Source organism: Corapipo altera, unplaced genomic scaffold (genome assembly GCF_003945725.1).
Source record: "Corapipo altera isolate COAL_440 unplaced genomic scaffold, ASM394572v1 267, whole genome shotgun sequence".
In the NCBI taxonomy this organism is placed as follows: Eukaryota; Metazoa; Chordata; class Aves; order Passeriformes; family Pipridae; genus Corapipo; species Corapipo altera.
Genome location: NW_020884970.1, coordinates 118997 through 190597, shown reverse-complemented (window position 1 = coordinate 190597; position 71601 = coordinate 118997). Strand labels below are relative to the sequence as shown.

At 44.8% G+C, this 71601-nt stretch overlaps 2 long non-coding RNA genes and 2 other non-coding genes across 6 annotated transcripts; 2 read left to right on the top strand and 2 right to left on the bottom strand.

Moving 5' to 3' along the window:
• The first annotated feature begins 26933 nt into the window (after positions 1–26933).
• On the top strand, positions 26934–36110 carry LOC113957536. Its single transcript, XR_003531203.1, has 3 exons — positions 26934–27062; positions 27434–27652; positions 35989–36110. It is a non-coding gene; the product is annotated as an uncharacterized LOC113957536 (long non-coding RNA).
• TRNAF-GAA lies at positions 31145–31217 on the bottom strand. The gene has a single exon. It is a non-coding gene; the product is annotated as a tRNA-Phe (tRNA).
• Positions 36111–36132: 22 nt separating the features above from the next.
• On the top strand, positions 36133–36215 carry TRNAL-CAG. The gene has a single exon. It is a non-coding gene; the product is annotated as a tRNA-Leu (tRNA).
• Positions 36216–41364: 5149 nt separating this feature from the next.
• Positions 41365–53487, bottom strand: LOC113957532. Of its 3 annotated transcripts, XR_003531199.1 has the most exons (4): positions 53395–53487; positions 50314–50446; positions 44280–44383; positions 41365–41415 (listed from the first exon to the last, which is right to left on the bottom strand). It is a non-coding gene; the product is annotated as an uncharacterized LOC113957532 (long non-coding RNA). The 3 variants fall into 3 exon arrangements; XR_003531198.1 differs by lacking the exon at positions 41365–41415 and having other exon boundaries at positions 44122–44383; XR_003531200.1 differs by lacking the exons at positions 41365–41415; positions 44280–44383 and adding an exon at positions 49155–49203.
• Positions 53488–71601: the final 18114 nt, after the last annotated feature.

Below are 71601 nucleotides of genomic sequence, written 5' to 3'. Positions count from 1 at the left end.
CAAGGTGATCCCAGTGAAGTCAGTGAAAGAGAAGATGATGGGCTATTTGGAATGACAGCTTGAAGTGACAAGACAACTGAACAGGAAGAGGCTGCAGCACTTGCTGTCCGTGAATTGTTCTCCCGCCTAATTCTTGCAGTGTTGAGTTCACAAAGTTACTGTCAATTAAACAAAGCCTTGGCAATGTGTTAAATTGCAAACCCTTGCTGATGGCAGCTCAAACTTTACAGCAGGTAGGAGCAGCTATGTGGGCTCAGCAACCATTAAGTATCTCAGGGAACAAAACGTGCCCTCTCAAGGCTGAATTTTGAAGAGGACAGCACCTGTAAAACAGTCAAAATAAGAGTTATGAGGGATTGCAGGATCCTAACTTGAAGGAAACCAATAAATGCTTTAAATCCCTGCACCAGTTTTAACAAAACACACTGAGATTTTGGAGACATGTATTTCTTTACCAGTATTTGTCCTCATCTCTTCTGAACTTTGAGACAACCGGGGAATAAAACTCAAGAAAAAAAAGATGATAAGGTAAAATCTTTGCTTTCTCATCATGTGACTTGTGGAGAAACATTAAAATGCTTCCACGAACATTGTCAGAACAAAAAGTGGTTTGTGTTTGAAAGGTATTCACCAGGACTATAATCAAGGGGACAAGGGGGAACGGCCTCAAGCCGAAGGAGGTTTAAGCCAGATATTAGGAAGAAATTCTTTCCTGAGAGGGTGGGGAGACTCTGGCACAGGTTGCCCAGAGAAGCTGTGCCTGTGTCTGGATCCCTGGAAGTGTCAAGGCCAGGTTGGACAGGGCTTGGAGCAGCCTGGTCTAGTGGAAGGTGTCCCTGCCCATGGCAGGGGTTGGATGATATTTAATGTCCCTTCCAACCCAAACCATTCTTTGATTCTGTGCTAAACATCATTTCTACCAGTGCAGGGATGAAGTCTGGAACAGTCCCAGCACACATGACCAGGAACAGGGGGAGGATGAGCTCATTTCCTCGTTCAGTCCGTTGCCACTCCATTGCTGGGCACCTTCTTTTCGTCCCTGCTTTGAGATGGACAAAACAGTTCCCATCAGTTGCTGAGTTCAAGCACTGTTCAAGGACTGGAAAGGGCTGCCCAGGGTGGTTGTGGATTCTCCTTCTCTGGAGACATTTCAAACCCCACCTGGACTCATTCTTGTGTCACAAGCTCTGGGTGACCCTTCCTTGGCAGGGGGGTCACACTGGATGATCTGCAGAGGTCCCTGTGTGTCAACACTGGGCTGTCAACCCATCCAAGCCATGTGCTTCGAGCCTTGTCAGTCCTACAGGTGTGTCTGAACCAGGTCAACTCGAGCTGTCCAAGCAGAACTCAAAGATTGACCCTGTGCAGCGAGCAAGGCAGGAGGGCAGTCAGGCTGGGAAGGCACCGGGACACATGGTGCAATTAAGGAGAGCAGCTCTGCTGCAGCGTTCAGGATGGTCACCCCCACTTCCATATGTGTCCTGCCATCTGAAGGGGGCTGGAGGCCAGCCAGGCATCCTCTGTGTTTGTGTTTCCCTGGCACAGACGACAGGAATAGTATTAAACAGCTCTGCTGGATCCTGAGGGTTGGGTCACTTCTGAGACTGGTGATGGGACAAGGATTGTCACCTCCTGAATTTGTGTCCACCCTGGGCTTGATTTACCATGTTTATTGGTTTGTGGTCCCTGAGGATCACTGTGGATGGAGATGGTGTTCCCCTCTGTGATTGCTGAGGGGCACACTCCATTGTGTCAGTGGAATAGGCAAGGAATGAGAGTGCAGCACAAAAACAGTATGACAGCCAGGCCAAGGACAGGGATTATTTACAGCTCTTGGCAAAGCTGAGGATTTTTGAGGATACCCCAATGGTATCCTGGGTTAAATATGGAAGAGCATTTCCAGCAGGTCAGGGAGGTGATCCCACTCCTGCACTCAGCCCTGGTGAGGCACATCTGGAGAGCTGTGTCCAGCTCTGGGCTCCTCAGGACAAGAGACATGGAGCTCCTGGAGCAGGTCCAGTGGGAGGAAACACAGATGACGAAGGGATGGAGCATCTCTGTGACAAGGAAAGGCTGAGGGAGCTGGGGCTGTTCAGCCTCAAGAGGAGACACTGAGAGGGGACCTCCCCCATGTCTGTCCATGTGTACAGGGAGAGGGCAGAGGATGGACCAGGCTCTGCTTGGGGTGGCCCAGCAATGGCACAAGAGGGAATGGACAGGAACTGATGCCCAGGAAGTTTCACCTGAAGATGAGGAAGAACTTCTTTGCTGGGCAGTGACCCAGCACTGGAACAGGTTACCCTGAGGGGTTGTGGAGTCTCCCTCACTGGAGATGTTCCAGACCCATCTGGACACAATCCCTTCCAACACAAATTATTCCCTGATTCTCTGATTCTCTGAGTACTCCCCAAACCCTCTACCACATAAAACTTTCAAATCAGGTCCCTGACAGAAAACAGGACAGATATTGGTAGATAACTAGAGAGCACAATAAAAACCCAAGCACGTTGGTCAGCCACGAACCTTCCAACACATCAGTTGCTGGTTCTGCTGGCAAGTCCCCTTCCCTGGGGGGAAGAATGAACTCACCTTTTCCATTTCGATGTGCTTGAATTTAGTTGTATAATTCTCCTTGTTTCCAATTCACTTTTCATTCAAGGTCCCATCAAAGGCAAGTAATTTGGGGGAAATGTGCTTTAAAAGATGCTTTAATGCCCTTCACTGCAGACTGCCTGAGGCACACCGGGAATGGAGCAACTGTAATGCTCATTTTAAGATGCAAGTTGGAGAATATTTACTGCCTGTTACAAGCTGTTGATGCCAAGGTGACACTTGTCTGTTTTGTTCCAACCTGACACTCCCTGACTTTCCTTGTTTCCACCTTTACATCCCCTGAAAATGTCAGGTATATCCTCTTTTGTTGAAGGTGTCAGTCAAAACATGATTAAAGTGCTCATATTTGCAGCAAGTCTTTTGCCAAATTTTATTCTTGAAAATAAACATTTCTGCTCACAAACAAATGATGGGTCTGCCTTGGTACAGACCTTGAGGAATCAACCCAAGATTTTTAGGCATCTCCATATTAAGGCACCTCTCAGCCAGCTGGTCGGACTAAAAAACACGTTCACAAGTATTTAGGTGGGAGATGGAAAGCTGATGGACCCTGCTGTCCCTTCTGCCAGCTTGTTACAGTCATCACTTAATCCTAATAGGTTTTTGTTCCAGTCCAGTGTAAACACCCTGAGAAGCCCTAATGACTTGCAGGGAGCTCAGGAGGAGAACAGATTGCAGTTTGGATTGGTTTGGGGAGGCACCAGGCTGCTCACTACCAAAGGGAGCCTCTTCAAGCTCCATAAATAGCTGCTTTCATGAAGAATTTGGGTTTCACAAGAGCAGAAAAGCAGCACAAACCACCAGAGTGTTCAGCCAAGAGGAGAAAATCCCACAGTCTGAGAGAGCTTCATTTTTACTCTCATGTTGCTTTCCCTTGAAGGCCATTCCTCTTGTGCTCACCTCAACTCCTGGCTCCTGGGAGCCAGGAGGAGCAGAGGTGCAAAATCAGGTCAAATTTATCCATGAATTATCAGTCTGAAGGCTTGAAGTTTGTTCCTCAAATTCAGATAAAAGAAAATTCCAGCTGTGTGACGGGTATCTCCTTAGATCCACTCATGTTATTAAAAGCATACACTCGTTAAGGTTGGAAAAGATCTCCAAGGTCATCAAGTCCAACCTTCCACCAAAAATCCAACCTTCAATTGAGGGCTGGACTGTCTCTCTCTTTCCTGGAAAGGGAACATCTGTCGAAACACACAAATCCAGTTGGATTTTGGGAGAAGGTTAAAAGGATTTTGAGCACTTCAAGTCAGTAGGAGCAAGACAAGAACTGCTGAGAAACATTAAAATACAGAAGAGTAGTGTAAGGTTTTCAAGTACATCTTTCTTTTTCCCAGTAGATAAAAAAGATATGAGGAAAAAACAAAAACAAAAAAAACCCACAGGTTTTTAAGTAGATTTTGCTTCACTTACCCACCTTCAGTTTCCTTTATTTCGGCCAGGGCTACCAGCATAATATTTATCACTTAATTTTCAAACACTGCTTTTACTCACATGATTAATTTGGCCAAGTGAACCAAAATTTTCTCCTATTTAAACCAAGCCCTGCTGCTACTGCCTCTATCTCTCCATCCAATATTGGAGGTGAGGAGGCAGAGGGAGAAGGAATCTGACCACATATCTTGAATTTTGGAATTATATTCCTGTCAAATCAGCCCAGGATGATCCTCCCTTCTCACATCCTCTCTTTGCTGCGGGAGGTGGCAGCTTTATGGCTGAATTCCTTGGGGAAAAAAAAGAGGTTTGGAGCAAGAGAATCACTAAATAAAGCAGTTTTTTTGCACACCTGCAAATGGAACAGCTCCAGCCATTGGCAACTGCAATTATTTAATGAAGCAAGGAGTTTCTATTGATTTTGTGACTCCAGATGGAAATTAAAAGGCCTGTTATAATTAGCCCTAAACTCTCCCATTTATTACTAAGCTGAGTTGTGCCAGGAAGGAGCTCTGTGGTTGGAAGTGATGGAGCAGCTGCACCTTGTGCTCAGGGTGTTGATAATTCAGGATCAAACCCACATCAGGGTGACTGTGTGGGGTGGAGGAATCATTTTTGGACTTTGCCAAATGCTCTTCTGTCAGAAGTAGCTCCCTCACGTGAGGAAAAGGAGTAGAGAAGGTTCCAGGGAGACCTCAGAGCAACTTCTAACACCTGAAGGGGCTCCAGGAGCACCAAAAAGAGACCTTTTGGAAGAGTGTGCAGTGCCAGGACAAGGAGCAAAGCCTTTGAACCAAAGAGAGTAGGATTAGATCAAATTTTAGGAAGAAATTCTTCACTGTGAGGGTGATGAGAACACCAGGACAGGCTGGGTTTGTGATGCCTCTCTCAGTGAAAGGGAATCACATGTTAGACCTGGATTCTTGAGAGAAATGGCTTTAAAAGGGGAAAAAGTGCCCAAAATCCAAGCTGGGTGTGCAAAGTCTCACCAGTGGAGATGAAGATGGTCCTTCAGATGAAAATTTATGGAAACACCTTCTTGGCAGCTCTGAATCATCCCTGGCTTTGCTGTCTCTTGCCCTTAACAAAGGAAAGGCTCCCAAATCAGGAGAGATCTGCAAGGGGAAAACTGTCACTCTCTAAACAGGAAACTTTAAGCTTTTTCACTCTAGAAGGTACTGGTAAAAATGCCAGTGGAACAGCTGGGATTTAAAAGAGGATTTGAGAGGGTGTAGGAGAGGCCAAGGATGGGGCTGAGGTGGTGTGAACTGGATCTGAATCTCAGTGAGCAGTGGAACAGAAGGAGACCTGGGAAAGCCCCGAGTGGGATTCACAGTCTTACATCAGAAGCAGCTGCCTCATGTGAGGAAAAGAAGAGAAGGCTCCAGAGAGACCTCAGAGCAACTTCCAACACCTGAAGGGGCTCCAAGAGCACCAGAAAGGGACTTTTTACAAGCCCTTTACAGTGATAAACAGGAGTAATTGAATATCTTGGCAAAGGCTCAACCCTGACACTGAATTTCTGAGGATCCTTTCAGGGATGTTTAGAATTCCTTATCCCAAAATTACTAGCTGGACAAGATGTCTGGAAGTTCTTCCATCCAGCCTCTGACTTGAAGCAGGGTTATTGGCAGCCCTGGGGCAGGTCAGACATGGTTTTGTTTAGTTAAATCCTTAAGATCTCCAAAAAATGAGTTTTCACGAGGTGATCTGCTGCTCTGCTGCCTTACCCTTCTAGGGACAAATAGATTTCCTCCCCTAAAATCAAGTCTGCACCTTTCTACTGTAGAATTAGAGGCTTCTCATCTTCTCTGGAGTGGAAGGGTTGATGGTTTTAAACCAGTTTTCATCTGTATCTGGTGCCCAAAGAAGAACAGTTGCAAAGCTCTAAGTGCCATTAATATTTCTCGTGATAATTAAGGTCAAGTTTTATCAATCTGTTGTCAGAGAGCTGCAGTGGGAGAAGCCGATCAAGCAGAGAGAATGTGTAAATTAAATTATACGCTACAAAAGTTAATTAAAATAGGCAAAAGTGGAAGAGAAAAAAGATCCTCCCCATGTGTTATGTGTGTCCATCACAGAGCAGGAAGGGTGTGGTGAACAGAGGAGTGAGGGAGGGAATTATGACACCCTGACCTAAGAAAGGAGCAGAGGTTGGTGTCAAAATCATCTTTTAGAAGAGGAAGAGGAAGATGGAGATTTAAAAAATCTGCAGGGCGTGTTTCTAGGTCACGCAGGCTAATTTACCCAGCCCCAGGAAATAACTGAGCTACTGAGGGTAGCAAATAATCAACAAAATCTGAATTATTGATAAATACATCTTTACATCCACAGGCACTGTGACAACAACTTCTTGGGAGAGAAAATTGAAAATCATAGAGTGCACCATGCAATGAGACAGAGAGAAGAAAAGAGCAATTATGCAGATGCAAGTTAATCCTGAACTCTATTTAATCACTTGGGGGTTTGTGCATGCATAAATGCTGAAGAATTCTGACATTATACTCTGAGATTAGGGCATGATTAATGTGGGGAAAAAGTTATTTAGTTGAATTCCTGTGATTTATAAATCCACATGAGAGGTTTCTCGGGGACCTGAACCGCAACACTTCTCTGGGAAGCACAGGAACCAGCTCAGATGTTGGGGAGGTGACTGAGGTGAGACAATAAAATCAGGTCAGGAAGAAATACCAGGAAAAACCCTTCTCAGAAAAAAAGTTGGAAAGTGGGAAAAAATGTCCTCTTTCTAAAAGGACATTCCCCAACTCTTATTCCTCAGTACATTGTGTTTAGGTACTTTTATTCTGGGTCATTACTTTACACTATTCCACCTTCCTGCTTCCTTCACCAAAACTGTGAGATTTGGTTTTTTTTTTCCTCTGCTTTTAAAAAATATAATTCAGGACAGCTTGTGAAATAGAAAACATGGACAGAGAAAATATATATATATATATATATATATATATATATATGTCTTTTTTTTATTTTTTTTTCCTGTTCTTCAAAAGGTAACAAAAATAAGAGTGAAGCTGTTGGGAATAGCTTGGACATATGATGGGAGATTGATGTGAAGTTGAAATATAAGATAGACAACCAGGAACATGATTTCTTTAGTGAAGGAGTAGGTTGCAGGCTCTAGTTTCTTATCAGATACTTGTCTTGAGTCAAGCCAAAAAAAAAAAGGGCATAACAGGTTCCAGTGGATGGAAATTTAAGTCATCAAAATTAGAACTAAATTAGAACTGAATTCAAGGTGTACATCTTTACTCATGAAGTTAAATCAGCCTTCAGAACAGACAATCAGTGGACATGATAAATTCCCTCATCATTTAGTCACTTTAGGGGAAGATTATCTATTTCTCTATTAAAAAAAAAATGTTTCCTACGTAGTTTAAGCAGAAATAAATGGGATATTTTCTGGATATTGCTGAGGCAAAACTTCGTGCTCTGAACTGTGGAGGTCAGAGAAGTTTCTCAGAAGGGTTTTGTGACGTTTGAAACCAAATGTGGGTTGATTTGGAAGGTCCTATTTAACACCATTCGGGCCCTCAGCAGTGACCCTTAATTTGTTAATTTGTTGAAGCTGCTGAAAAGCCACCAGGTTATGGATTTGCACCTGGAGTGTGGCACTACAGCCCTGATTCAGGGAGTTTCCATGTGCAAATCCAATATAAATGAGGACTTAAAAGATAAATGTTCCAGGACCTGCCAACCACCAGACCCCAGAGCAAGGATGAGGGATGTGCTCCATGGACAATGTCCATAAGGAACCTGCTTGCAGCAGGGTCTCCTCAAGGTTTTATCTCCTAGAACTTGTCAGTTCCCAAAAGACAGTAAATTCTGGCTGGTTTTGCATAAACTGGGAGGTCTCCAAGTGTTTACTGTTCACTTTTCATTGACATGGGTGGGTGTTACAAAAAAAAGTGACCCTGCTTAGCTGGAGTGCTGGAAAGATCTTAAAAACAAGGCTGGACAAGAAGATCAGGGCAGAAGAAGGAATGAATGGATGTAGATGAATCTCTGCCAGGAAGTTACACACACACAAAAAGCACAGACCCAGCTGTCTCCTCTCCAACCCGCCCCTGCTGCCTTCATAAATCACTTTGTGCTGCGATATATTAGTCTCAGAAATCCAGAAAAGTATTTGCACATTCAATTCCCATTTAAGGAGCGAAATCTTCTTTGAAATCCTTTGTCTGGTAAATTCTTTTGTGGATCTGAGCCTTCTGGTTCTAATCTCAGAGGGGCTGAAACAAGAAGGTGTTACCTGTTATGGTGTAAGTGCACAAGACAAAGGATAAAGGGTAAACTGAAAGGAAAATACTGAACTCCCACAATGGCTCTGTGGGAGATTTTAGGTAATGTCCTGGAAAAGTCACCATGGGAATGAATTACACCTGAGTGAAGGTGGAACCTCAATAAAATAAGGGATAACCTGACCAGGATTGGTCTCATGGAAGGTGTCCCTCCCATGGCGGAGGGGTTAAAATTAGATGACATTTAAGGGCCATTCCAACCCAAACCATTCCATGATTCTATGAATCCATGATTATTTTGGCACCCAGGATTTAGTGTCTAGTGTGGCAGTGTGTTTTCCAAGCCCATCCAGAGCTCTCCAAGGACAAGAACTGGATCTGGATGAGTAGGAAAAACCCACAAACTCTGAATCAAATGGCACCTTTTGCCCAACCAGGTTGCAATTCCTGCTTTCAGTGTGTTTTCCAAGCCCATCATGAGCTCTCCAAGGACAAGAACTGGATCTGGATGAGGAGGGGAAACCCACAACCCCTTCAATCAAAGGGCATCTCTTGCCCTAACACGCTGCAATTCCTGTTTTCAAAGTGTTTTCCAAGCCCATCCATCTCTCAGCTCATTCCCGTCTCTGTGGTTGGACCTCACTCCTGGTCCCGTGTTTGTACAGAACTTTGCACAACAGGAATCTTGTCCAAGGTGGACCTGAGGCCAACTAGTGAGGAATAATTAGTGCAAATCTTTCTCCTTGCCACGTTAATCATGTCTGGGCCCACCACATCTGTCTCAGCACGGCACAGCTCGTTATAAGCAGCCAAATGCTGATGATTCCCAACAGCAAATTGAGTCACACCGAGCACGAGTGAGAAACCCCAAGGAATGGGAGATTCTGGCAGGAGGAGAAACAGGGGTGATTTACACCCTTGAGCCAAGCCCAAAAAAGTGGGAGAACATTCCTCCCCACCTTCACATCCCCGTGGTACCAAACTAAAAGGTTTCACAGAGACCTTCAAAACCCCGTGAATTTGTGCAGTTTGGTTGGAGGAAACCTGAGATTTCCCAAATTGCTGTTAATATTTTGATACTTTCCATGGAAAACACTTTGCTGAGCACAAGGGAAATTTAATTAAACCAATACATTTTGACCTTATTTCAGTGTGGATGGTGTAATGCTGAGCTCACTGATTTGCAAAACTAATGAGTACAGTCTGACCCAGAGTCGCTTTTCACAGTGTCAATTCACCCAGGAAGTCTGGAAATCTGAGGCTCTTTATTTTTTCTTTTTTCACTGTTTGATTTGGATGTGTTGAGCTGAAACTCCAGTTAAAACCCTGCAAAGCAAAAAGATTCCAGAATTCTGAAAAAAAGAAGCACAACTAGGGTTCAAAGTCCCTTTTTCCCTCCTTTCTTTCCTCAAAGATGTGCTGTGGGGTCTAAGCCAAGTCCTTGCTTTGCAAGTTTTTAATCAAGAGTGGGAAGAAAGGGGAAGAAATAGGAAGGAAAAAAAAAGTGAACAAAGCACAAATATCATTGATGAAGGGAATAAAAATAAAAGAAAAAAACTTCAGACACAATTTACAATTTTTTTTCCCATGACAAAACCCATCTCCTTCCAAAACCAGAGTTGAATTCACTTTCCCCTACTGCTTTCCCTAAAGAGAATATTGAAGTGTTTTCCAGGAGTACTTTATTTCCAATGATTTTTAGTGATTTTCTTAAAGAAACAACTTCAGATGGATTTGTTTTGCCCCTTTGGTGCACTCAGATGTTCCCTTCTCATTTTAGCTATATATTACATTATATTAATCATATCACAATATACAGATTACAGAGGGTTAATGTTTATTTCCGGTCATTAATGTGTTTCTGAATTAGGTTTTCAGGGTGTGGTCCAGTTAGAGAAGAAAATAATATATGTATATATATATATATATATGTATATAAAAATTTTAACCTTTAACCCAAGAGTAAATGGGAGCCTAAAGAAAAATATGCATCCAAATGCACTTCATTTCATGCTTCTTAAACCTAAAATCTCATCTAGTCCTCTGAGTCAGAGGAGAGAAATGAGCTTTTCTAGGCAGTTCATTTTTGATTTTCTGTATCTATTTAAGATGAGACAAATCATCCCCAAGGAAACTCCCATGTCAGCCAAATGGGATGAGTCCTTTTCCTAAATCTGCTGATGAACAGTCACCAGGCAAATACCTCTTCAACTGCTCCAGGTGGGACCACAAGTGGTGCACGGACACATCAGACCTGCTTTTTTCCTTGCAGGGACATTCATTCTATAAATGAATTTTTAGGCCCAGGAAAAGCCATTTCTCTGGGTTAGAAGTGATGGAGGAGAAAACCTCTGAGACCGGATGAGCTGACAGGACACAAATATCAACCCAGATTCATTCCCAAAATGAATTCATTTCCAAAATGAATTCATTTCCAAAATGCTCCAATAGCTCTTCTTTAACCCTCACCTCCAGGAGGAGGGAGCAGAGAGAGATGGTGGAGTGAGGCTCTGAATATTTGGCCTTTTCAAGGATCTGAACATTCAGGTTGAATTTGGGAAGCCCCAGTCACAGCTGGATGGGATTTCATCCCACACTGTTCACAGCAGCCCAGGAAAACAATCTCAGGGAATAGACTGTCAGGAGAGAAAGCACCAAAAAATATGGGAATGTGGGACTAGGAATAACCTGGTGGCTCAGGGTTTGTGAAATGATTCCACAGCAAAACGTGGGAGGAAAACATTCCACCAGGGCCAGTGTTACACACAAGGATATCAAGGGCTGCTAATTTGTCCCAGCCATAAATATATTCAAGAAAGCCAAATAAAAACCTCTCTCTGGCACTGATTAAACTTTGCCCTGATTTGCAGGGCTGAATTTTAATTGCAGTACAACTGCATAGCTTTGATTTAATTTCCTTCTGTTGGATGCAATTGTGTTTAACCGAATCACATCCCATCGATTGCTGGTTGTTTGCAGTGAAGGCTATTTAGTTCCTCTGCAGCAAATTATTTTTAATGAAATTCCTGGAATTGCATTTATCTGGGATGCAGTTGCCCGAAAGGGATTGAATTAGGGCAAGTTGAAGGAAAAACCCACTGAAAATGGGCTGGGGTTAAGTTGCACTGTATTTTGGTGAATTTAATGAGACAGGGAGCTGCCTTTCCACTGAAGGAAGGACAGGGAGGCAAGGAGAGCAAAAAGAGGGCTGAAGGGAAGGCATCAGGGAAGGTAGGAAGCTGGAAGCAACTGGACAACAGGCATCAGTCCCACCTGATGGATGAAGAGAAGGCTGTGGGTGTGTCTATCTGGATTTCACCAAAGCCTTTGGCACCGTCTCCCATGGGATACTCCTGGAAAAGCTGCAGCCCACGGCTTGGAGAGAGGCACTCTGTGCCGGGTTAGGAACTGACTGATGACAGGGCCCAGAGAGTGGTAGGGAATGGAGCTTCCTTTCTTCCTTCTTTTCCTTCTCTCTCTTTTTTTCTTTCTCTCTTTCCTTCTTTCTATCTTCTCCTGTTTTTCTCACATATTCTCTTTTCTTAGGCAGCAGTTCTTCAGGTGCTTTTTGCCCCTGTTAAAATGTTATCCCAGAGGTGCTCTCACCATTGCTGGTGGGCTTGACCATGGTCAGCAGCAGGTCCATCCTAGAGCCTCCTGGCATTGGCTCTGCTGGACATGGGTGGAAGCTTCTGGCAGCCTCTCACAGAAACTACCCCTGTAGCCCCTTGCTACCAAAAAATTGCTCTGCAAACCCAATACTGCAGAAGATCTCAGTACCAGGGCAACCAGGGCACCTGCTGTGCAAACCACGGACAGGGATGCTGCTTTTGGAACTGTTTCCTGCTCCCATCACCTGAGCAATTCCCACTATCCCCACCAGCCCATCCCTCGTAGCTGAAGGAGGGATTACACCACCCTGACATCCAAAATTGGCAGCCTGTGTTCCTCTGCCATCTGCCAGTGCCAGGTGAGAACCAGGAATGTCTGCCAGGCTGTGCAGACACGTCTCACCAGCAGAGAGCTTGCAAGTGAGCAGCTCCACTGAAAACCGTCTCAGAACATTTCAAAAGCTTCAGGGGACTTTTTAAAATTTTTTTTTAATTATTATTTGCTGCTGTTAAACTTTTTCTCTGCTACTTTGTTCCTGCTCATCAAATTAACTACTTTGAAGGAGGGCTTCTCTTCTCCAGACACGTGGCAGGGGGTTGGAACAACATGATCTTGAAGGTCCCTTTCAACATAAAGCATTCAATGATTCTATGAATAAAATAACAGCCTGTATTTCTTACAGCTCCATCTGAGCTGTGTGATTTCTAAATAGGAATATTTAGTGCTTGTTTGTAGATTTATTCAGTTATATTTTTTTTTTAATATATATAAATGGCCCTTTTCTCTCACTGTGGCCACATTTCTGCTTAAATGCAGCCAGCTCTGACATCACAGGCAAAGAGAGGGAAAAGTTCAGTCAGTCTCCCCTGTCAGCAAAGGGTGATCTCCCTTCCTGGCCAAAGCATCACTTTTTAGCTTCTCTCTGTTTAATTCTCCCATTTTGAACATTGTGCCAATTTTGGAGAGCTCTAAATGTCAGCATAATAGAACAACAACAGTTAATATCATCATTAACTGCCAGGCTTAGGGGAATGGGAACCAGAGAGCAGCAATTCATTAGCAACGCTGCTTTATTTCCTGCTGGTAAACAGGCTTTGGCTCTGAGCAGCTCAGTTGAAACTCCTTTAACACTAAAAATGAGGAAATCTGAGATGAGATCACTCTGTGTTCCTTTGGCCTCCCAGGCTCTGTGAGTAGTTCCTGTGGTTGCTTCTCCAGAGCCCCCCAGAGATTAGAGAATCCTTGAATGGTTTGGGTTGGAAGGGAACTTCCAGAACATCTGATTCCAACCCCCTGCCATGGTCAGAGACACCTCCCACTATCCCAGGTTGCTCCAAGCCTTGTCCAACCTGACCTTGGACACTTCCAGGGATGGAGCAGCCACAGCTTCTCTGGGCAACCCGTGCCAGGGCTTCTCCACCCTCCCGGGGAAGAATTCCTTCCCAATATCCAATCTAAACCTACTCTCTGACAAACAACCTTCCTTGTCCTCAAATTTAACGTGGACACCTGCCTGCAGCCAAACTTTTACATCCAAAGAGGTGGTGGAAGCTAATCGGGAAGAAGACTTGTTTATCTGCAACATTCCTTAAAAGAAAACAACTTCCAATGTCCCCAAAAGCTGTTCTTTATGCAGAAACCTCAGCAGGAGAGCAACAGCAACACCACTTTTGGAGTCAAATCCCAGTGGAATGAACAGGCAGGCAACCAGATGGCAGGGACTAATTTTGTTTAAATAATTAGGAATATTAATAGGTAAGTTGATAGAATAAAAGCATCAGAGGACATGGAGGGATGCATGGATGGACAGGAACGAGAGATGTGTCTAAAATAAGAAAGATGTCACCTTGTTTCTGGCCCAGGAGACACCAACTCACACAAATTCTATTTTTCATAGTACTTCTACTTTATGTCATATAAATTCTGCCTGCAGTGCCATCTTGGACTCACATAGCAAAGGTTTCTGGCTGACATTTTGAGAGATGAAGTAAGGAAATACTTAAAATAGTCTTTGTTTTTAATTAAAAATGAATTAGTTTGCATAAGCGCAGAAGCACAAGGAATAAATGAGTTTCTGTGTGTATCTCATTGCACTTTGCACAAGCTTTGCCTTTCCAGCCCTCTAGTGGAAAAAGAGAGGTATGAAGAGAGGATTGTCAGGATTCTCATCCTGGCAGAAATACTGTTTTATGGAATTATTAAGGGTGGGAAAGACCTCCAAGATCAGTATTTTCAGTGCATGTTGCAGCTTCTTCCCGCTTCTCACCTCGGAAACTGCTCTGGAAAACTTCACAAAGAGCTTGGCTTTTTGTGACAGTGGATTCATAGGATCATAAAGGTTGGAAGAGACCTCCAAGGTCAACAAGTCTAAACTTGGGCCAGACACCACCACAGTCCATCAAACCATAGCGTGAAGTGTTGCACCTCCATGTTTTTTTGAACACTTCCAGAGGGAGTGATTCCACCTCTTCCCTGGACAGGCTCTTCTGATACTTAACCACTCTTTCAGTGCAGGAATGTTCCCTAAAATCCAACCTGAACCTCCCCTGGCAAAAACCTGAGGCCATTTCCCCTCATCCTTGTAGCTTGTTGACCTGGGAGAAGAGGCCAACCCCCCCCCAGGCCACGACCTCCCTTCAGGGCACTGTGGAGATCAAATTCCTCACTCAAATCCCTTCTGTGTGCACACATCAAACATGTCTTGTGGATCCACACATGTGCCAACACGGGGATGTGTTGGCATCTGAGTCCATGCCAAAGGCTCTCAGATTTGGGACTGAGCAAAGTGAAGTTTCCCTTAAAAAACTTTGCAAGCAGCTGCTCACGAGAGCAGCACTTCATGAAGGAGTTTTGGTGTTTAAATCTCCTCACAAGTTATGCCAGGGTTGAAGCAATAATTAGAATATAAATATCTTTTATAGAGGCTGCAAAGTGTTGGTGGAAGGGGGGTAATATGTAAAAATTGAGTTAGGGATGTAGTGAAAAGCAAAGGATTATTTGTGTGATGAGGAGGAAACCTGGTAAGAATGAAAATCAGAGGACTCGGAGTTAATAGTGCTGATGGATGAAATGCCACTGGCCCAGCACATCCCATCTTGTTATGCCTCTGCTTTAAGGCAAATAGAGCCTGAACAGCCTCTCTCCCCCAGAGAGCAAATAAAAGAGATTTAATTCAAACAAAAGCTGCCGAGGACAAACAAGGGGAAGAGATACAGTGGGAAAGGGGGAAGGAAAATGAAAGGAGAGAGACTGGCAGTGCTAAATAAACCAATAACACACAGGCAGTGTGATTCTTGTGCAGGGGTGAATTACCAGGAGAACAGGGAAGGAGCTGGGAGTGGCAGCCAAGAACAGACTTTGCTGGCAGATAGAAAATCATGGAATCATAAGGTTGGCAAAGACCTCCAAGGTCATCAAGTCCAACCTTTGTCCCAACACCATCATTCCCACTAAACCATATCCCCAAGTGCCACATCTACTCCTGTTTTGAATCTTTCCAGGGGTGGTGACTCCACCACTCCCCTGGGGAGCCTGTTCCCGGTGGAATTGTCCCCAGGCCATCCTGCTTCCATTTTACCACTGTCAGAAGATCAGAAACATCCCTGGACCTTGACAGCACCTCCCTCCTCTCACCTCCTCCTCTGGCCATCCCTCTTTTTCCTAACCCTGGGCTGCAGTTGATTGCACGAGGGCAGAAACCATGGGAAGTTTGGTGGCTTTGTGCACAGGGAATGTGGCCAAGAATCTCTCTTGGTCTCAAACAGTCCCTGATCAGCCCTGAAGTTTTGTGGGAAAGAATTGTGTTTAAGTTCAATCCACCTCACTGTCTTTCCTCCCTTTATTGTTCACTGTTGGCACGTGAATAGTTTGACATAGGCTGTGCATCAGAAAATTGAGTTGGTTTTTTTTTTTTTTGCTTATAAACCATAAAACCCCCCAACTGTACAGAATTTGCTTTTCTCTGCTTCTCCCTTATCGCTCCACTTCTTCAAGGAGCACAATTCACTTCGCACAGGAGCTCGAGATTTTTGTCTGTGAGCAGTTTCATTGACAAGGAAGTGGAATTGAGGGGGAAAAAACCAAATAAGTCACTACTTATTCAAGCCTGAGGGAGAAGAAGGGAAAGCAGGAGGATGACAGAGCTTCAGCAGTCACAGAGCCCGGGCTCAGTGAGGGATGGCTGGCTGGTGATGTCTAAAAAGCTAGAAACCAAAGCTTATAAGCATTTACCAAAACCAAATGAGGAAGACCCCAAAACAAACCAAAACCAAAGAGGAATTAATCCTAGGGGGGTGGGAAGGAAGAGGATTCTGCCTTGGTGGCCTTCTGCCTGATTCTGATCCATAAACACTCAACCCTGTTGCCACCATCATGAAGCTCCAGACAACCAAAACCACCTCTAACACCCCCTGTCCTTCCTTGCCTGTCCCTTCTCAGGAATTTATATCCACCCACAGCACTGCTGCAGTTGTGCAAGTCATCCCACCGTGTTTCCATGGTTGGAAACACATATTTTTCCAGCTACACAACGTCTTCCAGCTCCTCCTGTTTGTTGCCCATGCTGGGAGCATTGGTGCAGATTCTCTTCACCTGGACTATTGATCCTACAACTTTGGGGGAAAGAAGCCCTAATTCCTTCATGACCCCTCTCAGGTGTTTCCATGGTTTTTAACACATCAATAATCTTGGCATCTTTCCTGGCACATGGATGTCCATTCCCTACTCCACTGAGACCAAAGAACCTTAAACAATGGTGAGCTGCTCCCAGATTTATCTTTAGAAATTCTGATTTTATCCCTTTCCCCCTTCAAATCTGGTTTCCATGATCTCTTTCCATGATCCCTGCAAATGCCTGTGCAAAAAACCCTTTTCCCCCCTTGAGACAAGTGTGTCTTCCCTTTGTGTAATTGTCAGGGATTTAAAAACCAGGGCACTTTGTGTCCCTGGCACCCACTGGCACCACTGCTTTCCTCCCAGCCAGATCCCTGTCCAGGCAGGCTGGAAACTGGCACCATTAACTCCAAACCTTCTCTATCCCAGGAAGCAACCTGGAGCCTGTCAGAGTCTAATTAGGGTGAAAGATGTTTTGATACCAGCTCAGGGCACGAGTGCAGATGCCACAGGCATTGTTTTTTGTGTCTGGGTTTGTGGGGTTTATTTTTAAATTCCTTTCCTTTTTTTCTTTTTTTTTTTCTTTTTTTTTTCCCCCTTCTGTCTCCCATTTTTTTCTTGCTGTTTTATGCACCTTCATCAGTTTTAATTTGAACCATCTCCCTGTGGAGTTTCCCTTTTCCACCACACCTTGCTTTTAAATAAGATGCTGATTTTTTTTTTTTTTTTTTTTGTGCCTCTGTGCCAGGGAAAAAAGGTTTAATTTAAACCTCAGGGCTCAGAATCATAATCCTGGGTCTAGAGACCAAGTTTTTCCCACTGCTAAGGCAGCAGAGAGTTCACAACCTGTGTTTCCACTACAGGGTCTGGGGAAAATGGCAAGGAAACATCAGGTCAAGCAGTGTCCACCAAGAGGCAATTTTGGGAAAAAAACCTGCAAGCTGTGGGGTTTCTTCCTTTTCTTTCTGACAGTTCAGCCCAGGCCAAGCTGGCACCGTGTCCTCGTGGCCTGGAGGGACAGTGGGATCCTGGGATGCATCAGGAAGGGTGGCCAGCAGGTCCAGGAGGTGATCCTGCCCCTCTACTCGGCCCTAGGGAGGCCACATCTAGAGTTCTGTGTTCAGTTCTGGTCCCCAAAGTTCAAGAAAGACAAGGAGCTACTGGAGAGGGTCCAACAGAGGCCACAAAGATGATGAGGGGTCTGGAGCTTCTCCTCTGGTGAGGAGAGACTGCAGGAGATGGACCTGGTTAGGCTGGAGAAGAGAAGACTGGGAGGGGATCTCATCAATCCACCCAAATATCTCAAAGAGGTGCAAAGAGGATGGTGCCAGACTCTTCCCAGTGGTGCCCAGTAACAGGACAAAGCAAAACACAAGAAATCCCACCTCAACATGAGGAAGAACTTCTCTCCATGGAGGGTGGCAGAGCACTGGGACAGCTGCCCAGTGAAATCATGGAGTCTCCCTCTCTAGAGACATTCCAAACCCACCTGGACATATTCCTGTGTCACCTGCTCTGGGTGACCCTGCCTTGGCAGAAGGGTTGGACTGGATGATCTCCAGAGGTCTCTTCCAACCCTAAAAATTCTGTGATTCTGTGAAACCAGTTGCTTTCCTCTTTATCTTGAGAGGTTTTCTGTTCTTCCCTGAGCACCCAAGACTCTGTCAATGCACAGATTATATTCACACAGTGCTGGACTGAAAAAAGTGCCCGTAAACCCATTTACAGAGGGCAAATCCCAACACAGAGAGGTGCCTGGTCACAGAGAGTGTCATTCAGAGACCTATAAAAAGTGGAACCAGATCTACAAACCCTGGGGCATTCGAGATGCGTTCAAGTTTATTTTACATTCATTAACTCCAGTGTCAGAGTATTAACTGAACCAGGATGGAATGAAGCATGAGCTAATTGATCCTTCTTGTGGGATTTTGCAGCTACTGTCAGCTTTGTGCTGCACGGCTGCTTTGAGCCAGCTCTGATATCTTTGTGCTCCCTGACAATCCTGCAGCTTTTATCTCCTGCTCCATCCAGTGGCTTTCTCTTCGTGTTGGGTCTGACTGGGATGGAGTTAATTTTCCCCTTAACGGCCCTTGTAGTGTCCTTATTGTGCTTTAAACGCTGAAAAGGTGTTGATAACACAGCAGTTTATCAAGGTTGTCTTTCCAAAGTTCTCCTCTGGGGGTGGGCAAGAAAGATCTCAGGAAGGGACATAACCAGGACAGCTGACCCAAAGGGATAAAGGGAATATTTCAAACAGTATGAAATCTGCAATAAAAACTAAGACAGAAAGGAGGAGGAAGGAGTGACTTCCATTATTTACAATCTTTGTCTTCCTGGGCAACTTCTACATTTTTGGAAGTCCTGCTTCCCGGATTTACCACATAAAGATGAGGGATGCTGCTGATAACAGTGAATGAACCTCAGAGGACACATTAATTCCTAACTCTGAATTAATCTGAGATCCAGAAGTGGACAACAACATATAAGGGTATCTATAAGTACCAACATGTGCTCAAAATATGTAGACAAGCACATAATTCTGAAGAGATCAGTAATAAATCAAAAGGAACCTATCCTGAATTCCCACTTAGGGACACTGAATTGAACATAAACCCTGCCAAAGTTGGTGAGGATCTCCCCAGAGAGTTTTGGATCCATCCATTCAAAAGTTTGCAGAACTAAGCCTAAAGGGAGCCTTTACCAGGAAAGGAGGAAAGTGTCAGACCCCTTCTCCAGCCTGAGGTCAAAGATTTCAGGGTTAGCAAGAATTTTTAGTTTAGTCCTTTAGGTTCTCTGAGAATCCTCTCTCTGCCTCTATATCCATAGAATCAAGGAATCATTAAGGTTGGAAAAGACCACCAAGGTCATCAAGTCCAACCCTTGTCCCCACACCAATAAACCATGTCCTCAAATGCCACATCTGCGCCTTTGTTGAACCATTCCAGGGATGGTGACTCCACCCTTTCCCTGGGGATACACATATCCATGTATCCATATAATTTCTCTACATAATCATGCCCACAGTGTCTGATTTTACAGCCACAAAGCATTTCCTTCTCTTTCATTTTTTTTTCAGGAGGGTTTAGGTCATTGAATCTCTGTGAAATCAAATGACAGGGAAACTCTCATCTCCCTGTGTAAGCTGTTCAAACATCTCACTATTTTGCTCATAATATGAAAAAAAAATATGCATTTTGAGCATCTATTCTGCCTCTTTTAAGCATCATTTTGATCCCAAAGACAACTCATTGCAATTCCAGCGTGGTCAGGAGATCTGTGCCAGCTTTACATCACCGGGAGTGAGAGGAGGATTTTTCCCTACCCACTGAAATGCATTCCCACCCCCAAGGTTGTTTTGACTTTATTCATACAAGCCCCAGGATACACAGTGGATGTGTAAACATTTACATCTAATAAATCAGTCAGGGAAAGGCAGTTTAAGCACCATCTTTACACAAAGTGCATCTTCTTATTAAGTCAAAACATATTATGCAATGACTCTAATGTGCCTCAGGTGCACTTTAAAATGTATATATCCGTTTTCATCCCGTGCTCTGTTATTTATTACATGTAGCAATGGCTGTTCTTTCCCAGCCACGGGTTGCCTGATGTGTTTTGATATAATTTATAAACAGCTAATAAAACTCAAATGTTTAGAGAGGCTGCCTGGGAGGGATGGGAGGTCTAACAACTCCTCTCAGTCAGCTGGGCCACGGGAGAAGACAAACAGTGCAGGGTGATGAGTCATTAAGAAGCAATTTTGCATAGATGTGGCTTGATTATACAAGCACAAATAATTCCAGTCTGTATTCCCAGCTTTTCATTTTGGTGGCCAATGTGGAAAGAAGCAAGAAAGAAAAGGTATTTCTTTTATCAACGAGGCAAAGTGATCAGCTCTCACTGCACAGGATCTTTTATCTTCTTAGACGTTGTTTTTTCACTCAAAACTCATCTCCTGGAGCCTGAGTGTTTCCCAAAATATTCCTTAAATTGCTGGCAGAAGATGCTTTGGTTTTCCCAAGAAGGCAAGAAAGAGGGAAATAGAGAAAGAGAGAGAGAAAGAAAGAGGGGAAGAGAGAGGGAAAGAAAGAGAGAAAGAGGAAAGAAGGAAAGAAAGAGGGAAAGAAGGAGGGGAAGAAAGAGGGAAAGAAAAGAAGGAAGGAAGGAAGAAAGAGAAAAAGAAAGAGAGAAAGAAAGAAAAAGAAAGAAAAAGAAAGAAAGAAAAAGAAAGAAAGAAAGAGAAAGGAAGGAAGGAGGGATAGAGGAAGGGAGGGAGGGAAGGAAGGAAGGAAGAAAGAAAGGAAGAAAGGAGGAAAGGAAGAAAGAAAAAGAAAGATAGAAAGAAAGAAAGAAAGAAAGAAAGAAAGAAAAAAGAAAGAAAGAAAGAAAGGAAGGAAGGAAGGAAGGAAGAAAAAAATTCAATCTTCAGGAAGTGTAATTTTTTGTTCTGTGTGTGAAATTCCATACCAAGGTAGGACAATTTGTAACTCAATACCCGAATGACATTGGGTGTCACTCTCTCTAATCACCTGAGTTCAAGAAACTGTCCCAATTGTGAATATTTCAAGTGTTCTTGGCAGACAAGACACAATGAATGTAAAACGTGGAGACATCCAAAGTAATTAATTTTATCACTGACTCTTGTAATTTACTCAAAAATTTTAATTTTATTTTCATTTTATCTTTATTTATTTTATCTATATTTTTATTTTTATCTGTATTTATTTACCTATATTTATTTTCATTTTATCTATACTAATGAAAACCTAGATAGAAGGACTGATATGGGTATGACCACTCTTAACTTAAAAAATTAGGAAAAAAACCTCCAGGATTTGACTATTTTCTCCCTCGAGACAGAATTCTATGGAATACAAACAGTTAATTAGGGAGACATTCCAGCCAGCAGGAATTTCTTCCATGTTTTCAGCTTTCCTCTTGTCACTAGTTTTGTTCTTGTCTCTGGTTTTTAATCACCCAGAGAAGGAGACATTCACCCTTCACTGGTCAGAGACAAGAGTTTGGCTGCCTAAAAAATGCTGGGAGTGCTCCTGGACCAGTTGTTGTGGGTGGGAATTAGCCAAGCTTGGGATAAACAAGCAGCCTGGATTCTTCAGGGTGGTGGAAAGAGCAACATGAAGGTGCCTGTCCCCGTCCCAGTGGGGAACTGAGGAACATTTCTCCTTCCCTGAGTTCACCCTGTTCCTTTGAAGCCGCTGCAAAAGCCCGGATTGACGTCAGCGGAGCCAGGAGATCACCCCTGGATGAGGCAGTTTGGGAACAGGGCAAGAAAGAGCTCTGACAGCTCCTTTAATGGCTTGAATTGAAGGCAGGACGTCCACACACCCTTACACGTGTGTACCCACGGATAGAGGAAAAACAGCCAACGTGTTTTCCTTGCTGAATAACTCCGTGGGATGTGCCTCCAAATACAAAATCGAATTATTTTGTTCTGCATTCGGGTCTCAAGCTGAGAGAAAAACCACCTATTTCGATGTAATCTGGCTTTTAAGTCTATTGAAGTGGAAGTTTAAAATGTGAACTTTCTCTTCCCTCTCTTTCCCGCTGTGAAGGAAACTGCTCCTGACACATCCTGTGGCTTCTGCTGATCAGTGATGAATGATCCTTAAAACACCCACTAATTTCAATTCCTTCGGGTTTTAACCTGTGTCAGGGGGGGCAAGTGATAATGAACATGTATTAAAGGGACTTGCAAAATTAATTATAAGCACATTTTAAAAGGTTTTTGGCCTTTTTGATGGCACTGTCAACAGGAGCTGCTGTTCATTGCCAGGAATTAGACAAGGCCAGGAGGGCAGGGAAGACACCAGGAACTGGTCACATCTTCCACTGCGACATCCTTGACTTGGAATAATCCTGGAAAGACTCAGACACATTCCTGACCTACTGCTGCTTATGGATCAAAGGAGGAACATGGGCAGTGTGACCTATTTGGGTTCTCCAGCTCAAAAAACACACTGGGATACTGGGCTGGGTCAGCCAGGATGATTGGGAGAGCTGGACCATGAGGATTTAGGAGGAGAAGGTGGGAGAAGAAGGTATGTTCAGACTCAGGGTGAGGGAAGATCTTATCACTTCATGAAACTCCTTAAGGGGAGGATGTAGAGAAGATGGATCCCATCTCCTGGCAATATAAAAATTCGACTGGAAAAGCTATTGGCCCTGCTTGGAACAGAGTTTTGGATGAGATTCGTCAAAAGGTGATTTCCAACCTAAACTATTCTGTTTTATGTAGAGGTTCCATCTGAACTGGCCACCAAAGGCTTCCTCTGGAGCCAGTGAATGTTGAATTTTGGATATAAAATCCACTGGATGCGCTGAACATTCCTCCATTTTGGGGGACTCTGGAAGTTTAACTTAAACAGAAGAAGAAAGGCTACACACTAGACACAAATGTTATAGAAGAAAAAAGTCCTCTATTTTTGTTTCCTCACTCTTCCTACTTTCTCTCTGCTATCCTTCACTTTTTCAGGGATCTCTCAGCAACCTCTGTCTCCTTATTCTGTCCCACACTCCTTTAAACTTTAAAGATTTTAAAAAGAAGCATTTAAAGTCCTCCTGTCCCTGTGTTAACACATGTTTTGGTTTTGAGTGTCCCAGGACATTCTCTTACAAATCACTTTGTGCTGCTGCTGTCTCCTGGAATGATTCCACTGCAGCAAGAGCTAGAACAGCTCATGTAAAAACATTTATTATCCATTTCCTCCTGTCACTCTGCTGCTGACATGACTCTTTCTTCATCCATATGGATGGAGAAACAATGTTCTCTCCGAGGGGACAGAAGGGAATAAAAGCTCTGCTCTGAAACTCTGTCCAGGATGAGAATGTGAGGAGGAAGAAATGCCTTAAAATCTGTTTTTATCTGCCTAATCTTAGCCAGACCTGGGGTGTTCTCCCAACTAGTGCCATGAAGCCACAGCAGAGGAAAGTTCTCACATGCTGACCTAATTTTCCTGCTGTTGAATATCCTGACATTTTTCTTTAGCCTTACAAGATAAAAAAGTGGGATTAATCTCCTCTTCTTGCTAAGAAATTGAGGCCCAGGTGAAGAGTGGGATTCATCTGCACAGCTTTGGGTGTCTGGGACTTAGTTGTTTGCATCTGGTTAATTATCTTCATTCTCATTACGGTTAAAGACAATCAAATTAACAAACTGAGCGGAGCTGGGGGAATGGGAATGTCCATGTCTAATTTAGGATGAGATAAATTATAGAATCACAGAATGGTTTGAGTTGGAAGGGACCTTCAAGGTCATCTAGTTCTCTGCATTCTACTGAGTGTGATCCTTGTCACTAGTATTTATTGAAATTTAGTCTAATACATCAACATATTGCTGGTCAACAGGACAGAGAACCAAGAGGAGATCCAGCCCCTCCTACAGACATGCAGGACCCTTTGAAACACATCTAACAGTTCCAGAAAATAATGATCAGGCCAATTAAAGGGTCCCGGAGGATCAGCTCAAATCATAGAATCAAGAAGGTTGGAAAAGGCCTCTGAGATCATCAAGTCCAACTGTCACCACTACCTTGTTCACCACTGAATCTTCAAGTGCCACATCCATGTGGCTTTTAACACTTCCAGGGATGGTGACTCCACCCCTTCCCTGGGCAGCCCCTTCCTGTGTTTGACAATGGTTGTTAAATCTCCCAGATTTTAGTACCCTGGATAACTTTCCCAAGGTAACTCCACTGCCTAAAGACACTGAAGCCACATCTTGCAGCACTGAGTGTAATGTGCTACTCAGTGTCCCCTGTGGTACTTGATGGGTCTCTGGAAAAAAGAGGAAAACTTTTCCAGCTGGAAAAGGAATTGCCCATCCCTTAGTCACTCATTACTGAGGAAGAGCTCAAAAAGAAGAAGAGGAGGCTCAGGAGAGACCTTCTTGCTTTCTACAACTCCCTGAAAGGAGGTTGTGGTGAGGTGAGGGTTTGTCTCTTCTCCCAGGTAGGAAGTGATGGGACGAGGGCAAATGGCCCCAAGCTGCACCAGGGGATGTTCAAGTTGGATAGGAGGGAAAATTTCTTCACTGAAACAGTGGTTAAGCACTGGAACAGGCTGCCCAGGGAAGTGACAGAGTCACCATTCCTGGAAGTGCTCAAAAAATGAGGAGATGTGGCACTGGGGGATATGGTTTAGTGGGAAGGGTGGTGTTCGGTCAAAGGCTGGACTTGATGATCTTGGAGGTCTTTTCCAACCTTAACGATTCCATGAAAACAGAGATGCTCCAGAGCCTCCAGCTCCCTGGCAGGCTGTCACTCAGTGTGTGGCTGTCTGAGCTGTGAGCACGAGGCACTTGGAAAGTCTGTTTATTTGGATTATTTATTAAGCAAATGATTTCCGCGCTCGGCATCTGGAAACACCCCATAAATAAAACACAGCAGAGGCTTAAATTTTACTGCTGTTCACAGACAGCCACACAAATAGCCCCCAGCCCTCCCCTCCCTGCCACAACAAACCTCTGGAAATAACATGCAGGGTTTGCTGTCAGTGCCATGAGACAGATGCACTGAGGAGCAAATCCAGCCTCCTGTCATCTTCTGGAGGATGATTGGCAGGAGTCAGCAGCACCAAACACTCAGGAAAAACTTTCTAATGAGGAGAATGGAGCACAGGAAGAACAGGTCCTCTTTAAATTGGGGATTGAGCTGGTGACCTCTAAGGACACCTTCCATCTGGCTTGGCCTCTCTCCCAAATGGTTTGATCAAGGTGCTGAGAGGGAACTTTTCAGATGGGACTGTTTTCCCAAGGAACAGAAATCTCTTATGACCTACAGCACAAAAATCCACACATTGGGTCAGGTTGGGTTCCAGATCCAGCCTAAGGTCCAGACTCACCCACTCCACACCAGCATCACTGAAGGATTTAATAACCAGAGCCCAGGAGCTCTGCAGGAAAAGGAGAGCTTGAATATTTTTGTGCTTCAAAATGAGCCCGAACTCATTTATAAGATCTGGATCATCCAAGGGGAGCAGAACTCAGCCCAGTTCATCCCAAGAAACACTTTGTAAGAAGAGTTCAACTGATGTTCCCAAAGTCTAGAAGTCAATCTTTTGCTCTATTATACTTTTGGAGTGACCCATTTCATGTTTGGTTGGTTGGGTTTTGTGCCTTGATAAGTTAACACTGTCTTAATTCCAGGGTATGATATGGGTGAAGAAATTTGTACATGAATACCCTGTTTTTCAAGAAAAATAGGGTTATCATAAAGCCATTACGTGTCAGGGGAGACCAGAGGTGGTAATTTTTAACAGACCAACCCAAATGTAACCTCTGAGCCTGAGCAGCTCCAGGTGGAAACTCCAGGTATGTGGGGGGAAAATGGAAATATTATGGTGAAACTTAAACCTGCTCTCAAGACCTTTCCTCACCTTAGAGTGGAACCCAGAAGATACAAAGCTAAGAAGGGTGACCGCAGGAAAAAAAAGTAGGACAAATTGTTCCTTACTGGACAAATTCTTCAGAGGTTTTGGACAGACAGAACACGACACAAGAGGTGACTGTTGGCATGACACGATGCAAGAGGTCAGGTAAGAAATAGTCACCAGCACTGGGATGTGGAACATCACAGCTGAAATGGTGCTTGAGGCCACCAACTCCTCAGATTTGGTGACTGATAACCCTGAAAAGACTCCAAATATTTACCATGGGTGAATTTATGGCACAAACTGCATCCTGAATTTCATGTGTCAGAGCAGCAGAAGGCCTGGGTGAGGAAGGGATGCTCAAGGCATTTTATGCTGGGGTGTCAACAACCCTCTGTCATGGCAAGGCCAAAACCAGACCTTGACTGGAGTCCTGAATCTGGTGATTCCAGGCTTTGTGGGACAGGGAATCTGGGACAGGATTAGGGCACTTCAATCATAGAATTGTAGAATGGTTTGGGTTTGAAGGGACCTTTAAGATCATCTCATTCCAAACCCCCTGCCATGGGCAGGGACACCTCCCACTAGCCCAGGTTGCTCCAAGCCCCGTCCAACCTGGCCTTGGACACTTCCAGGGATCCAGGGGCAGCCACAGCTTCTCTGGGCAACCTGTACCGGGGCCTCACCACCCAATAAAGCCTGATAATCCAGGAAAAGGGGGAATAGTTTCACACTGACTAGGTTTAGATTAGATATCAGGGGAAAAGTTCTTCCTGTGAAGGTGGGGAGGCCCTGGCACAGGTTGCCCAGAGGAGCTGTGGCTGCCCCATCCCTGAAAGTGCACAAGGCCGGGTTGGACGGAGCTCTGAGCGACGTGGTCGAGTGTAAGGTGTCCCTGCCCATAGCAGGGGGTTGAAACTAAGTGATCTTTAAGGTCCCTTCCAACCCAAACCATTCTGTGATTCCATGATTCTATGATTCTCTGGTTCTATGGTTCTATGCTTCTGTGACACTTGCTCTGTCCTTCTCACACTCACATCTCCCAAACTGGAATTGCTGCTCTGTGGTTCATTCCCTTCCCAGTGCCCCTCCTCTCCTTCCAGCCAGACCCCCAGGGAGGCACCTCTCACTCCTGAGCTCATTACTCAGGTACAGCTCAATGGGCTCAATAATTAAGGGCCCCCTGAGGAGCCAGGGCTGCAGACACACTGAGCTCCCAGTCAGTGCGGGAGTACCAGGCCTTGAAGGGAAAGGACTTGTAATTAATGTCCTCTAAAACATGCAAATGAGATTTCCTTGCCCTCAGACCAAATTAGTCTAACAGAAAGGGAAGAAGAATGGGAAACAATGTTTAAATTAGAGAACAGAGGGTGGATGGTGCTTTTATTCTATGGTAATTTAGATTACAAATCCACTCTCCCCTGGATCAGTTCTGTCTGCTCAGTTGCCTAATTTGTGCTTGGCTCAAAGGAGAAAGTTTTTTTCTTTATTTTTTTTTTTCCTTTTCCTCCACGAGTCAGAAATCCTGGAATGGAAACAGCTCTGGGAAGACACAGCCAGGAAAGCAAAGCAAGGCAACACAGCAGTAATCAGTGAGGTGATCTCTGAAAGCAAACAGGAGCTCCTGGGATATTTTCAGTTAGGTGGTTGGAGGAAAATCTTTGGGCAGAGGCAACAAAAGTTGTCTTTTGCAACTTGAATAAATTCACTCTGCTCCTCACAGAAGGATGGAGAATGGGGTAAGTAATTCTCTGAGCAGGAAAGGAAAGGGTGGGGTGTGTCTTAGAGCCACTGGAAAGGGAGAGGGGGTATTTAGACATACAGGGATAAAAACAGGCAGGAAAAAGAAAGCCCAGCAGGTGACGAACACACAGTGGGATCCTTGAAAAAACTGGACCTCTCATGCTTCACTGTGCTACCTTGTCACTGGTTTCATCCTTCATGGCTTCAGAAACCTCCCTGGCAGCATCAGGGTTAATCTCTCCCCTCTCACCCAACTGCAAAACACTGGAGGGCCACAAATCTGCAAATCCCTCTTGAATTCCAGTGTTTTCTTTTCCATCTGTTGAGTTCTGCAAATATCTCAGTGAAAGACAGCAGGGCCCTGTGCTAAAGCTTGCAGAGAACCCAAGAACAGGTAGATCTGGATGCTCTGGTCCATTGAGATGGGTTTCATCTGGCCAGATGTTGACATGTTCCTCCAAATGAATGGATAGAGGTAGGTTATTTTTAAGGGAATTGAGGGAATTTGGTCATTTTAATAAACAAGGTACCTCATCCTAAGGATATAGTCTAGACCAGGGAAGATGAATCTAAAATGGCTCTGAAACTCTGAGTGGGCAGGTGATTTTAGTTGTTTGCAGCCTATCTCTGATGCCCAAATAAGGAATCTGGAAACACAGAAGCTTGGTAAAGACCTCCAAGATCATCAGGTCCAACTGTTGACCCAGCACTGCCAAGTCCTCCATGAAACAATGTCTTTAAGTGCCACATCTACACATCTTTTAAACATCTCCAGGGATGGGGACCCCATCACTGCCCTCAGAATCCTGTGCCAGGGCTGGACCAGCCTTTCAGTGAAGAAATTGTTCCTAATATCCAGCCTAAACCTCTCCTGATGGAACTTGAGGGTGTTTCCCCTCATCCTGTCACTTGTTACCTGGGAGAAGAGACCAACCCCCACCTGGCTCCAAATTCCCATCAGGGAGTTATAGAGAGCAAGAAGGTCCCCCCTGAGCCTCCTCTTCTTCAGGCTGAGCCCCCTCAGCTCCCTCAGCTGCTCCTGGTGCTCCAGCCCCTTCCCCAGCTCCATTCCCATCTCTGGACACGCTCCAACCCCTCAACGTCTTTCTTGTCCTGAGGGGTTCACATCTCACACTTCGGTGACATGTTCCAGTGTCACACTTTCCCTGTTAGATAACTCCTGGTTTCCTCATAAAATAGATCCACAGGTTTCTCTGAGGAAATTTTCTCCTTTCTCTGGCACTTCTGGGTGATGTCCCTGCTAAGAGAGCTCAGGTTTCCTCCTCCTCAGGAGGCAGGAGAAACTGCTGAAGAAAAGGGCTGGAGTTGAATATAATTGACTTTATTGGACTGACCTGGTGTCTGATCTTTCTCAAATCATTGCCCACTTGCCCTCTCCATAATGTTGTTTTCCTTCCCTGTCTCTCTCTGGAGTTTCTGCTGGGATTGTAACTCCGTTTCAAAGGAGGAAATCAGCTCTTTTTTTTTTTTTTTTTTCCCCTTTTTATTTCCTTTTTTAATTCCACCTCTCTCCTTCTCTGGGGCCAATTCATTCGCTGCATTCCAAGGGATTCCTCTCGGCACAAGTTTCTACCTTGCCCACTAGATGTCATGAAATGCTGAGCTCTCAGAGCAGTGGGAGAAGGGGGACTTTGGGGCTGTTTTGTAGCAAATTGCTGGAGTTCCTCCCTGGCCATCTGCTTTCTGGAGGGAGCCCACTCAGTTGGGAGCTGTGAGCAAAAGCATCAGCTGCTGCCAGCACTGCTCCTATTTTCAGCTCCGAGGAATCACGACTGTCGGCAGCTCCGCCAGGAACAGCAGCACTTGGCATTTGCTGTGGGCTGGTGAGTAAAGGAGAAAACCCAAGGAGAGATGGGTTTGGCTTCAGCTGACCCACCATTAGACACAGGCACCTCTGCAGCTCTTCCAAGTCTTCGTATCCGCTGCAGGAATAACTTTGGTCCCCTCTTTTCCAAACTGCTCGAAGGAGCAGGTGGGCTGGGAGAAGTTGTGCTTGGGATTGGTGAAGGCACCTTCCTGGAAAGGCACTGGGAGAGGAAAAATATGAAGTTTGCAGGCTGGAGAGATGACTCATCTAGAGATGCAGACTTCGTACACAAAGGGCTTCAGACTCTAAGAGTTCTTTAATTGGTTTTGGATGCTTTCCTCAGTTTTCAGAACTGACCTTTGATTTTTCTTTCGTTCTTCACGTGATTAATTACCATTTCTCCACTTGCCTCTCTTCTATTTTAAAGCACTGTCTTCCCTTTGGACTGGCCTTCCTCCAGCAGGGTTCAAGTGTGTGGGGGATACTTTGCATTAGTTGCTTGACTTCAGATAAAAATATGTTTAGTGGAGCTGTCTGCTTATTTTCAAATATTGCTGGTATTTCTCTCCTTGCAAAAGAAAGGTGAGGGAGAGAATTTCACCCCTTTGACTTTCAGCTGAGGGCTTTCCAAGACCGAGTTATTCAAGTTGCCTGCACGAGGTCAGTTTGTTGGAAGATCCTCTCTTCCAAAGGACTCACAGATCCACCTGAAGTTCCATGTGAAGATGCCACGTGAGTTGAGGAGTGAGCACATTTTCCCCGGGAATCATGTTCACAGCTCAGCAAATGTATGATTTTTCTGAGCCAACATCTTGTCAGACCCAAGTAAGACTTTCCACATTTCCAGCACTGGAAGAAAAACTTTCAGGGTGTTTTGCAAGGTTTTTTTTTTTCCTGTCAAGCTCTCTCTGTTGATGTTCTGGCCTAGTTTGTAAGTTGGCTCTAGCCAGATGAGTCCCAGGAGTTGACAGGGATATGAGTCCCCAGTTTGAGGGGGAAAAGGAGGGTGAGAGTTTGTCCATATGGACAGAATCTCTGTAAAACACTTGGATTCAGGATTGAGAACAAATGCCAGCTCATTTTGTTTGGTCTTCTAGCCCTTGGCCTGCAATTGTAGAGATTCAGCAGAGAGGAGAACAACAGAAAAGGAGAACAAGGATGATAGAGGGACTGGAGCATCTCTCTTGGGAGGAAAGGCTGAAAGAGTTGGACATGTTCAGTCCCAAAAAGAGTTGCTGAGAGGGAACCTCATCCCTGTCTGTCTGTGTCTGCAGGGAGGGGGCAGAGGATGGACCAGGCTCTCCTCGGAGGGGCCCAGCAACGGCACAAGAGGAACAGGCAGGAACTGATGCCCAGGAAGTTCCACCTGAAGATGAGGAAGAACTTCTTTGCTGGGCAGTGACCCAGCACTGGAACCGGTTGCCCGGAGAGGGTGTGGAGTCTTCATCACTGGGGATATTCCAGAACCATCTGGACACAATCCTGTGTCTTGTGCTCTGTTTGAACAGGGAGGTTGGACCAGATGACCCTCTGTGGTCCCTTCCAACCTTTCCCATTCTGTGATCACTTTCCTGGGCTTTTGCTGGACTCTCTCCCACCTGTCCATGTGTCTGTTGTACTGGAATCCCAGCCCTGGGCACATAAAAGGGCAGGACAACCCTGCCGAAGCCCAGGATTGAACCAGGGACCTTTAGATCTTCAGTCTAACGCTCTCCCAGCTGAGCTACTTCAGCCCTGCGGGGGCTGCCATTGGCACAAAACCTGTTGAAATATAATGATCTTTCAGCCTTTTCGGGCAGCCTTTAGTTGACTTTAGCTTGGGAGACAAAGAAGTTGTTTCAGGGAGCAGGATGGAGACAGGCTGGGCTCAAAGCTATGGCCCAAGGTGCCAACACAGCCTCCCTGTCAGTGTATGAACACGTGTTCTGGGGCACACAGTGGCTTGACGGGGGTGCAAAACCTTCAGCAAATCTGTGGAAGGTCAAAAAAAGTCTGATTTTCGTGAAGAAACACCTGAAATCCCTTTTTCCCCAGCTAGGAATAGCCTGGGTGCCCTCTACAGACAGATCCTGCCACGCCTTGCCCACAGAAGCTGTGGCTGCTCCATCCCTGGAAGTGTTCAAGGCCAGGTTGGATGTGGCTTGGAGCAACCTGGTATAATGAGTGGCATCCCTGCCCATGGTCGGGCATTGGAACGGAATGATTTTTAAGGTCCCTTCTAACTTAAACCATTCCATGATCCCTACAGAGTGACAAAACCCCGGGAAGCAGGAGCTGCTCTGCAGGACCTCAGTGGCTGTGAGGATTTCGAGGGAGCATCTGCAGGTAGCGTGGATTTGCCCCAAAATCGTCAGCGGGTTGTGCATCTTCCCCCCCCCCCCCCCCCCCCCGCCCGGTATTCCTGCACTCTCTGCTACCGTTCCCGTCCTTCCCGAGCCGAATTCCTCTGGTTTTATCTGCTTTGGAGCCGGGAGAGGGCAGCAGTGCTCATGGACAGACAAAGCGGTCCAGCTGCTGTCCCCGCTCCTCCGCTGAGAGTCTGGAAGCGACATCCCGGCACCCTGGGGATGTCGGGATGGGCAGCAGTGCAGACAGGGGCCTCTGGCACTTCCCACTCGGCTAAAGCCGTGTACAAACCCTTTTTATTCCAAAGGAAAACTCCTCTGCATCTTGGTTTGCACAGGGTTGGGATTTAAGGACCCCTTCCATGATTCCAGGCTGTGACCAATCAGCCTCTCCCTTGTCTTCTCACACTCTGGAGATCTGTGCCTGGAGCAAGTGCCTTTGGCTTAATGACACCTCTTGATGAGCACTTAAAGTCCCCTACGTCTGAGATAATTAAATAAATAAACCTCCTGCTCCCCCTGCCCCCAAATAATGAGTGAAAAATTAAGGGCGTCTTCTGAAATAAAGTCTTTCCCTTAATGAGCATTGACTAATTAGAGTCACATATTTCTGCCAAGCAGTGGGAGCATGAATTGAATGTGGACATCTCAGAAAGTTTTCATCTTGAGATAACAAAGAATTTTTTCAGTCAATCAGTGGAACAACCTCCACAGGGAGGTGGTGGAGTCCTCATCACTGGAGATTTCCAAAATGCAGTGGGATGGGGCGTTAGACAGTCTCGTTTAGGAGCCACAGCTCACAAACAGTCCTTGGGCTGGTCATCACCAAATTCATGGACCTGTCATCTGTGATCCTGTGGAATTGCCTTCCTTTGGCTCCTTCACCATTGCCTTCCACTTGAAGCAGCTTGGATGGAGACACTTCCCTGGTAGAAATAGGATATTTTTGATCACTCTGATAATTCGAGGGCCAGCACACTCCTGGAAACATGGAATCATAGAATATCCTGAGTTGGAAGGGACCCACAGGGATCATCAGTCCAGCTCTTGTTCCTGCACAGGAGCATCCCCAAGAATCCCACCATGTGCCTGAGAGCATTGTCCAAACACTCCTGGAGCTCTGGCAGCCTTGGTGCTATGCCCACTGCCCTGGGGAGCCTGTTCAGTGCCCAACCACCCTCTAGGGGAAGAACCTTTTCCTGATATCCAACCTAACCCTCCCCTGGCACAGCTCCAGCCATTCCCTCAGCTCCTGTCACTGCCCACCATGGAGAAGAGATCAGTGCTGCCCCTCTGCTTTCCCCTCTGCGTGATAACCTGTGTTATCTCAGTGTAAATTTTAGAGTGCCTACAAAAATACAGTTTAATAGCTCCAACTCCTAAATGGCAGTTTTTTTCTTGGACTTTCCCAAGCTGCTGGGGGGTAACAGTGTGACACCCTCAGACCTGCAAAGCCTCAGTAATCAAAGGAGGGGTTTTCACATTGGACATGAGAGCTCTGGCCTCTCTCCCACCTAAAGATGCCACTTGCTGGGCATGGGATCAGTATTTAAAGTATATTCCAGTATTTGTACTGATCAGGATGGTACAGAGGTCCCTGGGGATGTTCCCTGAGTGAGTGACCTTTAGTGAAGGAGCCTGGCCTTGGATTGTGGCTCTGCCCTTGTTCTTAGTAGGTGGTGGCTGCCCTGACCTTCCAAAATCTCCCTCTGAGTTCATGATTCATCTGCCAGGATGAGCCACAGAGACTTCCCTGCCCCCTCTCCTCCCTCCAGCCAGGATGAGCCACGGTGGCATTTGTTTTAATATTCCAACAAGAGAGATCCACAGGCACAAAACCTGGGCTGTGGAGCTGTGCCAACCCAAAGGCAGGCAAGGTGAGAGGGAAATGCCAAATGCCTCATTGATTCCAAAACTGCCACACGATCTTGCCTGGGAGGATGTGAAGCTGTTAGAAATAAAAGGAAAAAAAAAAGTGCTTTAAAAGGACACAGTGTTGATGGGAAGTTGGCAGGTTGCTTTGGGCAGGCTGTTTATTCTCATACAAAGCATTCCAAATACAGACTGTTTACCCAATGGAAACCCCTTGGCTTTGTGTTTCCCTCGCACAGCTCATTCCTCACCAGCTGGAGCTCTGCAAAACACCTTTCCTTAGTCACCGGTGTCCACCCACAGCCAGATGCCATCAGTTCCCAAAGAGCTCGAGGAACTTGAACACCTTTTAAGTCAACACTTAGGGCCTCTGACTTCCCTCCTGCCCTTTTTCACAGAATCCCAGAATCACAGAATCAACAAGGTTGGAAAAGACCCCTGAGATCGTCGAGTCCAACACGTGCCCCAACCCCACCTTGGCACCCAGCCCATGGCACCGAGTGCCACGTCCAGGCTCTGCTGCAACACCCCCAGGGACAGTGACTCCACCCCCTCCCTGGGCAGCCCATTCCAAGGTCTGATCCCTCTCTCTGCAAAGAACTTCTTCCTGATGTCCAACCTAAACCTCCCCTGGCACAGCTCAGGGCTGTGTCCCCTTGTCCTGGGAGAAAAGCCCAACTCCCCCTGGCTCCCCCCTCCTGTCAGGGAGTTGCAGAGAGTGAGGAGGTCTCCCCTGAGCCTCCTCCTCTCCAGGCTGAGCCCCCCCAGCTCCCTCAGCTGCTCCTCATAGGGTTTTTCTTTCATATCTGTCTTTAAATTAATCAAAGCCAGGAGGCACGTTGGGTTGGTGGTGGGTTGATACTCAGTTCTCTGCTGTTTGATTCCCTTCTCTGCCCCTGCTGTCTCCCATGACAAAGGTCATGTCCCTAAGGCCACATCCCTGTGATGGGCAGGGATGACACAGTGCTTTGCATCCGCTAAAACCTGTGGATTTTCACAGGAGGCTGGGGATTTGCAGTGCCAAGCCTGAGCAAATCTCCTCTGTCTCCCAACATGGCCCATTAGCCAGGGCTCAAGATTAATAATTTTCTATCAGCCAGGAATGTGGGCAGAAGCAGCTGATAATTATAGACATCCTGAACCTATTCCCTCACCAGTTCAGGAAATTCTTTAGCAGAATAAAGTTAATAAGGATGCTAAAGTGTTCCTCTAGTGATACAGTTATAACAGTTCAGTGAAAAATCCTCTGTAATGGTGTATATATGTATGTATATAGATAATTATAGAATCATAAAATGGTTTGGGTTGGAAGGGACTTTAAAGATAATTTATTTCCAACACCCAGCATATGTTGCATAAACGACAATATTTATTTTCCATGGTTTTTTCTTCCTCTTCTATAATTTGCTGGCCACTCCTGCCACTCTGAAAGATTTATCCCTTACCACAATTTCACTTTGTCTTGGAATAAAAAATCTCTCCTTTCCTTTGAAAGTGCATTTCCTCAGCCCTTTCTCTTGTCCTAGAGAAGTCCTGCTGTTCTGCTGCCCCTCTCAAAAGCTCAGAGCATTTCTGGGAAGCTGGGATGAGGTTGGGATGAGAGGAAAGCCACATTCCTGCACACACACAGACATAAGTCAGCGTCAACTTGTCTAAAGACTGTTGGAAAAATTCCAGCACTTTATAAAGAGAAAAGGAAAAAAAAAAAAAAAGAGGAGAAAGTGAAAGAAAGGAGCTGGCAGAGGTAAAGGAATATGCCAGAAATTAGTGTATCTTTTTTTAATTTGTCATTCTGGTGGTTCTTTGGGGTTTTTTTCCCTCCTTAATTCTGCTGGTTTCTGGTATTTCACTGGTTAATTAGCCCATGTTAATTGTTTACCTCTTGCTTCACTTAGTGATGGGGGAGGAAGGAGAGAACTCCAGGTCTTCTCATGGAATTATTAAGGTAGGAAAAGACCTCTAAGATCATCAAGTCCAATGGTTAATGCAGCATCACTGTGTCCACCACTACAATATATCCCCAAGTGCCACATCCACACTTTTTGAGCACCTTTGAACACTGAAGCCTGTTGGAGCACTTCCAGGATGGGGATTCCACCACTTCCCTGAACAGCCTGGCCAGTGTTCCACTGCCTGACCACCCTTTCAGTGAGGAAATTTATCCTAATATCCAATCTAAACCTCTAAATCCCCTGGTGCATTTTCTGCTCTTTCCTCTCATCCCATCACTTGTTCCTCGGGAGCAGGGACCGATCCCCACCCAGCAACAACCTTCTGATGGTTCCAGAGTCCAGGCGGTTGCTTCCCAGCTGGAGTGCAGAGGAGAGTCCTGGATGCCCAAGGAAGTGCTCCACACACTTGAAAGACACACTGGATCCATGACAACTTCCCAGGCTGTTCCAAAGGACATGGAAAAGCGCAGATTCCAGAGGTCAGGATGGCCGAGCGGTCTAAGGTGCTGCGTTCAGGTCGCAGTCTCCCCTGGAGGCGTGGGTTCGAATCCCACTCCTGACAACTTGTTTGCTGCCCAGACTCATCCCTGAGGGAATTCTGTTGCCTCCCAGTGTAGGAGGCGTTCCCAGGAATCTCCCTGGTTCTGGTCCAGCCCTTGGATTAATGCCCACTATTGGTTGTTCAGGTTGACAGTGATGAGGTGGAAGAGAGAAGCCTCTCCCACCTGATTAATTCCTGGAGCAGAGGGAATTTTGGCTTTTTCCCTCCTACCTGATTAACTCCTGGCTCAGATGGAATTCTGGCTTTTTCCCTCCCATGTGACTCACACCTGGCTCAGATGGAATTTTGGCTATTTCCCTTCTATCTGATTCACACCTGGCTTAGGTGGAATTTTGGCTTTTTCCTTCCCACTTGATTAACTCTTGACTCAGATGGAATTTTGGCTTTTTCCCTCCCATCCGATTAACTCCTGGCTCGGGTAGAATTTTGGCTTTTTGGATCACCAAATCTGCTGGTGGCATCTGGGTTTCACCATCTCAAAGTGGGAAAAGGATTCTGTCCCACGAGTTGGGGAGTGACTTTGAGGGCTTTAAACCGAGTTTGAAAGGGGAAGGGGATAAAACCAGGCTTGCTAGATACGAGCCTAAGGGCAGCATGCCAGTGTGGGGCTTGAAATCCACCTGCCTGTGGGAAGGAAGGACCTACAGAGGGATCTGGACAGGCTGGATCAATGGGCTGAGTGTTCCAAAAATGAGGAGATGTGGCACTTCCCAACATGGTTGAGTGTAAAGGTTGAGAGATTGAACCTGATGATCTTGGAGCTCTTTTCCAAACCTAATGATTCTACGATTCCCTGAAGCACAGAAATCCTCTTCCAACCTAAACAAGGTGAAAAAGCAGCAGCTGTAGCAGTTCGAGGCAGAACAGTCTTTCTTAGAGTATGTTTTTCCTGATGCATCTGTGGCTTTATAACTTTTATGCCGCAAATTCTTTGAGATGATGTCTTTTATTGATAGTCTTTCATACAGCACTGTAGTGTCAGTGTGCTGCTGGTGATGGAAATATTACCCCCTTCTGTCAGAGCAGTGACTAGCAGCTGTAACTCCTTGGTTGCTCTTTCACAAGTTCTTTTTTGGTCATTGCAATCAAACCCCAGGGCCTGGATTTCTCCCATCACTCGTTTTCCAAACCAGTGGCAAGTCCTTGAGATCCTTGTGCCTCCCAGGCAAAGAGGGGAGTCCGGCAAACCGAAGTGCACAAAAAGAGCAGGAAAGCAGTTTGTCTTGAAAGACAAGGAAATCAGACCAGATGAATCTTTATTTTGTTAATTAAAACAACCCAGCAGCACTTTTTTGCAGTCTCAGGTGGCACCTCCCATTAGGTACCAGCACCAAAGGACCTTTCCTGCTGAGGAGAAGAGAAATTAAGAGAGCAGAGTGATGAATTTCAAGCTTCAAGTGAAAAAATGAAGTCTTCCTTTCAACCAAAGACATCACTTTGTGGAAGGAAAGAATGTGAAAACAAAACCATGAAGGCTGTTCCTGTGTCATGGTCAGGGCTGGTGACTCCAGCAGTGCCCTGGGCAGCCTGTTCCAATGTCCAACCATTCTTTCAGTGAATATTTGCTTCCTAAAATCCAACCTCAACCTCCCCTGGCACAACTCGAGGCCCTTTTCCTGCGTCCTACCATTAATTTCATGGCAGAAAAGGCCAAGCCTTGCCTTTAATTACAATATCTATCTGCAACAGCTCTGTCAAAATCACATGTTCTGGTGCAATCGGGAATGAGATGTTTCTTCCCCAAAATACTGCTGAGCAGCCAGGATTGAGCGTGTACCTGACTCCCACTGTGGAATCGTGCTCGTTGAGCACATCAAAATATCAAGGCAGTGTCGGTAAACTGCAGAGGATGGTGGAGAACAACTCCAAGCATTTAAAAAGTCAGGAGGGAGATGAGATTAAAAGGAAACAATATGTGCAATTTATCTAATTTATGACTAAGGGGACCAGAACTGTCTACAAGCCTTTGCAGAGTGGAACAAACAACAAAGAAGGAGAAAGATTGGTTTAGATTGGAACAAAGAGTATTATTAGGAGCAGTGGGAAGTGAAGGAAAGTATAGCCTGAACTGCCTAAGAATTTAATGTATTCCATTGTAGACCTTCACATTATATAACATTTCTTTAAACACTTCATTATTTTATTTTTTTTTTGTGGAAGGCTCTGGCCTTTTCCAGAAATATCTGGGGTTTTACAGAATATCTGATGATGATTCATCATCTTTTGTGTGTGTGTGTGTGTGTGTTTGTTTTTAAATAGAAACAATAGAAAAATTAGTTCTGGTTTGCAGTGACTGACTTGGAAAGCAGCATCAACCATAGACTAATTACTAATTTTTAATAAACAGGATTACACAGGAAAAGGCTTTTTACAGGAGCCCACCCTGATTCCTGGGTTGCTCCTCTGAGTCCACTTTAGAGACACCTGAGAAACAGGACCATGAAGGGGAAATGCTGGGGAGTTGATGGGAAAGAAGGAAATTGGTTGAATTCCCCAGAAAAAACATTCACTGCAGGGGCAACCATCTCCCCAAAAATTTATTCAGTGCCTTCCCAACTTTAAATATATATATATATGTATGTGTGTATGTATATACACACATAGATCCACATATACATATTTATATATACACAAAAATATGTTTATACACACATATATAGGGGACTGATTCTTTCCACGAGGAATTTTATAGGAAATTTATAACATATTTGCCAAATCTGGGTTGCAGAAGCTGGTTGATGGGGGATATATTTCTTTTATGATCCCATGAGGTGGAAGATTCTCCCCACAAACTGATGCAAGGTGTTCCAGGAGGATTTTTGAAGCTCTTGAGGGAAATGAACTGCACAGACAGACAGATACAAGGATTTTGCTTCTTCCAATACCTTCTAAATGGACTCCAACTTGAAACGCTTCACATAAACAGTTGTCCCTTTTCTGGTTGGCTTTAACTTTTGGATTCACAGGAATTTTGTTCATTTCCTGAAGTCAGAATAATCTCAGCAGCACCTTTTTAAAATTCCCTTGTTGGTTGATTTTAGAACGTTTTTTTTCTCTAATGAATTTACTCTCGGGTCCATGGTGTGACTCTTGGGAATGGGTGCAGGGCCAGGAGTTGGACACGATGATTCTTGTGGGTTCCTTCCAACCTGGCATATTCTGTGATTTTGTGACTCTTGTGATGTGTAATCTCATGATATGCCCAGAAATGACCCTTTTTTCCCCTCCCTGGAAATTTCCTATTTTTCAAATGGACGTCAGTACTTCCACTCAGAGCAGGAAGGATTTGGGGAGGGGGAGGAAGGCGCCACAAACCTGAGGTGTTTCCAGAGCAGGAGCTGCTCTTTGAACCAGTGGTCTGGCCAATTAAAGGGTGTTCATATCATCCCTTGGAGCACCCATGCCTTCTGGGAGGCTCTGTAGTGGGATCCAGACAAATCACCTCCCACACACACTGACTAATTACTGTTCTTTGTCCAATTAGCACACGCCAACCCTCCAGGCAAAAGCTAAACAGCTGCACCCACTGAAACGGCGACGGCCAGGAACCGAATCCAGAATGTAGCTCCTCTTCCCAGTTGTCCTTGTGGGAAATCCGTGGAAGTTGGAGCTTTGCTTTCCCATTCCAGCACGAAACCAAACAGGAGCTGCCAATAAACACACACACAACTCTGCTTCTGCTCCTGAAACACAGCAAGGAGCTGACACGAGGAAGTCAGAGGGATTCCAGGCCCGAGGTTTATTTTGTGCCCTTCTTAATTGCTTCAAATTCACATGAGAAAACCAGTAATTTCTCCTTTCTTTCTTAATTGCTCTCAACGTTAAGAATCCAGCTCATTTTCCCCCTTTTCAATCATTGGACCCAACTGTTATTATGACATGTTTGTTGGATTTTTTTTCCTTTTCAGTGTTATTCTGCTGTTGATTTGCAGGGTGGATGGTTTATATTGCTAATTAGCAGCTATTAAAGCTGGTATCCCATTCAGGCCTTGATGAATGGAGATGGAAAGGAATAAGGCATCAGAATAAATCAGAGTATAAGGAACTGATTTTTCCTTCGGGAAATCTCTCTGAATTGAACTTGAATGTGCCTCTGTGTGTGCCTGTGAATATTATATATGCATTGTAACACTGTTGTTATGATATTTAACATGTCTTTCCAGCCTGTCATTCAAGATCTGGATAGTATAAAACATAAGAGTTATCTGGGAACAGAATCCTGTCTCCAGGATCCAATGAGCAACTGCAGATATCCAGGAGAAATATAAACACTGGGAAAAAAAATATGAGGAACTTATAACCAGTGTTCAACAATCTTAAATTCAGTGACTTTCCAAGTCGGAGGTGTTAACAGTCCTTGATAGAAGTCACAGAAGTTATACTGGGAAATGACATCCTGGGAAAGCAGAATTCCTGGGAGAAGCAAGGGAAAGACTCTTTTGGCTCCTCATGGAGTTGGGGAATTGAATCTTGGAAAGAATAAAGGTCAGGGATTCAAGAATAATAATAATAATAATAATAATAATTATTATTATTATTATTATTATTATTATTATTATTATATAGGAAAGGGACCTTCAGGTGAAATCACTGGTGAAGGGAAAGTGATTTCCAGGGACAATCCATCAAATGGACTCTGAGAAGCCTCAGACAGAGCCCAAAGCTCTGACTGAGCCTTGAAGTCCTGACACAGGAATCTTTATCCCCCCTAAAAATATGAACTGGAGCTTTTTTTTAACAAGATATTTAAAAAGAAAACCAAGGGAAATATCCTGCCCCTTCAACTTCCCAGCCTTTCCTCTGCCTGAGAACCCTATTTTTGGGATTTAAGGTGTCACAGGTTTCTTTCTTGTTGTATCTGAGGTGTCTTAAACCCCAACAGGTCTTTGTATGAACATTCACCCAGAAGAAACCACTCTTGTGATTCCATCCCATGGTGAAACACCAATTCCAACCCTTCTTTTGAAGTCTGTGACCTCTTGGTGGGATACATCAAAAACTCATCTGCCTCCAAATTCCCTGAAGTGAGGATTCCTGCCTTTATTGGGACAAAACAATTCCATGTTTTCCCATGGAAGAAGACTCCATATGTAGTGGAAGCTGGCAGAGCTGCAAAAAGCCTGGTGAGATGGGCCAACAAATGTGAGCTCTGGCACTGGGGTGACGTTCCCCTGTGTTGGAGATCTCCATGTGGCTCCATCTGCAGAAGAAACCACTGAAAAAGAGCTGATGGATGAGGCTGGAGCAGGGAATCAAAGCCCATCTGGAATTAAATCTGGTGAGGGACAACAAGACAATTTTCTACAGGCATATTAATGGGAAGAGTAGGAAAAATGCGGGCCTGCTGCTCAACAGGGTAGGAATTCTGGACAAAGAGCATGCAAATGGTCCAGGTACTCAAGGTCTTCTTCACTTAAGTCTTTACTGATAAGATCAGCCTTCAGAAATTCCTGGACCAGAGTAAGGAATATTTATCCTCAGTGGAGGAGAATCAAGTTGGGGAACAATAAGACAAACCAGACATGTAGAATTCATGGGCCATGACAGGATGAATCTGTGGGTACTGATGTCATTGCAAGGTCACCTCACTTACCCCTGAAAGGTTGTGGTGGTCAGGGAAGATTCCTGGGAGCAGAGGGAGGCAAACGTCTCTCCTGTCTTCAAGAGGGACAAAAAGGGTAACTCAGGCCAGTGTTGGGAAGGTGAGCCCCCCCAGCTCCCTCAGCTTCTCCTCACGGGAATTGTGCTCCAGTCCCTTCCCCAACCTCGTTGCTCTTCTCTGCACCTGCTCCAGCCCCTCCATGTCCTTCCTGAGCTGAGGGCCCAGAGCTGGACACAGCACTCCAGGTGAGGCCTCACCAGTGCTGAGCCCAGGGGCAGAATCCCTTCCCTGCTCCTGCTGCCACACTGTTCCTGATCCAGGCCAGGATCCATTGGCCTTCTTGGCCACCTGGGCACACTCTGGCTCCTGTTCAGCTTCTTGTCCATCCACACTCCCAGCTCCCTTCCTGCCTGGCTACTCTCCAGCCACTCTGTCCCAGCCCGTGGAGCTGCCAGGGGTTGTTGTGGCCAAAGTGCAGGACCCGGCCCTTGACCTTGTTGAACCTCATCCTGTTGGAATCAGCCCACGGATCCAGCCTGTCCAGGTCCCTCTGCAGAGCCCTCCTGCCTTCCAGCAGATCAACACTCCCCCCCAGTTTGGTGTCATCTGCAAATTTGCTGATGGTTCACTCGATCCCCTCATCTAAATCATCAATAAAGACATTAAACAGAACTGGGCCCAACTCTGATCCCTGGGGACACCACTGGTGACCGTATCCCAATTGGATGCAGTTCCCCACCACTCTCTGGTCCTGGCCATCAACCAGTTCTTAACCACAAGTTGTCAACCACAATCTTTTCTTCTGCAAACCCATGAAATTTTACTTGAGAAATAATTACCAGAAAACCCATCCATTGGAAAAAGAGACAACATCCCACCCTACCTGACAGTGAATGAGCCAAAACTGTGTGATATCAACCAGGACATAAATAGTTAAAACTGATACTTATTTTTAAGTGTCTAAAAACCCAAAGCCACTGCAGCAACACAGTAACTGCAAAAATGATACTGAAAAAATTGCTGGTTGTTATGTTAAAGAATGTTACGAGTCCCTGTTGTGAAAAAGCAATTCCTGTCTTCCTTTTTTTTCTTCATTGTGCTTATGGTTCTTAGGAAGTTTGGGGCAGAGAAGTTGGAAGAAAAGCAGTTGGTTTAACTGATTTTGTGCTGAGCTCTTTGACAAGATAACCTTCCACTTCCAGCTACACATTGAAAACAAAGATAAAACGGGGGACATTTGGTCAGGCGGGAAAGTCAGAAAACAGGGGAACTCACAGAAATGTGTGACCAAATCTCATGAAATATAGAAGAGAAGAGGCTTTTCCTCAGGGACCCCAAAATGCAGTTTTGTTGCAAGGCAGAAAACCCTGGAAAGTGCTGGACTAATGATGGGAGAAATGGATCTGTTTTCTAACACAGTAATCAAAGAATAATTTTGCTTTAAAATATTTTTTTCTCCTTTTCCCCAGCACACCCAAAGACCTTTCTTGAAACAGCACATTTATGTAGCTGGAATTCCCAAAAGAAAATATTTACAGATGCAAAGACAGATGTGTGGGGTTTTTGTACTCACTTTAATTCAAATTTTGGGTAAAATCCACTTGAAAGCTCTCTCTGACCCAGGCCTCATCACACTGGCACTGAAGGGCCTCTCCAAACTGGCCTGTGCCTTAAAGTTTGTAGAATCACAGAATGGTTTGGGTAGGAAGGGACCTTAAAGGTCATCCAGTTCCAACCCCAGGGACACCTTCCACTAGACCTGTTTGCTTAAAGAAAAGTTTATGTGTTTGTGAGTTTGTTTATATAAATATCTCCATTTGAATTGCTCAGTACATTTGTGTTGGCTCTTAATTGGTAGATTTTGTGAGCTTTGCTTTTTCTTTATTTAATTTCACTTATGTTGTAACAGAGGCTCATTTTTTTCATGCCCCAGCCCCTGGGAGACACCAGCAGGTGAAATTTTTCCTTTGGTCTAATGGAAAAATAATGATTCCCTGGAGTAATTGCTTTGGTTCCTGCAGGATTATGGAGGCAGCCTTTCATTTTATCCATAAGTCTTTTAATTTCTTTTTTTCTTTCTTTCTCTCTTTCTCTCTTTCTTTCTCTCTCTCTCGCTACTTCTTTCTCTCTTTATTTCTTTTTTTTTCTTTCTTTCTTTTTCTTTCTTTCCTTCCTTCCATCCCTCCTTCCTTCCCTCCTTCCCTCCTTTCCTCCTTCCTTCCCTCCTTCCTCTTTTCCTTCATTCCTTCCTTCCTTCCTCTCCTCCCTCCTCCCTTCCTTTCTTTCCCTTTCTTCCCCCTCTCTGACATTTTTGCTGACTTTTGGGAACTGATTGTTCTTCCCAGCCCTCACTTCAATATTCCTATATTTTTAAGCTGCAAATGGAAATCTTTAAAAAGCAGCATCTGGCTGAGGAAGGAACTTCAAGACCAAACCATCCCAGACCAATGGAGCAGAACAACCTGGGCGTCAAGGAGATGCAACTCCTCAATTTTGGAATCTGCCTCTTGGTTGCTGGCTTAGAGAAGCCTTCCCTGAATCGTTGGTGTCCCCTCCTCAGAAAACCCTGGAAACAAAGAGTCAGAGCTTTTGTCGGGGTTATGGGAACTGAAAAACACTCTACAGCCTTGGGAAGTGCTAAAACCAGAGGATTTATTTGGGAGTCCATTGAATTGAGTTATAGTGGTATGAAAAACCCATAAAAATCAGATAAACCACCACCTGCATTCCTGAAAAGGGGACTTCTCCCTGTAAACCAGTGTATTGTGAGGGCAAACATATGGAAAGGGGGAGACAACTGTACCTCTGAACATGAGGTTGTATGTCACAGGATTCTTTCCAGTCCCTCAGGACACTGCTCAGCTCAGCTTGTGTCTGCATTCCCAAACTCCCAAAAGAAGGTGACTGTATCCAAAATATCTACTGGACACAGTCCTTGGCCTGTGCTGTTCTCCAAACCACACACTGGGTTTGTCCTGGGTGAATTCCCATTGGCACAGGCCAAACATTCCAGAATGGAACAGGATGGACCATCACAGGCCAGGATTCGCTGTTCTGTGTCCTTCCCTAGATTAAAATCATGGAATCATAAAAGGGTTTAGGTTGGAGGGGACCTTCAAGATCAACCAGTTCCAACCCCCTGCCCTGGGCAGGGACACCTTTCACTCCCTTTTACAACCTTTCAGGTTTCTCAGAGCTCCATCCAACCCGGCCTTGGACACTTCCAGGGAAGGGACATCCACAGCTCCTCTGGGAAACCTATTCCAGTGCCTCCCCCAAAATGTTCTGGGGGACCCGGCCTTCATGAAGGCTTCTTTTTGAAACCAAACAATTTTATTCTGACAACTTCCCACAAGTAAGAGGATTTAACCTGCCCAAAGGATCTATTCCTTGTGCCTCTCTCTAACCAAGCCACTGTCCAAACAAGCAGCAGTTTTCCTGTTCCAGTTTGGTTTTACTCCAAACAAACATCAAACCAAACAAAAATATCCCCCTGGTTGCTTTGTCCAGACGACTGAGAAGGACGGTGCCTTCAGAGGCTTGTTTTGTCCTTCCTACAAAGGCAATAAGTCTGGCATTTACAGGAGAGTGTTATTTTTAGTGATCCCAGTTGTGTTTCGTCTTCTTTGTGTGTCATTGGCACTGCTGGGTGTTACCACTGAGTGACAATTTTGGCAAACCCACAATTGTTGCACCCCAAGATACCTTGGTTTACCAAGTCTTCCTGGGTTTTATTGCTTTGAGAGCACCCAGTGCTCCCCAAATGCACAAATGAGGGTGGTTATTTGCAGAAAATGAAGTTCTACATTTCTCTTTGTGTCTTGATGCTTTGTGGACTTTATTTCACGCCAGCGAATTGAAGGAGAACATCCTGAATTAAATATAGACAGTCTAGGAAAGGTGCCAGGTAATAAACATCCCAGCAAACAGGGAATCCCACCTGCTGGCAGGTGCCTCTCTCTGGTTTTATGGGATCAGAGCAACATGCTCAGGAATATTACACCATTCTGAGCCATTCCAAGGAATTCCCAGAGCGGGAAATTGCCGTGATGCAATGGATGTTGCCACAGATCTCTCCCAGTAGACTTCAGAGTGGAACAGAAGGATATGAATAGATGAGAACACAAACTGGGACACTCAGGTTAAATTGGTCCTTGGAATAAATCAGACAAGAAATTATGGTTACTGAACTATTTTTTTTTGTTATTAATAGAAAAAAAAGAACCTCAAAATATAAAAAAAGATTATTCTTGACATCTTTGAGGGAGATATGGATGGAGTGTTTCTTCCCCAGGTGCCAGATGTTAAGAAAATGAGAAATGCAAAATGATTGTTGTTTGGGAACTTCACCGTTTTTCTAGTTACCCAAGAGAATTTTGGGGAAATTTGAAGGCATTCAACCCCGATAAATAAGAATTATAAATACAGACACTAGGAAGTGTTAAAATTCTCAAGAGTGAGAGAGAGCAGGGAGAAGAAATCCTGCTGATGGTGGATGAATTAACCTAAAATATTGCATCTGCAAGAAGGACCCACCATTTGTTGATAAAAGAAAGCCCTCCTAATATTTTCCAGATATGGATTATTGATTTTTTAGGCTGGGAAAATGAAAAATATGCAGCATTTAGGCTCAGTTCTACCCCTGTGACTGGTCTGGTTTCACATGCTCCGTGAATTCTTACGGTGTCTTTGGGCTGGATTCCTCTCCTTGAACAAACACAAAAGCCTGAGGTGACAATTCCATGATCCACAGGTTAAAAAAAATTAGGCAAATTCACTAGTTTTGCTGAGGAAAATCAGTGTGTCAGTAGGACCTCCTGCCCCCATCAGCTCTTCACTGGGAAGGAGGAATGAGATCTCTCAGCTTTCACAGGGGTACAGCACGGAAAATTGTTTTGGAAGGCTGAGAGTGATCAAAGCAGCAGGGAAATCAAAGCTGAACTTTGATAATAAAATTCACAGAGATGGAAAGGAACAGGTTCTTCCTCCAGAGGGTGGTTGGGCACTGAACAGGCTCCCCAGGGAATGGGCACAGCCCCAAACCTGCTAGAGCTCCAGAAGAATTTGGACAATGCTCTCAGGGACAGGGTGGGATTGTTGGGGTGTCTGTGCAGGGCCAGGAGTTGGACTGGATGATCCTTGTGGGCCCTCCCAACTCAGGATATTCCCTGACTCCATGACTTCCTAAGGTCAGTTATCCCAGGTTTTGCCATAAGAAATGGGCAGTTCCACCTGGGTCCACCCTGATCCACTTGGGTAGGAATGTTGCTGTTCTTCCCACACTGAGCACTTCCCACAACAATCAATTCCTGAGCCTTCCTGAGGAAAAGATTTTGGGAACTTCCAATCTTATGTCGTTTCCTGGGCCATTCTCCATGGATCTGCCCTCTGGACTGTTCCCTTTGTTCCAAAAAAGGCTTTTACATACCTGTTTTATCAACTCCTCCTGTTACACATCTGAGTTCTCTACGTTTATTTTTAGGATTTTTGTGAGGATATGAATAGTGGTGCAGGAGGAGTTAACACACATAACACTTCTTACAAGCTTGGAAATTTGCCTTTGTGTCTCAATTCCTGATGATTTTTTGGCTGTGTGAGTTGGGCTTTTGAGGAATATGGATTTTTGGTAGACTTTGGTGACATAAAATGAAAAGTCTGGGCCATCCATCCTGAGATCTCTGTCTTTAGACTTTTCTTATGTATGGAACAGATAAAATAACCCCCAAAAAACTAAAGACATGGTCCAAAACATTGATTGTGATTAGCCCAGAGCATTTTAAGTGACACCTCCCTGTTGCAATCCCACTAAGCCTGTGCTAAATATAAATAAAACATATATATAATATAAACATCCTGTACTAAATGCAACTCTTGAAGGGAAATCTCTGAAGAAAGCAAAACTACACTTCCAGAACATGAAGAGATGCAATTAAAGGATCAAAGCCAACCAAACCAGGATCTAAAATCAATTAACTGATCTTTAAAAGTAAATTAATTAGAGAAAAGAATGCTCTTGCTGGTCAACCAGGTGCTCTGATAGTTCCTGGGATGATGGTTTGAAGTAGTTGGGAATTAAACACTGTCTTCCAATTGTTTCTTAATTTTTCTCTTCTTTAATTTTTCTCTTTTCTTCCTTAATTTTTCTCTTTTACACTCTCTTCTGATTGTTTCTTCCATAGTTTTTCTCTTTGTAGCCTGTTTAGGTATCCAACGCATTTTTAAGACTTTCACCATCCAGAAAACTCCTTCTTGCTCTTCAGTCTGCATGAAAATTTCTCTTCCTTTGTGATTTTCAGACACTGGACATTGATATCCCATAATATTTTTCTCCAGACAGGTGGTGTCTTAAATTGTCATGTACATAAGGGACATTTCAACGTGACTGCTCCTCATTAACCCACAGAGATTTTTCAGATCTCAACTAAGAGCCAGGAGAGGAATCAGCTCCAGTCCTTTTGAGACCTCCCATCCCCCACAACTTCTGCTCTCATTTTTTAAATACCTTTTCCTCTACCATTTCATCCCACACAAGTGAACCATGGCAGCTTTCCTGGGTATCCTTTGCATTTTCAGAGCTTACAGGGCATGGAAAAAAACAGGAATGATATTGCAATTGTCTGGAAAATGGGTCTTTTTTGTGATGAAAAGAGAAAAGAGGGTAATGTCCATTTTTTGTGTGTTCTTGGTCAGCAAAACTGGGGAAACTCCACACTGGTCACATGAGAAATAGGTGAACTGCAGCTGCTCTTAACCACAGGCTCATGTGCTACAGATAAACATCACATGGAAATATGGAATTACAGAATCATTAAGGTCAGAAAAGACCTCCAAGATCATCGAGTCCAACAATTAACTCAGGACTGACAAGGCCACCACTAACCCATGTCCCCAAGTGCCACAGCCACATGGCTTTTAAATCCCTCCAGGGATGGGGACTCCACCACTACCCTGGGCAGCTGGGCCAAGACTGGACAACCCTTTCAGTGAATTGTTCTTAATTTCCAATATCAACCTTCCCTGGTGCAACTTGAGGATGTTTCCTCTCCTCCTGTCCCTTGTTCCCTGGGAGCAGGGCCTGATCCCCCCTGGCTCCCCCCTCCTGTCAGGGAGTTTTAGAGAGCAAGAAGATCCCCCTTGAGCCTCCTTTTCTCCAGGCTGAGCCCCCCCAGCTCCCTCAGCTGCTTCTGGTGCTCCAGCCCCTTCTCCAGCTCCGTTCCCTTCCCTGAGCACACTCCAGTCTCTCCATGTCTTTCTTGTCCTGAAGGGCCCAAAACTGATCCCAGGATTTGAGGCAGTTCAGGCTGTTTCCTGCTCTGAGGAGGAGGCTGAGAACTGACCTGGTCAGTGCATGCAGAGCAGGGTCTCCAGAGAGCTGGGTTTAAATATCTGGGTTTAAATAAGTTAATTAAAACTCTCTTACAACGAAGGCTCTGCATTAACCACTAACTGCAGGGGGCAGCCAGACATTATGTGGTCAAGGTTAAGCCCATAGTTTTGCTCTCCCTCCTCTTTAAGGAGGTTTGAAGACACAGGAGATAAAGACATGGGAGCAATCCTTGGGAAGGAGAAATCCTTTCCCCATTTCCAGGAGCAGGGGGAAGCTTCAGGTATGAAACCATAATATGTATTTTTAAAACCCTAAGAGCAGACTGTGCTGCAGCCCTGGAGAGCAAAGGCTGCACATCTCTCCTCCAATGGGTTGTTTTTATAATCACAGCCTGGTTTGGGTTGAAAAGGACCTTAAAACTCATCTCATTCCAAGCCCTCTGCCATGGGCAGGGACACCTTCCACTATCCCAGGTTGCTCAGAGCCCCAGCCAGCCCACTCTGGGGTTTCTCCTGGGTGACACATGAGTCACTGAACCTCCAGTGGCTCAGGCAGATCTCAGACTCGCTGTTCAAACTCAGTTTCAGGCTGATCTCAATATTTATCTCATAAAAAACAGCTCTTTTGACTGGCTTCAAAGCAGTGATATTTCTATGAGAAATGTCTCCTTTCAGGGGATTTGCCTTTTTTTTTTTTTTTTTAAGAACAAAGCAAACAGCCCCTCCTTCCCCTTCACTCCAATCCCAAACTATCACTTGACATTTTTCAGCCTTCTACCAAAGCCCTCAAAGTTTTATGTCTCATCTGAAAAAGATGTTGGTACTGAAATGTTTTATGAGAAAAGTAAACACTGTGGCCATTTTCCCCATGGTCTTGCTCTTCCTGTAACTCTGTCACAATAAAATCCATGAATTTTTCTTGGTGTTGGCTCTGGAGAATTTTAATGTGGCCATCAGGAACCCAATTCACAGAATCCCAGAATCATTAAGGTGGGAAAAGACCTCCAAGTCATTGAGTCCAACCTGTGCCCCATCACCATCTTGTCACCCAGCCCAGAGCACTGAGTCCCACTTCCAGGCCTTCCTTGGACACCTCCAGGGATGGGGACTCCACCACCTCCCACTGCTTAACAACCCTTTCCAATAAGAATTTTTTCCCGAATTCCCCACCCCAGTTTGCTGAGCTGTTCCCTGGGTAGCACCATCAGTTGTTCCAGTGTTGCTCCTCAAAGACCCAACCCTTGGTTTTTGTGCATTCTGGTTGTCCTGGAGTGGCACTGACCTCTGAGTCCTATTGTCTTCCCTAAATGTGGTGGAATTAGCAATTGGTACACTGGAAAATCACAGAATGGTTTGGGTTGGAAGGGACCTTACGGATCAGCTTGTTCCAACCCTTTGCCGTGGGCAGGGACACCTCCCACCAGAGCAGGTTGCTCCAAACCCTGTCCAACCTGGCTTTGAACACTTCCAGGGATGGAGCAGGTCATGATTTGGCACATTATAGAAACATTATTCACAGCTGTTGTGTTCTCACTCCATAATTAACATATTAATCAGTGAAGAGAAGAGGATTTGGGAAAATCTGGTGTCACAGTGATCTTCTGTCTCTATTTCTGCTGCATTAATTTATATTTTAACATATGTTGGGGTGTCATTTATGGTGAATTCCCGTCAAAGCTGGTTCTGCTTAACACGGAGATCTTCCCATGGAGACCTGTCAATGGGCATATGCTGGATTAGATCTAAATTTTCCTTTCTGTTCACTGCCCTGAACTTATATTTACAGTGAATGATTTCACAGATTTCCTTTCCATATCCCCAGGATTTATTTATAGAGAGTGGAAAGAACATTGGGTTGTTTTCTTTACTAATTTGTCACTTTTAATGCTTGTCACCCAGATTTCATTTCTGCAAATAAACAGAAGAAAGAATATGCAAATCCAGCTTATACTTCTGGAGGTTTCTCCATATCAAAAGGATTCAGAATTAAAAGAAAAATGTGAGAGAGAAAAGCTGAATTAATTTTATTTGGTTCCTTACAGCCTGGTATATTCTGTGATTCTGTGAACACAATCCTTCTTTACAGAGGATTCCTAGTTTTCCATCAAAAAAACTTCCTTCTATAATTCCTCACATTTTTCACCCAGAATGTCTTCAGATGTTAAAAGAACGAAATAGTTTTTTGGATAGAGCTGCTAAAAAATAAAAACTTCTCACCTTTAAAACTTGAAAATTCTCTTTTTCCAAAATATATTTAATCCAGTTCTCAGACTTTACAGGTTTTAATTAAAACTCGAAGAGTTCTGACAGATACAAACCTTTTGCATGAAAACTTTGAGGAAAAAAGGCATTTTCCATCCCTGTAAAATCATTATTTCCTCCAGCAGTCACAGGTTTCCTTGGAATCATAGCTGAGGGAAGATCCCTCTTAGTCAGTGCCTTGGAAAAGATGTTTTCTAGGGAGTTTCATCAAGTTGTTGTTTCTTGTTTGCAAATAGGGAATATCCCATGACTTTCTGCAGTGTTTGGAAAAAAAAGGCCTCATGATGGTGGATATTTTATTCCACACTCCAAGAGTTGTTCATCAACCCCTCAAATACACACACTAAAAAGGAAAACAGACCTAACATCTCTACCTTTCTCCCTCCCCTATTTCAAGATGATGAAAGCGAAGCTTTGGGCTATGAAAACCTCTATCCATAACTTTTTTTTTTCCCTTCAGGAAACAACAAATAGATACAGGAATGGAAATGTTCTTCTCCCCACAAACACGTTTTTGAACACAAGGGATGGATGTAACTGCTGCCCAGAAAAAAAATGACAACCGAATTACTTGGGTTTTTCCCCACAGGGAGTGACTCTTGCTCCTTCCACCTGATTTTTGGATCATTCAGATTTTACTTTTTCAGCTTTTGTCTTAACCAACTGATCCCATGGAGCCAGGTTGGGAGATGTGGGGGTGTTCAGCTTGGAGAAGAGAAGGCTCCAAGGAGGCCTTTGAGCCCCTTCCAGTGCCTAAAGATGCTCCAAGAGAGCTGGAGAGGGACTTGGGACAAGAGATTGAGTGACAGGACACACGGAATGGCTTCCCACTGCCAGAGAATAGGGATAGATGGGATATAGGGAAGGAATTCCTCCCTGTGAGGGTGGTGAGGCCCTGGTACAGGTTGACCAGAGAAGCTGTGGCTGCCCCATCCCTGGAAGTGTCCAAGGCCAGGTTGGATGGGGCTTGGATCAACCTGGGATAGTGGGAGATGTCCCTGCCCATGGCAAGGGGTTGGAACTGGATGATCCTGAAGGTTCCTTCCAACCCAAACCTTTCCACGATTCCATGATTCAATGACTCTATGAAGGCCACTCTAATTCCTGTTACAGGCTTCCAATGATATTTAAATCCTGGTCTAGTGGAAGATGTCCCTCCCTATGACAGAGGGTGGGACTAGATGATCTTTAAGATTCCTTCCAATCCAAATCATTCTACGATTCAATGATTGCAAAAGACTTCTTGTCCTCTTGGAACCACTGTGATGGAAAAGCCAATTTACCACCATCTCCACCCTCCCCAGGTTGGACTCTTGGAATGTCCTCCAACATGCAGATGAGTCTCCTTAAGTGAGTCGCTTTTACTCTTGTCTTCCTTGGGGGAAATTCTTTAAAACTGTTTGGTTTGCAGGAGTTGTTGAAGTTTTCTGGTTCCTTTAGAGGCTGGGCTGAGACTACTTTGGATGCTCCCCGAAGACACAAACCCACTGTGCTTTGGAGCACCCTGGAAATGTTTACCCAGACCTTCCACAAATAAGAGATTTTTATTGCTGGCATAGCTAAGAGCATCCTTAAAAATTATAAACTGAATTTAGATTCTTATTTTAAAAAGTAATATTATAAAATCCCAATAAAATATGGTGAAAACACTGGTGCAATATTTATTTTCTGTAAGCATATTAAAGTTGTGAATGGGGAAGTTGTGGCCTTCAAATCATACAATCATCAAGGTTGGAAAAGACCTCCAGGATCATCAAGTATAACCTTCCACCCAATATCACCATTCCCACTAAACCATGTCCCCAAGTGTCACATCTACTTGTTTTTTGAACAATTCCAGGGGTGGGGATTCCACCCCTTCCCTGGACAGCCTATCTCATGTTTAATCACTCTTTCAATGAATGTTTGTACACTTCAAATAATCTCTTTCAGGGATGGGGCAGCCACAGTTTCTCTGGGCAACTTGTGCCAGGGCCTCACCATCCTCACAGGGAAGAATTTTTTCCTGATACCTGATGTTCCAGTTGTGTAGATCTGGTGGAAGTACACGGGGCAGAATGGGAGAAGGTGTGAGTGTGAGAAGGACAGAGCAAGTGTCATAGAACCATAGAACCATAGAACCATAGATCCATAGAACCATAGAACCATAGAGTCGTAGAATCATGGAATCACAGAATGGTTTGGGTTGGAAAGGATCTTAAAGATCATGGAATTCCAACCCTCTGCCATGAGCAGGGACACCTCCCACTAACCCAGGCTGCTCCAAGCCCTGTCCAACTCGGCCTTGGACAATTCCAGGGATCCAGGGGCAGCCACAGCTTCTCTGGTCAACCCGTGCCAGGGCCCCACCACCCTCATGGGGAAGAATCTCTTCCTAACATCTAACCTAAAGTCTCCTCTTTTGGCATTAGTTGCCAAGGTGTTTTCTCAGACTGATGAATCACCAGACAGAGCCTCTTGCACCTTCAACTCTGTGGCTCCTTCATAGTCCTGCCCCAACATGGATCTCACCCCACCCCAACCCTGCTGGCTGTTTTGGGAGGCTGTTCCAAACCCTCCTTTGGCTTTGATGCTTAGAAATGTTTTGCCTTTCCAGTCAACATTCATCTGAGATGAGTTTTTAGCTCTTTGTCCCAGTGCCAGCTTTATCCTGCAGCTACAATAATTGTTCCTCCTTCCTTCTGCCTGTCTAGAGGCAGAGTCTGGAGACCAGGCACAACTCCTACTCAGCTTCCAGCTCAAGCCAAACTCTTCTAGTCTTTTCTATTTAAAGAATCTCTTCTTAGCTCTGACAGTCCTTGCTTTTCCTTCATGGATTTCATGCTGAATCCATTTTTCCTGAGTGAGAGTTTGTGACATTCCCAACAAGCTCCCAGCTTGGATAAGGACTTTGCTCTCATTACAATTCTCTCTCCTGATCCAGTGAAACAGCATCACATCCAACTATTTCACAAAGCTTTGCAAACTCATCAGTCCCACTAATAAGTGCATCTGAAACTCAGGAATTTAATATTCCATCCTTTAGGATTTGACTGGAGCTGAAACTTCGGTGTGAACATTCACAGTTTATCTTTTGCGAGACAGAGCAACCAGAAAACCCAGATCTGAGAACTCAGACTCATCCTAGGTCAGCTGATTTGTAAATCAGCTGATTTTTACTTTCAGAAATGGGAAGAAGTTTAGACTTTAACTTATTAATTCCAATATATACCTATATGCACACACATTTTATATACACAGGCACATATATATATATAAATAAACACATGCACGCACAGTGCAACTACCAACCTTTTCAAAGATTCTGTAGTTTCCCACTTTTCCTGCAGGTTCATCCTACACAACCCAACTTCCCCTAGTTTTTCACACGTGATTCATGTTCATAACTGCCCTGTGAGTCATTTGTAAATACAGGTTATTTTTCTTCTTTATCATTCCAGCTTGTCCCAGAAATAAGGCAAGGAAGAACCCAGAGAAGGGGCTTCAGCCACAGTAAATTAAGTGTAAATTACAGAATAATTAGTAAATCATCAGTGTCTTACAGGCCAACTCCTGATCTCACTGTAAAGCTTGATTTTTGCTTTAAAGGCAAACAAAAACTCGAAGGGTCAGCCTTGCACTTCAGTGCTTCCCAATCCAGCGTGAGAGATTTTAGCACAAACTTTTCCTGAAATTCTCCATTAAATGGAGACTCAACTCCATCCCCACTTATGCAGTGACCTGCAAGGTGTGTCCCCTCATGTCCACACGTCCCTGGCTCCAGTTACTGCTCATGACATCTCACCATATCTCACAAGGTTTGTGTCCCATCCCTTTGGATATCATGGGGATGGTAGTTGGGTGGCAGACATGTTCATGGCAATATAATTTGCTGAGAGATTTGTTTTTTCAAGCCAGCCCAAGACAATGATAAAATTAGGGCCTGAAAATGGGCAGAGAAACTATAGGATTAATCCCTGTTACTTGTCCAAGAAATGCTCCTTCCTATAACCCTGTTTTGGGAGACTTTCCCTTATAGTAATATTTCCTTTGTGGTTTTTTTGGTTTAGTTTGGTTTTTTTTGTTTGTTTCTTTGTTTTGTTTTTGTTTTCTGTTTTGTTTTGGGGTTTTTTTATGTTTTTATTAGTACACCTCTATCTTTAACAATTTTAACCATTTCTTAAATTTATACTTTAAAGAACTAAGAAATGCTGGTGGGAATTGCAAAATATTTTCATAGAATCACGCAACGGTTTGGGTTGGAAGGGGCATTAAAGATCATCTCAGTCCAACCCCCTTGCCATGGGCAGGGACACCTTCCAGTATCCCAGGTTGCTCACAGCCCCATCCAGCCTGACCTTGAACACTTCCAGGGATGGGGAGTCCCCAACCCCTCTGGGCAACCTGTGCCAGGGCCTCACCATTCTTATAGGATAGAATTTCTTCTGAATATCCCATCTAACCCTGCCCTGTGCAAGTTTGAAGCCATTCCCCCTTGTCCTGTCCCTCCATCCCTTGTCCCAAGTCCCTCACCAGCTCTCCTGGAGCCCCTTTAGGCTCTGGAAGGGGCTCCAGTGTTCACCTGGAGGAGAAAAGGCTCCAGGGAGACCCTGGAGCCTTTTCTCCTCCAGGTGAACACTCCCAGCTCTCCCAGCCTGGCTCCAGAGCAGAGGGGCTCCAGCCCTTGGAGCATCCCCATGGCCTCCTCTGGACTTCTTCCAACACCTCCACACCTATCCTGTGTTGAGGACCCCTGAGCTGGGCATTCCTCCAGATGAGTTCTCATGAGAGCAGAATAGAGAGGCAGAATCACCTCCCTCAACCTGCTGATTGTGCTTCTTCCCAGGATCCAGTTGGTATCTGGTTTGCAAATACTCATTGCTGAGCAATGTTGAGCTTCTCAGGATGGTGTTTGAGGATCTCAGGACATGGACTGACCTTTTCATCTCCCCTGAAACCCTCGGTCCCACGTTCACCACTCACATTTGATTTATGACCCATCTCCTGAGCCCTCCTGGCTCCTGCTTTCCAGCACAGCAATTAAATCCTGCAGTTAATGATCATCCATGCACCATCCTCTTCTCCATGGAGGTGACAATGCAGTGGCCATGAAAATACATGGAAAAAGGAAAGGAAAGACCTACCAACAGACTGGTGTGGGTCAGCCACCCCAACAAACCCCAGGGCAGTGAGGCAGACAGCTCTCCCAGGATTTCTTGCTTGGCATCAGGACACTGGGATTATCTGTCCCCAGACAGGTGACCTCCTGTCTCCAGCTTGTGTGAAACCCCCCTTTTTAATTAATCATTTCATTAGTCATTTAATAGAGATATTTTGGTTGCTGTGTGTATTAAACTGAGTTAGGTTATGATATTTTAATGCCACATGAGAAAAAGGCAACCTTTTCTTATTCCTTTCACTCACAAGTGACATTTTCTTTGAATTTTGTCTCTTGCAACCAAGATAAATAAAAAAAAATTCCAGTTTGAGACTAAAGTTTGTTGTTTTGAACTGTCTTCCACTAGAAATGAGCTTTTTTTTTTTTCCCCACCAGAAAGTTCAATATGTGTGACAACAAAGGTCTTTTCGGTCTTTTATGAGCTGGTCACATGAGAGCTGACTGTGCAGTCACAGCTGTTCCTCTGTGCCATCCCTTGGAAGCTCAAATGCCTCATGAAGCTCAAATTTATTGGCACGGCAAGACCATTTCATCTGGGTCTCATCTACTGTGGTTGGTGCTTTCACTTCTCATTAGCTCAGGATTAGGTGAATAATGAGCTGTAGACACCAGAATGTGAGGACCAAGACGTTTCAAGCTCACAGACAAGTCAAACAAGCCTTTTTAAAAAAAGGTTCTTGCATATAAATGTCAAAATTCTGCCTACTTTGCTCTTTCTATAAATATCTGATTTTATCTTGTTTTTTTAACAAATCGGTGCCTCAATTTCCTCTCAAGTTACGTGAGGATAAGTAAGGTCATCATTTCAAAGGATGAAGGAGGGAAAAGGATACTTCGACCTTCCCAAAATGCTTGGAAGTCCACAGAGAGGGAAATTATAATTTCATCCGTTCTCCAAGAGTTTTCATGCTCAAGAAAGCTCGTTCCAAGCTCAGGTCTTTGTTCTATATGACTTTTCAGCCACAAAAAAAGAACCTCCTGCTGTAAATCTTCAACTCTACATCAGGTTGAAGATGTAGATTTGAACCAGAAAAGAAAGGCAAGTCTGGACTTCAGGGTTGAACTGAAACTCAGTAGTTTTTGCTGTTAACAGGAAAAGTTGAGGGCAAAACACACAGTTCAATCCTGCTTTTCATCAGTGCCACCAGGAGGAGCAGAGAAAGAGTGAGTGCAATCCCAGGCAAAGGAGGGAAGAGCTGGGAGGGCAAAGGAAGATGCAACAAGGGCAGACGTGGGGTGGGAAAAGTCATGACCTGACAGCCCTGCAAGACACCCATTGCTCAGAGAATCACAGGATGGTTTGGGTCAGAAGGGACCTTCAGGACCAGCCAGTTCCAATTCCCCTGCCATGGGCAGGGACACCTTCCACAAACCCAGGTTGCTCCAAGAGCAATCCCACATGGGAAGGAAGGGGTAGTGGATTTAAGCTGAAGGAAGGCAGGTTTAGAGCAGATATCAGGGAAAAATTCCTCCTTGTGAGGCTGGGGAGGCCCTGGCACAGGTTGCCCAGAGAAGCTGTGACTGCCCCATCACTGGAAGTGCTCAAGGTCAGGTTGGACGGGGCTTGGAGCAACCTGGGATAGTGGAAGGTGTGAACTGGAACAAGATGATCTTGACAGTCCCTTCCAACCCAAAACATTCTATGATTCTACGATACAAGCCAACAAGAAATGTCCGTGTCTTCACCTCCTGTGAAGGAATAGTTGTGCTCACATGGTGGGACCTGGCAATGCCTGTTTTTGGTACAGCCAAGGCACAAGCCCAGGGCTGCTTTTCACACTGGTGTCCTGCAGAGGAGACCCCACAGACAGATCCACCCCACTGAGTCAACACAAAGACTTAAGGCAGAGCCATCAAAAAGTTCTTTAGCCATAAAAATCAAGGGGAAAAGAAGCCACCCACTTCTAATGAACTCAGCTCCTTCGCAGCAGTGAGTAGTGAGTCCTATTTGTTGTCCATCAATAAGATCCTTATATCCAGAAATGTGGTGCCTGCTGACACCTGCTGTGGGCTAAAACCTCTGAAGAGAAAGTTTGATGGTGCCCCCATGCCCTGGAGAAGTCTTGCAAAACCCTCATGAACTCGCTCAGTGATGGCTCTAAACCATGTCCACACATAAATTTAAGGAATATAAAGGTATTAGGGAGTGTCCAAAGGAGGGCCATGGAGGTGGGGAAGGGTTTAGAGGGGAAGGCACAGGAGGAGTTGTTGAGGTCACTTGATTTGCTCAGCTGAGGAAGAGGAGAGTGAGGGAAGATCTCCCCAGGGCTCCAGCTTCCTCAGGAGGGGAAAAAGAAGGGCAGGCACTGATCCCTTCTCTCTGAAGAAGAGGGAATGACATGAAGCTGTGCCAGGGGAGGTTTGGGTTGGATATTAGGAGGAGGTTCTTCCCCCAGAGGGTTGTTGGGCACTGACCAGGCTCCTCAGGGCGGTGGGCACAGCCCCAAGGCTACCAGAGCTCAGGGAGTGTTTGGAAAACACTCTCAGGGACAGGGTGGGATTTTTGGAGTTGTCCTGTGCAGGGCCAGGAGTTGGACTGGATGGTACTTGTGCTTCCCTTTAGCTCAGGATATCCTATGATTTCCTGTGCAGGTCACTTTGGATGTTCTCCCGGGTTTTCTGCTTCGGTGACAAACAATGGGAATGCCAACTGGAGCAGCCACAGGACTGAGATGATCAGCTCACCAGCCAGAGAAGCCAAACACACAATTTAACACCCAACTCTTTGTTATTGCAGATATTCCAGGGACATTTAGCTCCGAGTGGGGCCCTGTTGTGCCGAGCTCTGGGAGACATTCCTCAGACAAACAGAGCCATCTGTGACAGCCACCGCCAACTCCCTCTGCAATCAACAGGCACTTCCAGAGGGTAATTCCTCTCATCCTCAAGTAACCAGCTAAACAGAGATGAATCATGTTTTTAAAATGCCTGTTTTCCCCCCATTAAGGGGAATAGAGTCCTACAATACACTGCTTTACATGTATTAGGGCTGAATCACATATTCTTCTCCTTTCACAGGTGTTGAACTTTGGGGTGGCAGCATTTGTTGGACCACACAGTGAATAAGTGACAGATGACTGGTTTTCTCCCTCTTTCCAAGTAGTTAAACAAGGCTGCCTTTCCTCTTCCCAAGAGATATTTTACATTCAGACAACTCAAAGCAATTTGCAGACATGAAAAAATGATGCCCTGTTCCTCTTGGTGCAGACCCACAAGGAGATTTTAGGTTTGTCCACCCCTGAAGAAAGAAATTATCATTTTCTGGAGTCCATCTATCACTAAAAAAAGCAGACAGTGCAAGGGTGGGTGTCCCAAAACCTCAGATATCTAAAATCTGCAATATCCTGATGTGGTGGTGGGTCAAACAATGCAGTTGGAGGCAGGATAATGCCTGAGAGATCAGGAATTCAGGTATACTCTCCTTGAAAGCAAAAGCAGAGAAACAGTTCTGGCTTCCCTATGGGAAAATCAGGAATATCAGGCAAAATCCTGGACTTGGGCAGGATGGGTGGGACAGAGAGTTGCAAAATACCTGCTGGAGCTTTAAGCAAGAGTTTGGTGTGGGCAGTAAGTGCTGTTAACACCTGGAAAGTCCCCTTGCCTTGCTGGGAGGGTTGAGAGGCCCTTTTCTTGCATTCAGTGTCTGAAGTGGTGCCAGGAAATCTCGCCTGGGGATAAGTCTTTGTCCAAGGATCCAGTGGGATGATGTGACCCCACTGAATTGTAGATGAAGAGCTTCCAAATTGTGCATGTCTTTATTGGGTTGCATGTCTTTATTGGCCTCAATTAGCCTGGTTACTTTTGGATCCTTGTCCATCCAGAGGTTTCCTTGAAACTTTTCAGTGTGTAAATTTAAAGAATACGGAATTATCCAAAGGATCTCTAATTATATACATATAGAATTTCCTCTTTATCACTTCTTAATAGAATCAGAGGCAATTTGCACTAGGACTGGAAAGAGAAGAACCTCCTCCACAAAAAGCTTTGGACTCACTGTCATAGAATCATGGAAAGGTTTGGGTTGGAAGGGAGCTTAAAGATTACCTAATTCCAACCCCTCTGCCATGGGCAGGGACACCTCCCACTAGCCCAGGTTGCTCCAAACCCCATCCAACCTGGCCTTGGACACTTCTAGGGATGGGGCAGCCACAGCTGCTCTGGGCAATCTGTGCCGAGGCCTCACCACCCTCACAGGGAAGAATTTCTTCCTAATATCTCATCTAAACCCACCCTCCTACAGCTTAAGGAACCTTTGTCCTATCACTCCTTCTCCAAAGTCCCTCTCCAGCTCTCTTGGAGCCCCTTTAGATGCTGGAAGGGGCTCTAATGTCTCCCTGGAGCCTTCTCTTCTCCAGGTTGAACATCCCCAGCTATCCCAGCATATTTCCAGGACAGAGAAGCTCCAGCCCTTGGAGCATCTTCATAGAATCATAGAATCAGCTGGGTTGGAAGGGACCTCCAAGATCATCAAGTCCAACCCTTGATCCACTAATGCCATGGTTCCCAGCCCATGGCACTGATGCCACATCCAGTCTCATCTTAAAAACCTCCAGGGATGGAGAATCCACCACTTCCCTGGGTAGCCCGTTCCAATGTCTGATCACCCTCTCTGGAAAGAAATTCTTTCTAATATCCAACCTAAACCTCCCCTGGCACAACTTGAGACTGTGCCCTCTTCTGTTGCTGATCGTTTCCTGGGAAAAGAGACCAACCCCCACCTGGCTACAACCTCCTGTCAGGGAGCTGTAGAGAGTGAGGAGGTCTCCCCTGAGCCTCCTCTTCTTCAGGTTGAACAGCCCCAGCTCCCTCAGCCTCTCCTCATGGGAATTGTGCTTGAGTCCCTTCCCCAGCCTCATTGCTCTTCTTTGGACCTGCTCCAGGACCTCAATATCCCTCCTGAACTGATGGGCCCAGAACTGGACACATGTCCTCCTCTGGACTTGCTCCAACAGGTCCATACCCTTGTCATGTGGTGACTCCAGAGCTGGAGCCAGTGCTCCCTGTGGGGTCTCACAAGACCAGAATGTAGGGAAAGAATCAACTCCTACTCCTTTTTACCCTTTTAAAAACTATATTTTCAGTCTGGAAAGTCCAGAGGAAAGTCAGAGTGTGGGGTCCTCTCATCTGCCTCTCAGCAGAACCTCTTTGATAACCCACAATTGATTAACAATTAGCTTTCATCTTCCTGTCAGAGCCTGTGGAAGGTGCTTTGCTTTGCTCAGAGTCTGGAACTTACTGTTCCAGCAGGGAAAAAAAACCCCACAATCCCATCAAAGCTGTCATTCCCTTTGGCAGGAAATCCTATTACAGATGCACGAGGTGTGCTCTGAAGTCTCTCCCCATTTACTTCTCTATCTTCTACCTTCTGTGGGTTTCTCCAGTGCTCATTCCTAATGAATCCTGCTGTTTCATGGAAATGACCCATGTTGGGATGGCTGTGTCTGCTTGGATTACCTTTGGGAAGGTGCTAATGAGGGGTGGCAGGGCTATTACAGAGCAGAGCAGCTCTGGGGAACAGCCACGTTCCAGCTGAGCACACCTGGGATGCCCAGAGCTGGCAGTGAGCACATAATCCAAAGAAAAAACCAAGTTTGGGAAGTGTCAGTGCTTGGGGTGTGGACCATCCAGGAGAGCCTCCTTCACATCCCACTGATCATGGGAATGATCCAGCTTGGGACTGACATCCTGTTTGACTCACCTGCATCACCCCACCATGAACAGGATGCAAGAACTGCCACCAAGTTGATCAGAGGGATGGGAGAGGAAAGACTGGAGAATTAGGATTGTTCAACCTGGAGAAGAGAAGGCTTTGGGGTGACCTGGTTGTGGCCTTCCAGGGCCTGAAGGAGCTACAGGAAAGATGGAGAGGGACTATTTACAAGGAGTTACAGGACAAGGGGGAATGGTTTCCCAAAGCCAGAGGACAGGGTTAGATGGGATATTGGGAAGGAATTCTTCCCTGGGAGGGTGGTGAGGCCATGGATCATGTTTTCCAGAGAAACTGTGGTTGCCCCATCCCTGGAAGTGTCCAAGGCCAGGTTGGATGGAGCTTGGAGCAACCTGGTCCAGTGGAAGGTGTCCCTGCCCATGGCAGGGGGGTTGAATTCCATATTCTTTAAGATCCCTTCCAACCTAAACCATTCCGTGATTCCATGGTTCTATGAAGGCCACTCTAACTCTTCCAAAATACTTCCAATGACATTTAAATCCTACATGTAACCAGTAGGTTTTCCCACTAACTTTTCACTCTTAGGCAGTGCTGGCAGGTGGGAAAATTGTCTGGTGGAAAATGCTGGATGAGAGCATAAAACTGGATAAGAGGATAAAACTTGATGAGAGGAGATGGCCTCAAGTTGTGCCAGGAAAGGTTTAGATTAGATATTAAGAAAAATTTCTTTCCTAAAAGGTTTGTCCAGCCCTGGCCCAGCTGCCCAGGGCAGTGGTGGAGTCCCCATCCCTGGAGGGATTTAAAAACCCTGTAGATGTGGCATCTGGGGACATGGTTTAGTGGTGGCCTTGGCAGTGCTGGGCTAATGGTTGGACTTGATGATCTTAGAGGGCTTTTCCAACCCAAATGATTCTGTGATTCTGTGACTTAAATAAAAGAGATCCTATGAGGAACAGAGGGAGCTGGAACAGCTCACCGGGGTGGGGGATTTTTCATTTGTTGCAAAAGTTGGATCCAAATCCAGGGCCTGGAAGCCAAGTTTAGATATAAACAAACTTCAAATAATGGTACAAACATGCATTATTGGGATAAATAACCGTGGGAATTGATCCACATTTCTATCAGCTACCTCGTTCTGAAAAGGCCTGGAGTAACTCCAAAGATAATTATCCCAGAAACACCCTCTCTTGGGCAGAAACAGGAATTGCTGGGAGAATTTAATCACCTGCACGATGAAGTAGGTCAGGCAGAAGTTGGGAGAGGCTGTTTCGAGCTCAGCAAGTCTTTTCCAGCTTTGCACTTTCCTGGGTCTGGATAAAACCAGTTCAGATATGAAGCCCACAATCCATAAAGGTCTTTTGAAGGAACCACTTCAAACTGACCCCGCACTCAAGCAGGACCTCTGTTAGTGCAGATGAATCAAAACCACCTCTTTGTTCCTAAAATGAAAGACAAATCCACCTTTCCTTCTGTTTTATCTTGGGGTTGGGGTAATTTTTGTTTGTTTGTTTGGGATTTTTTATGTTCCATCAGCAGTCTGATTCAGCTTTAAAGAGGATGAATTTCCCTTTATAGAATTTTTCAGCTCAGATGAGCTTTGCTTGTAGATTTTCATAAACATCCTGTTCTAGTCAGTGGAGAAAAACAGTGGATTCCGTTGTGAAATTCCATTTAAAATACTGAAGTCATTGTGTTTTCTTGCATTTACCAGTCAAGAAGGTTATGGGTGGTAAGAATTTATTCCCTGGACTCATCACAGAACATTTTTTTCAAGGAAAACCATAGTTCAGGGACTCTTTTGTGCCAGTTGAGATCATATTGATTCCTCATTTGAAGCAAAAAAAATTATGTGAAGATCTAGTGACAATGACATATTATCACCTCATGTAAACCCAAATCCAGTTTTATATTTTATATTTTATATTCTATAGTTTATATTTTATATTAAGTTTATATTTTTATTTTATGTTTTATGTTTTATATATTATATTTTATGTTTTATATATTATGTTTTATATATTATGTTTTATGTTTGTTGGGGTTTTTTTTGTGGAAAGCTCACTAGTTTAAATAGGCATAAAAGGATGGAACATCAAGTGGCTGAGAGAAATAATCCAACCATTTCTTAGGGAGGAAAAATCTCAAGTTCAGGTTGGAAACAGAGGTAACATTGTTTTATGATTTTTAATGCTGAGATATGAGAAATTTAAGTGGCAATAATAATAATAATAATAATAATAATAATAATAATATGGTAATAATGATAACAAGGGTAATAATTTAAAATAATAATAATAACAATAATAATAATAATAATTTGCTTTACCAATTTTTCTTTACAAACACTCTCTATCTCTCCATATAAGATACCAGCTGGAAGTGTGTGCTGGATACTGAGACACAAATGTATTTTCCTTCCCTCAAGAATGTCTCTATCCAGCCTGGAACAGCCTGTACAATTCCTGTTCTTATTTATCTCATTAGTGCATTTACACATTGACTGTCCTTCCCCCTCAAGAAAAAAACATGTAGAGAAGAACTCCAGGGCCAGATTCCCACTCTTTTCTTTCCTTGAATAAAAATCTCACCCTCAGCCAGATTCTTTTTTTTTTTTTACAATTTACAAAACTCATAATGAATTTTATAAGCGTGGGTATCAACTGCCTTCAAAACATTTTGATTCCAGGTTAAGTGCCCTTTCACTCTGCTCACTGAATGACTTTCCTGAGAAGATGAGACAGAATATATACAGAAAATTGGATAAAATTCAGAATAACCCTCAGAAAACAACAACTAGACTCTATTTTCATTTTAAGATTCAGCCCGAAATAATATTCTGGGTGATAACAGGTGAGTTTGTGCCTCGTGGCTGCTGATTGATTTCAGAGCTCCTTTTTCCCACAAATTCCATGTGCAAAGCAGGATCCCCTCGATGTTACATGACCTGAGCCAGGCTGGACAAGGCTGGATTATACATAAAGTGCCTTCTGATTTAATCCAGACCTGCAGTCACGACCAGATCCAGCTGGGATGGGCATTTCTGTTGGAATTTTATTTCTCTCCAGAGGGGATGAGGAAGAAAGGGAGACAAGACAGGAACTGCTTCTTAACTTTCTTGGCCTCTCCTTCAAAATCACCTTAAAACCAGGGGAATCATTGACTGATTTAGGTTGGAAAGGACCTTCAAGATCATGGAATTCCATCCCCCTGCCATTGGCAGGGACATCTTCCACTAGCCCAGGTTGCTCCAAGCCCTGTCCAACCTGGACTTGGATACTGCCAGGGATGGGGCAGCCACAGCTTCTCTGGGCAACCTGTGCCAGGGCCTCCCCATCCTCACAGGTGAGGAATTCTTTCCCAATATCTGAACCTGTGGTGTTTAACTATTCCATACTGAACTCTGGTTTCTGGAGTTCACAGGATGCCAGCTGTGGAGAGAGTCCAGAGGGGGACCACAAAAATTATTAGAAGAGAGGTCTGGGGCATCTCTCCTGTGAGAAAAGACTGAGAGAGCTGGGGGCATTCACCTGGAGAAGAAAAGGCTCCAGGGAGACCTTAGAGCCCCTTCCAGTGCCTAAAAGGGCTCCAGAAGAGCTGGAGAGGGACTTGGGACAAGGGATGGAGGGACAGGACAAGGGGGAACGGCTTCAAACTGACAGAGGGAACAATTAGATTAGATATTGGGAAGAAATTCTTCCCTGGGAGGGTGGGGAGGCCCTGGCACAGGTTGCCCAGAGAAGCTGTGGCTTCTGGATCCTGGAAGTGCCCAAGGTCAGGGTGAACAGGGCTTGGAGCAACCTGGGCTAGTGGAAGGTGTCCCTGTCCATGGAAAGAGGTTGGAACTTGATGATCTTGAAGGTCCCTTCCAACCCAAACCACTCTATGATTTTACTCACTTGAAAGTTACTTTTATGCTTTCTAATAAAGCCAATTTCTGGTTTGGTTTGGTTTTGGAGGGCTTTTTGCCTTTTTTTTCATTTTCATACCAGCATATTTTGTTGGTGAATAGAACAATAACTGATCCAGGGTCAGTCAGGGACCTAATTCATTCCCTTGAGCCTCACATAGCAATTATTCCTTTGAATAGGTTGCACCAAAAAAATCCAGCATTGGATGTGAAGTAGGATGGTTCTGGGTCACACTCAAGGACAAAACCCCACTTCTTTCTGTTGCTTTTTGCATCCAGGGATTTTCCTTAGTTTTTCATATCATCAAATTGAAGCCTTTCTTCTGTCTGTGCCTGTCCTTCCACTTGTGCTCTTGGTGTTCCAGGACCATCCCATAGCCCAGTAGAAAATCAAGGCTCTGTGGCATCAAGAGAAGAACCATGAAAAGAACCTTTTCACCCATCTGAGTAGACAATATGATGGAGAAATGGAGACTTAGGGAACAAAGTGATTTTCCCAAGGTTTTAGAGCATCACAGAGGAGACAGCCCCTCCAGGCTCTGCATCCAGCTCTGCTGGAATGGCCCATATGTGTCCTCATGCTCAGGGAAGATTTCCCTCTTCCCTCTGGAGTTCCATCTGCTCCTGCACTGCTCTTTCTCCTGCCCACTTGAGGGGAAGGCAAAACTGGGAGACAAACAAGAGATGCTGGGTCTGGACCTTGGCCCAGCAGTGGCCCAGGCTGTCAGATGACATCGTTTGTCATCTGTTGTTGCTGCTCTGAGGCTTTTTGCTGGGAGATGTTCAACTTGAGGCCATTCATGGGGCTCTCCCTGCTTGGTTTGGGCCTCTGTGCTTTTTGGTGCCCAGCTCTGAAAGGGACAGAGACCACAGTTACAGTTTTTAGAAGACTCTAAGGGTAAGACCCCCTTTCTCCCACTGATCTCTTCACCCTTTTCCTCTCCTGCCAACCCTATTCCACACACCCAGAGATGTTTTCTCCTAACCAGAGCTGAACTGATGCTGCCTGTTTCCCCCTTTATCATTTTCACAAGCTCCATCTGTCCCAGGGGGAGGGAGAGAAGAATTTCAAGAATATAATGATGGACTTCTGGAGTCATCTAAGAAAGAAAACCAGAAAAAAAGGCAACACACACAAAGAAAGGAAAAAAAGGAACTGTGAGGGCTCAACCAAGGTGCTGATACAGACTGTGGGCTGCTGCTCTGTCTTTGCAGGAGGCCATTAATTATCATTATTGCCTGGTTTGAATTATTTTTTTTTTTATAAAAAAGACTGCAGTAAACAGACAGAATCTGTGAGGGAAAGTGTTCAAGCTTCACATATGTCAGGCAGAGAGAGCAGAGCAAGATGAGAACAGGCAGCAGACGGGGAGCTTCAAAGGCACAGACAGATAAAAGGCCCCTGCAGCAAAGGAAGCCTCGAGACAGAAACAGAAGCTTCCAGCTTGAGATCCTGTTCAGGAGGATTTTATTAGTAGGCTGTAAAACTCTGAGCAGGAGACTTGGGCTGGTCTGTTTTAAAGGGTCAAAAGGGAGAGTTTTAGACTGGCCTAGACAGCTCTTAATCCCTGCCAGAAATAGGTGTTTGCGTCAACTGCTTTGGGTTTGTCTGGCAAGGAACACTTCTCAGACTGGAGGAGTCTTGTAGAGGGACAGTGACATCAATGAATCACAGGATCATAGAATTCTGATTTAATGACATCACTGAATCATAGAATGGTTGGAAGGGACCTTAAAGATCATCCAGTTCCAAACCCCGTGCTGTGGAAAGGGACATCTTCCCCTAGAACAGCTTGATAAAATGTTAAGAGATTCTTGAAGTCACCTTCCATCTCCCAGTCCCACACGGCCATTCCTGGATATTCAGGTTTTGTGGGACAACATCTCTTGAGCTCACAGGCTGAATCAAATATCCCAAGTTGGAAGGGACCCATGTGGATCATCAAGACCAGCTCCTGACTCCACACAGGGCAACCTAAAAGTAAAACCAGATACTTTAGAGCATTGTCCAAACACTTCTTGAACCAGAATTGGCCGAGGAGAACAAGAAAGAGGGGATTATTTCAGCAAGAACCAACTCTAGGAATGGGATTTCTCTCATCCCTCTCAGGGTTTCTCCCATTTCACCCAGGGTTTAGCTGTTGAAAAGATGAGAACTTGTTACCCATCCAAACTCACTGCATTCTTCTGCAAAATCATGAGGTGATATAAGAAGTCCTCAGGAGGTGTCTTTTTCTCTCTGTTGTCCAGAGAGAAAACCAAGATGTCCAATTTGCCTCAAGTGATTAACTTCCGGATAAAAAAGAAAGGGGTTCTACCAGAAAGCTGGAGAGGGACTTTGGACAAGGGAATGCAGTGACAGGACAAGGGGGAATGGTTTTAAACTGAAGGAGAATAGGTTTAAATGGGATATGGGGAAGAAATTCTTCCCTGTGAGGGTGGGGAGGCCCAGGTTGCACAGAACAGTAGTGGCTGCTCCATCCCTGGAAGTGTTCCAGGCCAGGCTGGACAGGGTTTGGAGCAACCTGGGATACTAGAAGATGTCCCTGCCCATGGTAGGGGGTGGAACTCAATGATCTTGAAGGTCACTTCCAACCCAAACCTTTCTGTGGTTCTGTGATGTAGAAATGAGCAGTTTGAGGGTGAGAAGGGTTGGAAGGAGAAACTAGATCTCCAGTCTGGGTTATTTGAGCACAAAGAACTTTGTCAGCCTCGCTGGGAACAGTTAAAGAGCACTCAGTGTGTGCTGAGACTTCTCATTATCATTTTCCCAGGTTGAAAATCATCCCAGCAGGTCAACACTGGGAAAAGTGTGTTATTAACAGGTCAAGAGAGCAGCATCTTAAATCCCACCAAGCAGGCAGCTGAGAAGTTCAGGGACTGACAGGAAACCCAGGGTTCTCAGACAAAAATCCTTGTCTAGAACTGAGTCATCCTGCCAGCATTAATGACAGGGAATAAAGGTAGGGGAATAATGAGAAAATGCTTTTACTGTGTGTCATTACAGGAAAAAGGTACAATGCAAATTAGGCCACTATTTCAGATAATTAGAGGTGAAAGAATGGATATCTTTGATTAAAAGTGGGAGTCCAGGCAGGATGAAGCTGCAGAACAATGCCTTGTTTTCCCTTGAAAACTCCCCAAACTGAAGAAAAGATAAATACAGACATTAAGGAGTTCAAAATCCTCTCTTCCAAGGGCAGCTTTGGACTTGTTTGTTAGAGAGATGTTAAAATGCTCAGTATGTCACCCCAGATAAGTGGAAAAAATCTGTGGAATGAGCTGTTAACCATGAGAGCTGCTTTTCTTGAAGATTCTTGAGCTGGCCCAAAGACTGGGAACAACAGGAGAGCAGGAAAAGACAACACCAAGGACAACAGGACCAGGACTCATTTAGGAATGTGTCTTACAGAAATTGGTTCTCTGAGGTCTGAAAGACCCTTGAGGTGCAATTTCAGGTGTGAATTTCTAAGTGCTCTGCAGTCACATTGCTCCATCTCCTCCAGCTGGCACAGGGATCCCTGTCCTACATCTCTCCTGAGTCCTCAGCTGGTCTGGCCAGTCCCACAACTACAGCACACGTGTCATCCCCTCCTGACTATGGGCATGAAGGAGCAGAGCCTGCAACCAAAGCCTGTTTCCCACAGTGTGGATCTTCCTACTGATGTGTGCAAGATTCTGGAGTGGAAGATAAATTTGGGGAGACCTTTCCTGTCAAGACCAGGTTGGAAGGGGCTCTGAGCAATTCTGGTCTAGTGGAAGGTGTCTCTGCCCACAGTAGGAGAGTTGAATGACCTTTACAGTCCCTACCAAGCCAAACCATTCTATGATTCAATGATTCCTCCTCCTTAGCCCCCCAAATATCTCATGGCTGAGAATTCTTGAGTAGAAAAGGCACAAACTCCACCTGGATGCAGAAAATCTCAACCTATATATATGTGTGTGTGTATATATATATACCTACCTATATATTTGTTACATGAAGAAAAAAAGTGGTTCAGCCTCTCTCTCTACCACCCTCACTCTGCATTTGGCTCAGAGATTCCATCCCATGAGAACATTCCCGGTGTGGAAACCCCTCCTCAATCAAAAGCCTGTGAAAAGAGCTTCGGATCCGTTTGGCTGCTGAAGTCTCCTCAGGGTATTTTCCCTTTTAAAATTCAGGTTCTGCCTTCCTTTCTCTTGGTACCTGGGAGCCTAATTTTCTGCAGAAGTTAATGGTAGGGGAGTACTCGTCGTGCAGATGCCAAGGAATCCGTCTCCTTGGCAACAGCAGCCATGGAAGCGCTGGGATCTCATTAACTCCTCAACCCATTCATGTCCCTGCACTCTCAGCACTGTCCTGCCCCAGGGACAACTTGGCCTCTGTGTTATTTTACACATCCTGGGGTTTAGATAATTCCCAAATGAAACTCTGGCCTCACCCCCATCGGAAACCTCTCTCTCTTTTGTCATTCAGAGCTGTGAAAAATCAGCTTCAGTGTTCAGGAAAAAAAATAAAAAAAATGTCCCAGCAAAGATAAGGAAAGAAGAATATTCTTGAATTGTGCAGAGAACAGAGAGAGGTCGGAAGCTCTGGAATTTTCTTCAGGGGTGGTCCTTTGTACTGGTATAAATATCTGAGTGGACTTCAGCCTCAGAGAGGGAGAAGCTTGTTCTCTGAGGTCCCTTTTCCTCAAGAGGGTGTTATTACAACACAGATTTCCTGCTAGGGGACAGACAAATACTCTCCCAAATCCTAGATGATGATGATGGATATCCTGGCATGAAGCTGCAGCCCACGGCAGCTGCTTTTCCTGACCAGTGACCTATTGAGGACACCTAGGAGAGATCTCTGTGGGGTTGAGAGATTTATATAATTTAGATATAATTTTGATATAGTTTGTTTATATAATTTCAAGTTTATATAATTTCAAAGTTTTATATAGTTTCAAAGAAGACATTGATGGGTGTGAAATGAGACTGAGAGGGAGGACAGACCAGACAAGAAATGGGTGTTTGATGAATTAATAACATCCATATAAAGATTGAATCGCAGCACCTGCCCTGTTTAAAACGAGGTCCCATGGACAATTCATGAACAGGGAAGGAGACAAAATGAGCCTCATGGATCTGAAAAGGGGAGTTTCAGTCATATAAAGGAATATGGGAAATTTTACACCAAGTTTTGCAACCCAGTGTCCCAAATTCTGAAACTTTCAGTGCAGAAAATGCTTCTGCAAGCAGGAAAGGGCTGGTTTGCTCTCTGTAGTGTTGGTAAAAAAGCCCTGAGCTGAACTGGTCAGAGAAAGTGGGAGGTCTCCACCACTTGAAGAGCTTTCAAAATAGTTTAGAACATGATCTGTGAGTGGCATCGTGGCAACAAATAACGTTCTCCTGAAGCAGGTGCCCAGTATGATCCTGCAACACCCTGAGCTTGAATGATCCCCCAGCAAAGGAAATGGAGTTTCCAAGGATTTCCTC